Here is a 69,846-nt window from a genome sequence, read left to right on the forward strand (position 1 = left end):
TAAGAGTACATCTGGTTTTTTAAACTTCCCAGATGATTCTGATGATGAGAGAGTTTTTGGAACCACTGTCTTAAGACTGCTAACAAGTTGTTTGGGATCATTTCCAGTGAATTATAAAGGGAACTGTAAATACTTGCATTTCTCTGTTTTAAACTGTAACCTCTAATTACAGCCCTCTATGAAAACACACAAAGAGGCCCGCTGCTGCCGTTTCGGGCAATTCCATCAGAGCAGAACAATAAATAAACCCACGCCGGAACTTTTGAGCAGCTTTTATTGGCACGACCTAGAGAAAAAGTGTGGCAGCCATTTCTGAGCAAAAACCCCTGTGCTCTGGCAAGGTATTCGGTGTTATGTTTTACACACCACTGAGCCATAAAGTTGAAGTTCCTGCACCGTGGCCCGGGGTCACCAAAAGGCTCCAGAATCAATAGGTCAAGCCCTGCTGCTCCATCCAACCTGAAAGGCCACAAACAGTCCTGAATGTGTGTCCCTTTTTATGGGCTGACTCCAGACGGCAGGAAACGGCATCGGCTTTTGTTAGGTCAACTGCAGTTCGTGCCCCCAGTCCCGGGGAGCTGTGTGTGGGCAGCGGCAGCGCAGGAACCCCTCGGCTGAGGTGGGGCCACGCAGCGGTCAGAGGACATGGTCATCCGGGTGGTAGAGCTCACTCATCAGGCGGTAGATGTAGGAGGGGGCGTTCCCCCCGATGTTGGAGATGAACAGGGTGATGAGCTCTGGGGGCACGTAGTCAAACACGGGGCAGTGAACGCTGACTTTCTCCAGGATGTCCCCTGAAAGGCAACCACACAGAGAGCTGAGGAGGCTGCTCCCAGCACTCTGGAGCGATGAGGCACGCTGCCGTCCCCCCCCACCCCCATCCCGGCCGAAGGCAAGTGCAGCCAAGTGCAGGCCAGAAGAAGCACAGTGCAAGTGTCCTCCCTGCAGACCTTCCCCCCACCCACCCACCAAGAGGCCTCGTCTCAGCCTTAAAATACAATTGGCGCCAAGGAATGCAGCCTTCCAGGCCAGGCCCCTGCCTACGACAGCTACTACACTCGCCTGAACCTGGGCCCTCCCCTCCTTGCTCCTTACTCTCTGGCCAGAAGGGGAAGCTGATCCCTAGTTCAGCCCCTGGCCCAGACAGCTGGGAAACACACTCCCCCCATTCCTACCCGGCAGCTCTATTCGCTCAGGACACAGCTGAACTGCCTCCTTCACACCAGAGGTTACTGCAGGCCTGGGAGATGGCCCAAGGGATTGGCGTACGAGCTTTGTGTGTGGGAGGCCTAGGTTTGATCCCTGGTGTCATATGATCCCCCAAACACCACTTGGAGAGACGCCAGAAAAACCAACTGGGAGTAGCCTCACACATCACCAGGTATGGTCCTCAAACCCAAAAATGAAACAATAATAAATTCCCAGACTTACCTGGTCTACCACCCACTTCTCTGTTTAATTTTCTGGGGTTTGGGGCCATACCTGGCAGTACTCAGGACTTACTCCTGGTGGGGCTCAAGGACCAGGGATTGAACCTGGGTCGGCCATAAGGCAAGTGCCTTACCTGCTGCACTTCTCACTAGCTCCTACCACTCAACTTTTCAGAAAATAGCTCCCAGTCCCCGCCCCGCAAAAACAAACAATCAAACACAACCACCACCACCAACAGCTGCCTCCAACAAAACCCCAACACTCAGAATGTTCCCTGAAACTCTAACTTCTTTATGTAATAGAGAAAGTGTCTCCCAATGCACCCGAGATGACCATCATCCCCCTACATAGTGCCGGCATCCCCGGGCACGGCGGTAGGAACACTCTCCTGGGAAACATTGCTTAAAATCCCTGCCCCTTTCTATCAGAGCATCTGTATATTTCTTCCTCAAACCCCCTGGCCTTGCCCTGTCTCCTGCAGTGGAAGGTCAGCTGTGGGGGGAGCAGGGCCTTTGCATATTCCCCACTGAGTGCTCTATCCCTAGAGCATTATCTCTTGAGCCTGCAGCCTGGATACCCGGGGTGTAGTAGTGTAAATGCATCTTGAATCAATGACTGAATAAATGACCAGAAAAAATGGGCACCCTTGGATCCACGCTGGACTCCCCAAGGGTGTTCGAGGTCAAGGCAACAGGCTCACTGCACACAGCGGCCTCGGAAGCCAGAGAAGAGGACCCCAACAAGCCAAGGTATTCGGGCAACAGGTGGGTTTTCTACGGAGGAACGCTTCCGGGCCTACTCCCGTTGGTGGGAGCCATGTCACCTGAAACAAGCACGTTTCCCCCACGGGGCTCCAGCCTGAATCTCCAGCAAGCAAAGCCAAATCCCATCTACGCTGGGTGACCCGACCCGCTTAAATGGGAGACTCAGAACAAAACGAACATGAGTATCAACCCCCGCCCCTCTATGGTGCTACAGGAACAGTCTCCACTGAAGGACGTCGAGCCTAACCTGACGGCACTGAATCCCACCAACGCCAAGGTCAAACCAAAAGAGCAGGGGCCAGGGAGATAGCAGAGTGGGTAGGGCACTAGCCTTGCCCACAGCTAACCCAGGTTAGATGGCCAGCATCCCATATGGCTCTCCCCAGAACACCTCCAGGAGTGACCCCCAAGGACTGCTGGGTGTCGCCCCCAAACCAAAGGGCCAAGCTGCAGGTACGTTCGTGCCGACATCTGTACCTTCTGTGAAAGGCAGGACTTCCTCGGGAGCCACGAACTTGTGGAACGAATCTTCTTCGTTGGGAAACTGGAGGAGAGAACAGGAATTAGACCACAGAATTCCACTTCCAGTTTTATGCCCAAGAGCAATAGAAAGAAACATGGTCATGGAGAAGCTGACAGACAAAAGAGGCAGCAGTTATTACGCATAAAAGTCAAAAGGCGGAAACAATCCCAACACCCGCAACCGATATACTGGGGTCTACCCATACGCTGGGTTATCGCTCAATTACAAAAGAAAAACACCACCTGAGCCCTGTGAGCACGGCAGGCATGCTTCTCGGCTGAAGGAGGACAGAATGCCACTAAACGCGGGCTAACTGGGGAAACTTTATGCTAAGTAAAAGCAGCAAGTGATCATTTCCTGAGCACCTGCTTTCTGGGATGACAGAGACATGCTGAGACCGCGGTGGTGGTGGACAGTGCTATGAGTACACTAATGCCACCAGAATCACTCTGGGTTGTTCTGTTTGAGTCACACCTGTCAGTGCTCAGAAATTACTCCTGGCTCCATGCTCAGGGTAGTCTCAGGGGACCAGATGGGGTGTCAGGAATAGATCCAAGGTCAGTTACATCCAAGACAAGCACCCTATCATCTGTACTCTCTCTCTGGCCCCTAAAATATACATTTTTTGGGGGGGAGGGTCGGGTCACAACAAACAATGCTCATGGGTTACTCCTGGCTCCGCACTCAGGAATCACTCCTGGCAGTGCTTGGAGACCATATAAGATGCCACGAATCAAACTTGGGTTGGCTACATACAAGGTAAATGCCCACCAGTTGTATTATTGTTCTAGCCCCAAAATACACATTTTTGGTTTTGTTTTTAGACCATACCCTGCAGTACTCAGGGGTTACACTGGCTCTGCACTCAGGAATAATTTCTGATAAGTGTGGGACCATTAAGGATGCTGAGGACTGAACCCCGGGCAGCTGTGTGCAAGGCAAGTGCCTTAACCCCTGTAATAACTCTTCAACTCTGTTTTTTTTGTCTGTTTGTTTTTGTTTTGTTTTTTGCTTTTTGGGTCACACCCGGCGATGCACAGGGGTCACACCTGGCTCTGCACTCAGTGCTGGCAGTGCTCAGGGGACTGTATGGGATGCTGGAAATCAAACCCAGATTGGCCACATGCAAGGCAAACGCCCTACCACTGTGCTATCACTCCAGCCCCAATCCTGTATTTTTTAACTGAGGTGAAACTCAAGGCACAATGAACCACTTAAAAAAATACATATTTTGTGGTGATGCCAGGGATATAACTGGAGTTGGCAACATACAAGGTAAGTGCCTTAACCCCTGTCTCATCTCTTTGACCCTGTATTTTTGAGGTGAAACTCCAAGCATAATGAGCCACTTAAAAATGTGTATTTTGGGGATCCCTGAGTTCAGAGCCAACAACAGCCCAAGCACTGCTGGACCATGCTGGACATGGCCCCAAACCTCCTCCATTCCATAAAAAAACAAAACAAAACAAAAAAAAAACCCCAAAAAATTTTACAACAGAGACCTATAAATAGGTTGGTATTTTCAAAACAAATAGTTTCTATCGCTGATGAAATAGCTCTTCTCTCTTGGTAACTGCTTTTATTCAGGCTACAGAATACCCTCCCTGGATCTATGACAAAACCAATACTACAGTCCCAGTTCCAACTGGCTTGGCATTTTTAGAAAAGGTCAGGACAAGGAGGCTGACCCGTGGCAAAGGAAAATGGGAACTTTTCCCACTAAGTACTGTCCTGACCTTCCAATTCTGAGTTCCTGAAAGTGAGAGTTTATAGCTATCAAATGTTTTTCCCTGGATTTAGACTTCGGAGGCTTAATATACCTCTGCTGGGTTTAATCCATCAGTCGACTCCTAGTAAAGATACACATCAGATAAAGATACACTCCGGGTAAAGATACACATGAGCTCCAGAGTGAGCCACCTGACAGCCCAGAGTTCAAGCCCACACCTGGGTTGCCTTCTCTCATGGCCAGGAGCCGGAGACAACATACCTGCGGGGAAAGCTTGAACATGGGCGCACAGACGATGAGGGGCGTGGAGTGGTGCTTTGCAGCCAGTGCGAGAGTATGAGTTCCTGTCACAGCTCTCAAGGCACCGTTGGCAAGGATGGTCTTTGTGCCAATGATCACCTTTGGGACAGGAAGAAACATGTGAGCCACCCTGGGGGTGGAGGCTGAAACAGGCCACCTGAATGCTCAGGCCGAAGGCTTAGCACTGAGGGATCTCTCACCAGTAGAGGGAAAGGGATCCTTGGCTCAGGTTCCAGCATAAGAGGGGATTCCCAGGGAGCAACTGAACATCCCTTGGGTAGGAAGCCTTAAGATCCACTACCCTTAGCTCATTTCTGTTTGGAGCCACACCTGGCAATGCCCAGGGGTGGGTGTGGCTCAGTATATACTCCTGGTTATACACTCAGGAGTTACTCCCAGCAGTGCTTGGGGGACCATATGGGATGTCACGTATCAAACCCAGTCAGCTGTGTGCAGAAGCCTCCTCCCCTGTACTATTGCTCCAGCCCCCTTAACTCTGTCTCTTCTGTACACTTATACTTTAGACCTCTTGAGAGGCTGGGAGCCTTCCTCATTCACCATCTACCACTGTCACCAGGCAGCTTACCCACTTAGCTTAGAACTACTCCAGTCTTTCCCATTCTTTCCCCATAAAGAGTATACTCCAAATGAGGCGTAATGATATGGACCAAGGGAAAAGACATTCAATAAAAACAGAAGTGGTAGAACTTTTTTTCCCCTTGTGGATATTAGAGGGGGCCAGTGGGGATCAGTATGTTGAAGTTTAACCTTCACAAATTCAACTTTTTCTACCTCCAAAAACATTCACCTTGTTGACTCTTGACATAACAGCAAAAATGGCGGCATCCGTCATGACGGTTGTCTCAATGCCTTCTTTGGACAGGTTAACCGCCATTTCATGACCCTGCAATGTGAGAGAGAGACTGATGCAGGGAAAAAGAAGCAAGATACGAATTCTCAATGCTGGGACTGGAGAGATAGCATAGCGGGTAGGGCGTTTGCCTTGCACGCGGTCGACTGGAGTTCGATTCCCAGCATCCCACATGGTCCCCTGAGCACTGCCAGGAGTAACTCCTGAGTGCAGAGCCAGAAGTAGCCCCTGTGCATCGCCAGGTGTGACCCAAAAAAAGCATAAAAAAAAAGAATTCTCAATGCCATCCAGTGATAACAGGCAAATTCATCACACAATTTCCAACAGACGACTTATTTCTCTCCCTCCATACTCAAGTCTCCTTAGACAAGCCGCAGGTAACCTAATAAATGTTTAACACTCCACACAGTGCTGGAGCAGCCACAGAACTGGAACTACTACTTGCTCAAAGAGTTGGATGCGGATGACAAGACAGTAGCTGCTCCTAATTTTACAACATCCCGCATCTTTACCTACTTCCTTTCTCAGAGACCTATTATTTACCCAGGGATTAGTGAGATGAGCCCAAGCATCAGTCACACCTAAGGTAGCTCTTCTTCCTTTGATTCCCAAAAGAATAATTATCTTCTCTTGGACCCAGCAGCTCACCTAATTTTCTTAAACTAACATTTAAGAATATCCATAGCATTAACAACTTGAAAATCCCTCCCGCCCCCCATTTTTCTCTTCACAGCGTTGGTTTATTAATTCCACAGACACTCAGACCCTCATTTTTCACTCGTCTTACCCTACCTGGCAGAAAGGGGCACACTCTGCCACAATGACATGGAACTTCCTTTTACGAGCAGCCTCTTTGAGAAAGGCCTCCACCGTTCGGGAGAAGCCGATGGTCATGATCACCTCGTTGGAGTGGATGTGCTCCAGAGCCTGGGCTGCAATGTTCTCCATGGTCCCTTCTGCAATGAAGGAGAGTCAGTTTTATAAAGCAATGATGAAATGGCCCTGCTTCCCTGAGACAGCTGGGATCGAGCACGGAGAGGTATGTGTGCGCCTCACCCAGATCACACACTCAAGTACCTAGGACAGAGCTTATGGGTTATTTATTTATTTATTTATTTTGCTTTTTTGGGTCACATCCGGCGATGCTCAGGGGTCACTCCTGGCTTTGCACTCAAGGAATCACTCCTGGTGGTGCTCGGGAGACCATATGGGATGCCGGGAACCGAACCCAACTCGACCGCGTGCAAGACAAAAACGCCCTACCCGCTATGCAATTGCTCCAGCCCCCAGAGCTTATGGGTTTAATAGGAACTAGCCTACTTTATTAAAACCCTGCTCTCCCAGAATCTCTAATCTCCTAACTTCTTGCCAGCCCTCCTTCAGGCAGCTCCCCTACTGATCAATTTACCCCTAAACCACCACCACGGCAACTCCTTACAGTGGATTTTGAAGACAATTCATTCAGGCAAGGAATGGTCCAGAGGTTGGACAGAACTCAACAGGCTGGAGTGTATGCTTTGCTCACAAGAGACCCAGGCTCAGATCCCAGGCACTGCACGGTCCCCTGCGCACTGCAGGGCGCAACCCCTGAGCACCACCAAGGGCACAAAAAAGCAAAGGAAAGGTCCTCTCTATTAGAGGCTCTGTTCCAACAGATCTGCACTCTACAGAGGTCTGGTGGGTCCAGAGACCTAGAGAGGGATAGCTGAGTCCTGCTGGATGGCAGACAAAAACTCCAGAAGAGCAGGGGGGCTGCTCTTCTCTCCCAGGATGACCCACCTCCGGGCTCCTCTTTCCCCTCACCTGCCTGGCCCTTGTCCTGTCCACCCCTGGGCTCACGACTCTTACCCAGTTCCACGAGCAGCTCGTTAACGGCCTCGATGATGTTGGCCTGGAGTTGGGCATAATGGAGGCTGAAATCCTCACTCAGGCCACCAGATGTCAAGAGTTTGTGCAGAGACTCCTGCTGATCGCTCTCGTCGCTACGTCCACGGAGTCTACGGAGGGCGACAAGAACCAAAGAGGGAGGTCCAGGTGGAGGGGGGAGGAAGCGAGCGAGCTACAGGACCTGCCCAGAGCTAATCAAGGCCACGAGAGAGGCGGGGGCCGAGAGGTGGGGGGCGGGGAAGGGCTGGGGGGGGGAGGTGGAGGGGGTCCCGTCGGCAACCCCGTCGGCAACCCCGGGCGTGGGGCTCACCTGCCGTACTCCTCCCGGATGATGCGGAGCACTCTGCGCACCATGTTGCCCACCGTGGTCTCCGAGGGCTGCGCGGCCGTCATCCTCCGGCCCTCCCGGCGGATCAGATCCATCAGCTCCTCTGCGGTGCGGGAAGAGACAGACAAGAGTGAGAGGGTGAGCGGGGCCAAGGCGCGCGGGGAGCCCCGGGATAGGGGGCGGTGGGCGCGCCTCACCCGCATTGCTCCAGCGGTGGTCCCTGATGATGCGGCACAGCAGCCCCAGGGTCTCCCGGGCCATGTCCTCGGAGCTGCGCCGCCCGCCGCCCCGCTTCAGGGCCTCCACGAAGCTCTCGATCCTCTCGGACAGCTCCGAGCCCTGTTCGGCGGCGCCCGGCATCTCCAAGCAGCCAGCAGCTCGCCGGGCCGAAACCCGCACCTGCACCACGGCGGAGTTTACACTTCCGGGGCGGCGAGGTTCACTTCCGCCCCGGGAGGAGGCTGCGGCGGCGGCGGTGGCGGCGGCGGCGGGGAGACCCACGGAGCACGGGGCTGGGAGCCGGGAGGACACGCCCCTTTCTGCCAGTGCCCGCCCCTTGTCAGCCCCCTGAGCCAATCAGAGACGTCGAGTTCGGTTAATTGGCGTCCAGCCCCGCGGCCGCGCGCCTCCCGAGCCGCGGGGGCGGAAGTGGCCTTTCCTGGCGTTTCAAACGCTGTACAGAGGCCACGCGAGGGTGGCTAGACCTGTTACCATGGGAACAGCCAGTCAACGCCACGACCCGAGGCTAAACTGTAAACTGGAGACGTTGCCGCTCCCCTTTCTGGTTCCCTGGCTCCCGTGACCTCCCTAGCCGGCGGCCGCGGCTATAGAGTGCATGTCCAGCACCTCGCTGTCCCCTGGGTTCTTCATTAGAGCCTCGTCCTGATGTTGATAACTCTGTTCTGGTTCCTTTCCGCCTGTGACTCATTCAGATTTAGTTCCCTGATGGCAGGGATACTATCTCCCTCCACCCCCCCACCTTTCCATTCCCAACACTTAATATATAGTAATCTAGGATTCAGGGATAACGAGAGCGAATACCCACCCAATAAAGACATGAAAAGTGGAAGCCAGTATGTGTGCAATGTCCGTCTGTTTGAACAGACTACAGAAGCAGGGGAGTTTAACATAACACCAAGAGTTACCATCTGCTTTTCGTTTACCAGATATTGGGCAATGTGTGTGAATTTTCTCATCCAACGCAACTCTGTGATGTTTGTCGGCTTATCCTCATTTTACAGATTAGGAAACAGGCCCACAGTGTTTGACACTGTTAGTAAGGAGATGTGTTTGTATTCAAATCCAGGTTTATCCCAACTCAAAGAATGTGCAATCAGAATCTTTGTTAGTTTCCTTAAGGTAATTTCTTAGACATATAATCATAGAGCATACACATTTTCTTTTCTCCCAGCTTTCTGCTAAAGGATTATTCCTGGCGCTGCACAGACTTTGCAGGCAAGAGTCCTGGATTCAATCCTTGACATCACATGGTCTCCCAAGCACTGTCAAGAGTACCCTGGGAGTGTAGTGTGAGCGCTGCCAGGTGTGGGCCCTCCCCCCAAGAAGAGTATCAATTTATATGCTTGCTAATACATTCTGTTCAATTTTGGGTATTGTTATTTTTCCAGATAGCAATTCATTAATAAATGAGGTACCTACTAGTTTATATATTCCCTACTAGTTTATATATATTCTAGTTTAAAGAACACATGTACGTGTGTATAATATGTATATTATGCATATAATATATGTTATACACACATGGCCGAGTGATAGCACAGCGGTAGGGCGTTTGCCTTGCACGTAGCCAACATGGCCGACCCGAGTTCGATTCCTCCGCCCCTCTCGGAGAGCCCGGCAAGCTACCGAGAGTATTTGATATGCCAGACACAGTAACAACGAAGTCTCCAATGGAGACGTTACTGGGCCCGCTCGAGCAAATCGATGATCAACGGGAGGGCCTTTACTTTACTATATAGACAAGTTATAAAGCATTACAACAAAAGGAGTATCTATGAATTCACTTCCTGCGTTTGGTAGTGCCCAGGGTCTATTTCTGGTTCAGTACTCAGGAGTGACCCCATCAGTGTTCGCGGGGCCATATGTGGTAAAAGAGATTCAAACTGAAATTGGTGGGATGCAAGACAAATGTTACCCCTGTAACATTTATCCAGCCCCCTCATTTATTTAATCTTGGGTCACACCTGGCGGCATTCAGGGTTTCCTCCTGGCTTTGTGCTCAGGGGTCATTCCTGATGATGCTTAGGTAACCATATGTGATGCTGAGGGTCAAACCAGGGCTGACTCTGTGCCAGGAAAATGCTGTAACTCCTGTACCATCTCTCCAGACCAGGGTTTTCTTGTTCTGAAGAAAGAAAGAAGGAAGACTGCTTAGTTTCTTCTCTTTCTGATCCTCGTAGATGCAATACCTACAGTATGTCTCTTGAGAATGTGTACTGTGTGGGCCTCATGAATGGAGATAAAGTAAACTTGCTGAAGATGGCAGGACAGGAAATCAGAAAGAACCACTTATGGATTAGTGGTTACAAGGATAAGGGAGCCACGAACCTAGTCCCTTGATAATACCACACTTACTCAGTATTTTATATTGGAAATCTTTTCATCCTTACAACAGCCCATGAGACGGGTACTGTTTTTTTTTGGGGGGGGGGAGGGGAAGAGTTAGAAAAACGTTGTGTTTAATGGTAAAATTCAGTTCACTCCAGTACTGGGTGTGGCCTGGAGTCGAAGCAGCAGGGATGGGTAGGTGACCCCTACGGAGCCTCACATGGTAAAGAAGGGTGAGGAAGGCAACCATCAAACAGAAGAGCCCCATGGCCTCAGACAGGGCACAACCCAGGATGGCATAGGAGAAGAGCTGCTGCTTGAGAGACGGGTTCCTGGCATAACCGATGGTCAAGCTGCCAAACACGGTCCCAATGCCAGCCCTTGAGCCAGCCACACCCACCGTGGTGGCCCCAGCGCCAATAAACTTGGCTGCTATATCAATGTCCCAGGAGACCACGCTGGTCTGGAACTCCCGCCTGGCCACCTGGAGCAGGGAGCTGCTGTAAGAAGGCTGCGGCCCTTTAGATAGGATCTCAGGCCTGTTCAGGAAGGAGGCAGACACGAGCCTGATTAGACCCCTGGTAAACAGCGGATCAGAGCTGGAGTAATGAGCAGTGTCCCGGTGGTCTGCATTTTTTTCAGTCTGCACTCCCACTGCCCAGCTGTCCCTGCTCCGACCACAGCGCTGCCCTGCTCAAGGTGACTGACTTGAGACTGGTACTGTTATAACCATTTTCCAAAGCAGAAATAGGAGGAGCGTTTTTTTTTTTTAATTAGTGTCATGCATGCAGTATGCGGTGAAAGAGCTGGATGAACAGTCTGCCTTTAGCCTGCACTGTTTATGTGTGTTCGTTGTGATGCCTTTTACTAAAGTCACTGTGAATTCAGCGAACACAAGTATCCCTTTAGATTTCTTATGAAATGAAAAATTTATCTGGCATTGACATATCTTTGTTTGTTTGGGGGCCACATCTAATCTCTGGGGACCATAGCCATTTTCATACTATCTTTCCAGCCCTATCGTTTCTTCTCGTCGCCTCTCACTTTCCTGTGTTCGTGATAGTGATGATGTGGCAGTGACCAGTGGTTGCACATGTGCCCAGCTGTGGTGCTCACTGGGAGTTGCGTGTCAGGTAGGGCTGCTCTCACACCCAGCACAGTGCTCACTGGGGTCTGCGCTCCTTCTCAGTGCTTGCCGGGACCCCCACTCTTAGTAGAGGCACACAGATTGTGGCTGTGATGCTCACATCAGTGTTGGCCAGATGTCATACTTCTTGGGGATGGCACTCACACTTTTTTCCAGCTGCAGTGCTCACCAGACATTGCACCCTTTTTTTGTGAGGGTCACACACACCTAGCTGTGCTGTGGTTGGAAATTGCTTGCAGTGCTGGGATTTGAAGATAGCTGAGCAGCCAGCTCAAACAACAGAGCTTTCAGAACTATGCTCACTCATGGGGAACCCCGGGGCTTTGAACTCTTGGCCATGTGCTTGCAAGGCATCACTCTAAGTTACTTCCCTTCCCTACTTCAGAGAACATGAGAACTGATGCTCAGCAGGAAACAAGCCACCTGAGGGAGCCAGGAGATAGGACAGGGAGGAGGCAACTGGCTACTGTGGGGGAGAAAGCACTCAACAGGGAGGAAGAATTGGTGTTGAAAGGTTGTAAAGTGTTATGAATGAAACTCTATCAGCTACATACTGTAAACTGCAGTGCAAAAACACATATTTAAAAAAGTGCCCCTCGTAAAGGCAGCTCAGATGGAGAAGGGAGCACCAAATAAAGGGTGCTGGGAAGATCTGCCCAGGACGGGAGATGCATGCTGAAAGTAAACTCTAGAACGAACATGATTGCCACCCATGCCTCTTCTGCAAACCACAGCACCCAAAAGGAGAGAACAAAAGGGAGTGTCCTGCCACAGAGGCAGGGTGGGATGGGGGATGGAGGGGTGGGAGGGATACTGGGATTGGTAAGGGTGGAGAATGGGCACTGGTGGTGGGATGGGTACTCGATCATTGTATAACTGAAACCCAAGCACAAAAACTTGTTAAGTCTACAACTGTATCTCATGGTGTTTCACTAAAAAAAAAAAAAAGTGCCCCTCATAAAGGAAGACTGGTGGGTGAGAGGCAAATTGGGATGGAGGGGGAAATTGGTGGAGGAAAGTGGGCACTGGTGTAGGCACTGGTGTTGAAACAATGTATGCCTGAAACCCAACCATGAACAACTTTGTGATCTCACGGTGACTAAAAAACAAACAAACACTAATAATAAGCTCCCTCCCTTTTCCTCCAGGCCCTGCTTATATCATTTTTAACAGGAGGGGTTTTTTTTTGTCACTTACAGCCCAAGGTATCTTGACATTTTTCTAGTTAATTTGTAAGATCCATTTACATTCTAAAGATAATAACTCTTTGTGCAATATTAGTAATTTTAAGTACTTTGCCCCATTCTCAATATTACTATGTGATTATAAATTAGAATACTTGTAAATTGACATACTTTTTAGCTATTTAGAAATTGTAGCAAAAAATCTTGAAAATGTTTCATTCATTATTTTGAATCTTTAAGTTCACTTCTAGGAATTCATCCTAAGGACTAATAAAAAAGACATATTTAGGCAAAATACTTTCATCTTACCATTCTATTATAAAAATTACCACCATGGCTTGCACGCAGCTGACCTGGGTTCAATCCCTGGCATCCCATATGATCCCCTGAGCTCCTCCCTCCCTCCTGAGGAGGGATTTCTCAGCATAGTCAGGAATAACCCCTGAGCACCTCAAGGTGTGGCAAAAACAATAACAAAAAAAAACACAAAATAGAAAAAAACCTCAAAACAAAACAAAAGCATATTTAACAACATAAGAAATGCATAATAAAAAGTAGAATTATCCACAACTTACCAAGTTTGAAAAGCAGGTTATATGTTAACACTGGGGGAACTAATTTGGCATTTCCTTCCAAAACTAAAAATGAATTGATGATATAGCCCCACAGTTGTTTGCCTATTTATTCCAGGCAAAGGAAGACATATCTGGGCCCGAGAGATAGTAGAGTGGGTTGGGTGCTTGCCTTGCAGACAGCAGACCCAGATTCAATCCCCAGCACCCCATATGATCCCTCAAGTCACACCAGTAGTGATTCCTGAGCACAGAGGAGAAGGATTAAGCCCCAAACATCGCTTGGTGTGACCCAAAAAACTAAAATAAAAATTAAAACTAACCCGTATCAAAATAGAAATTTATAAAAGACTGGAGAGATAGCTTCATGGACTGAACTCATGCTTTGTACACAGGAAACTTGGGTTCAATCCCTGACACCACATGGTCCCTCAGCACCTAGCTGGGCATTGCTCCTGAGCACCCCTGGGTATAGCCTAAAAAAAAAATACAGGAGTTGTATATCATTGTTTATAGCATTATAAATTTCTTTTACTGAAGGGGTTGGGGTCATACCTGGTGGCACTCAGGGTCTACTCCTGGCTCTGTGCTCAGGAACCCACTCGTGGTGGTACTTGGGGGACCATGTGTGGTTGTGGGTACCAGATGGGTCATGTGCAAGGAAGGTTCTGTGCTATCTGTACTATCTGGCCCGCGTTTTATTCTTAATAGCCTAAAACAGTAAACTACCCTTGTCTTCCAATTGGTTGTTTAAACAAACTGTGGTACCATGGAATACTGCTAGTAATTGAAAGAAAGAGATAGGCTGGGGAAATAACTCATAGTTGGAGCGCATGCTTTGCATGCCAAAGGCCTGCTTCTACCCCTAGCACCACATGGTCCCAACAAGCACAACCAGGAGCGACCCACAAGCACCAAGTCAGGAGTAACCCACCCCCTTCCCCGCCTGCAACACTGTTGGATGTGACCCAAAAACAAACTAAAGAAATAAAATAGGAAAGAAATAGGTCTCTCTCTCTCCCTTCCCTCCCTCCCTCCTTCCTCTCTCTCTCTTTCTCTCGCTCTCTCTCTCCCTTCCCTCCCACCCTCTCTTCGTCCCTCCCTCTCTCCCTTCCTCTTTCTCTCCCTCTCTCTCTCCCTCCTTTCTTCCTTCTCTCTCTCTCTCAAATGAACTTCAAGGAAATTATGCTACGTGAAAAAAGATAATCTCAAAAGCATACATACTGAGCAATTCCTTTAACTTTCATGAAATAACACTAAATGTTTAGGGATGTTTATCAGGGGTTAGGGATGAATGGAAGGATGGGATGAGAATGACAGGAAGGTGAGAACAGTGAAGACTCTTGAAGTGATGGTTATGCAAGGCTGCATGTGACGAAATCGCCTGTACTAAGCACACACACAAGGACGGTTACCTCATGAGTGGACATGTATCTCACGAGAGGATGTCTATCTGGGGAGTGCTGAGGAAGCTCGTTGGGTCTCCTGAGGTCAGCCCTGGGTTTTGTCTTAACAGGCCAGCAGTGGGTGCAGGAGGTCGGGGAAAGGGGGATGATGACTCTGGTGTATGTCCTTGTCACCCTTCTATGAATTTAATTTTTTCAAAACACAGAAATAAAAATTTTGTGAATCAGGATTTACAAATTGAAAACATAGATTGAAAGGAAATTTTAAAACATTGTATTATGTTACTCTAGCTACAAATATTGAATGACTACCAGGAGCATCTCGCCCGCACAGCAAAGCCTGGCAAGCTACCCGTGACGTATTCGATATGCCAAACACAGTAACAACAAGTCTCACAATGGGCCCGCTCGAGCAAACCGATGAACAACGGGAGGACAGTGCTACAGTGCTAAAATAGGCAACCAAGGCAACCTTGTGAAAAATTTGCAGTTCTTCAAAAAGTAGGGCACAAAAAAAAGTACATTTATTGAAATCTTTCTTTTTTATCTTTTACTTAGATACCATGATTTTCATAGTTGTTTATAATAGACTTTTAGGCATTATGTTCACAACTCCAATCTCATTCCGCACCCCCGTGTCTCCATCGAGCACCACTTACCCCAGCGTTCTTCCCACCACCACCCTGATTACTTGACTGTTACCTTTTTAAGTTCAATTGTTGCAGTTTGAGTCCCACATTTATGGTAATAATAGATCTAGTGCTTAAGAAACATATAGATACTTCACCTCTACACCATAGAGGACCCAAGATCCCTGGAGATCTCAATTTCATTGAAAATCCAATGTGTACTATGGGCTGAGGCCAAGCACCTACTTTGTGTGCACTCGTGGCAGCCAGGCTCCTGGTTCAAATCCCCCTGAACCACACCCAGTCCCCTGAGCACAATGCGGGATTACTTCTGAACACAGAGCCAGGCACAGCCCCTGAGCACTGCGGGGTATTAACCCCAAACCAAAGAATATATATAAATATAACAATAAGTCTTTGGATATATGGTATATAAAATATGTACACAGGGGGCTGGAGTGATAGAACAGTGGGTAGGACGTTTGCCTTGCACGTGGCCGACCCGGGTTCGATTTCCAGCATCCCATATGGTTCCCTGAGCACCGCCAGGAGTAATTCCTGAGTGCAGAGCCAGGAGTAACCCCTGTGCATCTCTGGGTGTGACCCAAAAAGAAAAAAATAAAAATATAAATAAAATATGTACACATATACAATATTCTAAAACAGTTGTGTGCACATATATGTATGTAGCACTGTAGCACTGTCCTCCTATTTTTCATCAATTTGCTCGAGCTGGCACCAGTAACGTCTCCATTGTGAGACTTGTTGTTGCTGTGTTTGGCATATCAAATATGCCATGGGGAGCTTGCCAGGCTCTGCCGTGCGGGCGGGATACTCTTGGTAGCTTGCCAGGCTCTCTGAGAGGGATGAAGGAATCGAATCCAGGTCGGCCGCGTGCAAGGCAAACACCCTACCTGCTGTGCTATCATTCTAGCCCATAGATGTATGTGTACCCATATATTTAGGTAAAGGTAAAGGTAAAGGCCCTCCCGTCGTTCATTGATTTGCTCGAGTGGGCCCAGTAATGTCTCCATTGGAGATTTTGTTGTTACTGTGTTTGGCATATCGAATACATCACGGGTGGCTTGCCAGGCTCTGCCGTGTGGGCGAGATACTCTCGGTAGCTTGCCGGGCTCTCCGAGAGGGGCAGAGGAATCGAATTCGGGTTGGCCATATTGGCTTCGTGCAAGGCAAACGCCCTACCGCTGTGCTATCGCTCCAGCCCATATATTTAATGATATATATATATAAAACATACATATAATTAGAGCCTGACAAGCTCCCCGTGACGTGTTTGATATGCCAAACACAGTAACAAGTGTCACAATGGAGATGTTACTGGGCCCGCTCGAGCAAATCGATGAACAACGGGAGGACCGTGACCGTGACCGTGACATATAATTAAGTGTTCATGTATACACATTCATTTCAACCACACCTATACATACACATAAAGGCATACACATGTGCACACGTGCAGACATTGGTGTTAAGTGTGTGTATGTGTTCACTGTGTCCGATAAGTATTTCAGAAATCCCTGATTTCTTCCAAAGTCTTTCTTCCATAGTAATAGCATTTTTATTTTATTTCTTGGTGTGGGTCACCCCCTCATAGGGCCAAACTGCCCAGGGCTTATTTCTGGCTCTATGCTCAGGGGTGATTTGGGGCAGTGCTGAGGGATCATATGTGGTGAAGAGCCTGGGCTCAGCCACATGCAAGGCGAGTGCCCACCTTCCTCCCGTCTCTCTCCAGCCGCAGCAGTGCAGTGCCAGCCAGGCACACAGCGGAGACTGCCCTGTCTCTCCAGCAGGGAGACGCTGCCCAGGGCTGCGTTCTGGTATGGGGGTGCAGGGGATAGTGTGGTCTTGCAGCTGCTCGGAGTCCACACAGCTCTCGGTCTCTTTGTCCTTCTCTTTCTTGCTGCCCATCCACGCTGCCAGCTTAGGTGATGAGGATGTGGACCCCACTGTAGGGGCGGAGACCCGTGAGCCGCAGTATGCGGAGTTCCCTGAGGAGCAGAGCGCCCACTCCAGCTGGACTTCTGAACTTCATGTGGCTGCCAGAAAAATAAACGTCAAGCCTTGTTTAAGTCACAATGGTTATCTTGGAGTTTCTATCACTCACAACCACACCCAATCCTAACAAATACACAAGGGATTTTTCTTTCCTTTGGTGCACTGTTCTGTATTTTCCACTGTTTCTACATAACATTTAAATACATCACATTTAACCACCCCCAAAAAGTTACTTATAAGAAAAATGAATCATGAAGCTGAAGAAATAGTAGAGTGGATAAGGCGCTTGCCTTGCTCGTGACCTCCCCAGGTTTGATCCCCGGCATCCCATTTGGTTCCCTGAGCACCCCAAGAATAATTCCTGAGTGCAAAACCAGAAACCAGAAGTAATCCCTGAGAATCACTGGGTATGACCCAAAAAGAAAAAAAAAAATAGTTTCTGTTCCTGGGCTGGAGCAATAGTATAGCGAGTAGGACACTTACTGTGCGTGTGATACTAGCCATCCCGGGCATCCCATATGGTCCCCTGAGCACCCCAGGGGTAATTCCTGAGGCAGAGCCAGGAGTAACCCCAGAGCATTGCCAGGTGTGGCCCCAAAACAAGAAAGAAAGAAAGAAAGAAAGAAAGAAAGAAAGAAAGAAAGAAAGAAAGAAGAGAGAAAGAGGGACGGAGGGAGGGAGGGAGGGAGGGAGGAAGGAAGGAAGGAAGGAAGGAAGGAAGGAAGGAAGGAAGGAAGGAAGGAAGAGCAAGCCTTTATTAAATTTGTTTTCTGTTTGCCTTTTCATAGGGGGTTTGGGCCATACCTGGTGGTGTTTAGGGCTTACTCTTAGATCTGTGCTCAGAGATCACCTCTGGTAGGCTCAGGGACCATATAGGGCGACAGAATCTAACCTGGGTTGGCTGGTAGGCCAAGTACCCCCTACCTGATGTACTGTACTATCACTCAGCCTCCTTTTTCTCCCTTTTAACAGTTGTGTTTGTTTGGTTTTGGACCCCGCCCATCCTGTGCCTAGTTCGATGTATAAACAAGACAAGTCGTGGTCCAAAGACACTGCTCAGTGCTTGGTTCTCAGGGATTACTCCTGGCAATGCTCGGGGGACCGTGTGTTGTCAGTGGAGCAAACCCAGTGTGTGATATATTCGCACTAGCCCTTCCGACTGCCGCCCCAACCCCAGATTTTTCTCCTTAACCAGGAGTCTAATGCTGTTGACCAGATCTTTCAGGATTTCTCAGAGTGTCACAGTTTCAAACAGTTCGGCTGTTTGTCTGCATAGGTATCAAGTCATAGTTTCTGAACTAAATTTGGAAAATAAGGTCATTATGATGATAATTATCAACGGGGGGGGGGGGGGGGATGGTGACAAAATATTTGTGTCTTTTTCCTCTGGTTCTAAAGAATCTCCTTTAGGCCAGCGGATCACTTCCTTTTCCTGAAGGGCTTTGACTCAACACTGGGGCATGTGAATTCACTACTGTTTTTATCCTCCCCTGATTGTTTTGGTGGCTAAGTCATGTCTCTACGCAACCTGAGAACAAGTGCTATTGTAGTGGACACCTGTTGTTTTTGTCTGTCCCGTACCCCCTTTCCTTTGGGAACTACCCCTCCTCACCCCATGTCATCCAGGTGGAACTGTCAATCCCCAGGACTTCTCGGTGCCCCAAGTGGCTGCCTGCCACGAGAATGGCACACCGCTCAGGTCTGGTCAATACCCCACTTGCACATGGATTGGTTGTGCAAAGCCACTGAATCCTTCCCTGGGGGTTGCTCCATGGGTCCCACAAGGAAACAGGTGTCGCTCCTTTAGATCATCTGTTCTAAGGAGGTCAACTTGGGGACAGTGAGTGGCCAGGGTTTCTCCTTGTGGTGAAAGTGTACCCGAAGGAGAAAGCCAGGCAACCACCGCAGGAGAAGCAGAACCAGGGGAAACCGAGCCCGAGAGAGAGAGCAAGAGCGGAAGGGCTGATGATCTGCCATGAGCTGCCAGAGGCCCTCCCATCTATCCATGCCCCAGCGGGAAAGTCACCCACACTTGGGCTTCTCGATTGCTAGAACCCTGACTAAGCTGTTCTTTTGTTCTCCAAGGGGCCCAACCTTACTCACGACCAAGGAGGGAGGTCATTATTACTTCATTGATCCTGCCAGACTAGAAGCTAATCTTGATCTGAATATGGGTTTATTTTTTTACAATGCAATCTGGCTCTATTCTTCAGATTCCCTGGCCCTTGAACATGGCTAATTTGGAAGAAGGAAATTCAAATGACAGAGGCAGCTGGTGGTATTAGGGCATGGAATTAGAAAAAAAAAATCAATCAATTAGATTATTAAGATGATGTGTTAACAGTTGTTTTCCATAGATCAACATTCTCCAGATGTAACAAACATTTGAATTCCTTGACACTGAGCACCATACTGATTTTGGAGAACAGTCCCTCTAGCTAGGGGAAGATTCAGTAAACACATCCTCTCTTGAACCTAAGAGGATCTCAAAGGCTCATATTACCTCTTTTGGTCTCGAAACAGCCCTTTGAAGTGAGCTGGTTCTGGTCAACAAATCAGTTATTCCACAATTGACAGATATGCCCTAAGAGAGCCAGGCAAGGAAGGAGCACCCAGGGCTAATCCATTCTTCACATGCGGAAGGCCCAGGTTTAATCCCCAGCACCACAGGGCCCCTTGAGTTTCTTAGGCAGTGACCCTTAAGCATGGAGCTAATAGCATCCCCTGAGCATTGGTGGGTGTAGCCCCAAACCAAAACCAGCCCAAAAACTCAAAACAAATAATCTGAGATTCCACAGGGGAAAAAAGTGGAAATCAAGGCCTTCGAGCCAGCTGTCCTCTTAGTTAAGACAATCGTGCACTAAGCTGTTTAAAACCTTGGGTTTAGCAGTCAGATGGATGTCAGTTCAGATCTTATCTCTGCCCCTTGCAAGCTGGGTGGTCTTGTCTGTTAGTAGAAATGATAACACCAGTGACATTTGATAAATGGTGATCTCAAAGATGTAGAGACATTGTGTAACTACGGCTCTTCAAAGTGGAGGTCTGGGTCTGCCACTCTGGAATTGTCCGCATCCCAACTTGGGGTGTGAATTCCTTTCTTGGGCCGCTTCAGGTTCTCTTCTCTCTCGGGAGAAGCCTGTTCTCTCTTGAGCACATTTTTTTTCTCTCCCCTTTGATAAAATGTCTTTACTTCAGGAAAAAAAAAAGTGAAAATAAAGTAGTCAGTCTAGATAGCTGTGAGATTTTTTGAGAGAACTTCTTACATGGCCATAAAAAGTGATTCTAAAGTATTTGATAAGTGTGATTGACATTTCAGAGACCAGAAAATGCAGAGAAAAATAACACTAACTTTTTTTTTTTTTTTTGCAGGGGGTGAGGGATGGGCTATGCCTAGTGGTACTCAGAGATTCCTACTGGGGTTTGGGAACCATATGTCATACTGAGATCAAACCTGAGTCAGCCCTGGGCGAGGCAACTGCCTTACCCATTACAGTATCTCTCTGGCCCTCACACTAACCTTTATTTCTAGGACCCCTCCTTTAGAAGAACAAATCAGTGTGGGGCTGGAGAATTAGACATTTGCCTCGCACACAGTCAACCCAGGTCAATACCCAGCACCGCATATGGTCCTCTCTGAACCCTCACGAATGATCCTGAGCGCCACTGGGTGTGACCAAAAACAACAACAACAAAGGAGGAACCAGTGATTGTTACTGCTTGAGATTATCCCAGAGCAGCCCCAGCCCTTGCCAGCTGGTGCGGTCCACTCAGGAGACCTGTCTCCCACTCTCCGGGCTACTAAAAGGCACACAAGGACTAACCTGCACGGGGAGGTCACTGGGGGTTCCTAGAGGGGCATGGCTCAGCCTTTCGTCCAGCTCTTTTCTGGGAATAGTTTCTTTTTATTCTTATTGTGGGGGTGGGAATGTGGGATGGGCACACCTGGTAATGCTCAGGGGTTACTCCTGGCTCTGCACTCAGGAATTTCTCCTAGCGGTGTTCAGGGGACCATAGGGGATGCTGGGGATTGAACCCAGATTGGCTGTACTATCGTTCTGGCTCCCTGGGAATAGTTCCTAACCCTGGTTTCTAGCCCTGGTTTGATGCCTATGACCAGTAGTGGCCTTAATAACTGACTGTTATTGTCTCACTTCAAGAGAGTTGTTTGACTAACTGGTTCCTGATGTGTGAGTGTGTGTGTGTGTGTGTGTGGATGCGCTTATGTGTGTGTGTGTATGAGTGTGTGTATGAATGTGTATTAGTGTGCGTGTGAGGGTGTGTGTAAGTGTATGTGTGTGAGTATGAGTGTGTGTATGAGTGTGCTGTATGAGTGTGTGTGTATGAGCATGTGTGTGAGTGTGTATGGGTGTGTGTGTATGAGTGTGTGAGTATGAGTGTGCGAATATGAATGTATGTGTATGAGTGTGTGTGTGTGTGTGTGTGTGTGTTTGAATGTAGAGGGCAAGGAGAATTGTGTGACTGATCCAAGCATTAAGATCAAAGGGTTCTTTTCAATCTCACCACTTTTCACTTCTTGGGGCTTATGTCATAAGCACCAAAGAATCCTCTAGTACTCTGCACAGGCATGTGCTACCATCCTTCTTTCTAAGATTCTTGCAGGTAGATACTCATGTCTTCATCTTATCACGGAGAAAGGAGAGGCTGACAGGCCAGCACACAGCTAGAAGGAAGAGCTGAGATTCTAACCCAGAAACTTCCGCAGTGCCTCCCAATTCCATAATGTCCACACCCTTCAGGAGAGAGTGGGAGGAGGAATGGCCTTTAGGGGTCAAGCCAGGGCCAGCTTCTAGAGTCTCTGAGGCCTCGGGATCTCTGGGTCCCTGCCCTGTCACATGAGTCCCTACCCTGACATGGGGGCGGGCTGGTGCTGAGGGCTGCCTGGCTGGCCCCGGCAAAGTGGGCCCTGCTAGGATGCTCAGTTCTACCTGAGGGTGCTGGGGGCAGACAGCAATGAGCCAGAATCTGCAGACCCCACTGGATGGTTCCGGGGAGCCCAGGGTCCCTTTGTAGCCGTGGGAAAGCCGGCCTCTGACAGGACGGGAGCCACTGTGGTGCCGCCTCCTGCCCACGGCTTGGCTCGGCGGGGTCCCAAGTGGTTTGACTTCCTCCACCCCCACTCCTTTGGACCCCAGGGAGCTGGGGAGGCCACTGGCAAGGGCAGCGTTGGCCCTCAGCCCCACCCCCCACCTCCACGCCTCTTCCAGGGGGATCCAGCCAGAAGGAGTGCCCATCCCTCAGCGCACCCTTGCCCCTCACTGTCTCCTGCTGGGACACGCTGAGCCCCTTCAGGCTGCAATAACAGGGTTTTGGGTCCCGGCTGTTGTTTTTGCAGCTGGGCCGGGGAGGAGCAGCGGCAGCAAGGCGTCTTGGGTACTGAGAAAGGCCCAAGTCCACATACTAGGACTAGGGCAGTGCCTGGACTGATGGGGAGAAGGCCCCAAGGCAAGACCCAGGGACAGTGGCCTGTCACCCACTCCATGGGAGCTGTGAGGTCCCAGTTTTCTCTGGAGCATCCCTCTTGCAGAAGGTGGGACTTCCTTGCCCAAAATACACCTTATTTTCTTTCTTCTTTCTTCTTCTTTTTTTTTTTTTTTTTTTTTTTTTGCTTTTTGGGTCATACCCCGTTGATGCTCAGGGGTTACTCCTGGCTCTGCACTCAGGAATTACTCCTGGTGGTGCTCAGGGGACCTATGGGATGCCAGGAATTGAACCTGGATCGGCTGCATGCAAAGCAAACACCCTCCCCACTGTGCTATGGCTCCAGCTCCTATAATCCTCATTTTCAACTGCGGCTGGACCACGTCTCTTTCCTGTACCCCATTTCCCCCTCCCCTCCGAACACACACACACACCTTGGGGACACTGGAGCAGGCTTCCTTAAAACAGTCAATAAACCCATCTCCCAAACCCTCATTTACTTGAGAGAAAAGGTTGGAAATGGAATAGGATAAAGAACACCCACAACCTCTTCTCTTAAAAGTACTCATTACGAACATTCTGATGTCATATTTCCCTGTGACCTCTTCTTTGCATTGTGGTGAAACACACATAAGATGAAAGTGGCCATTGAGCCATGTTTGAGGGTCTGGTTGAGTGGTGTTAAGTCCATTGCGTTCTTGCAAAACTCACCACCTCCAGGGCTGCCTTCCTTCCAGCTGAAACCACCCCCAGAATCACACCCGCCTCAAGCCTCTGGTGTCTGCCTCGACTACTCCATTACTTGAGAGCAGAGTGATCACAGGCTTTGTCCGGCTCTTCCGGCCCTCTCACTCCATGCGATGTCCTCCGGGTTTGCTCAAGTTGCAGTCCACACCAGAGTCTACTCCTTCCCTGGGCTGAGGCATATTCCGCTCAGTCAACAGCTCCATTTTCTTTTTTAACTGAATCACAGTGAGATACACAGTTACAAGCTGTTCAGGATTGAGTTTCAGTCACACAATGTTCCAACACCCATCCCTCCATTCTTGTCCATTTCCCACCACCAAGGTCCCCAGTTTCCCTCTCGCCTACCTTTATGACAGGTACTTTTCTTCTCTCCCTCTCTCTCGCCCTCTTTTTCTCTCTTTCTCTCTCTTCCCCCCCCCCATCTCTTCTTTTGGGCATTATGGTTAATAGCACCATTTTGTTCATCAGTTCATTACCTCCTTTTCCCCCTTTCTTTCTTCTTCTTTTTTTGATTTTGAACCAAACATGGTAATACTCAGGGGTTACTCCTGGCTCTGCACTCAGGAATTACTCCTGTCTGCTTGCGGGACAATGTGGAATGCCGAGGATCAAACTCAGATTGCATGCCAGGCAAGTGCCCTACCTGCTGTACTATCTCTCCAGCCTCTTTTTTTTTTATTAGTGAAACACCATGAGGTACAGCATAGACTTACAAATTTTTGTGCTTGGGTTTCAGTTATACAAGGATCGAGTACCCATCCCTCCACCAGTGCCCATTCTCCACCACCAATCCCAGTATCCCTCCAAGCCCCCCTTACCCCCCATCCCACCCTGCCTCTGTTGCAGGGCATTCCCTTTTGTTCTTTCTCTCCTTTTGGGTGCTGTGGTTTGCAAAAGAGGCAGTGAGTAGCAATCGTGTTCGGTCTATAGTCTACTTTCAGCATGCATCTCCCATCCTGGGAGGATCCTCCCAACACTCTTTATTTGGTGCTCCCTTCTCTATCTGAGCTTCCTTTTCCCCTAGCATGTGCGGCGGGCCTCCAAGCCATGGAGTAAACCTCCTGGTACTTATCTCTGCTATTCTTGGGTGTTAGTCTCCTATTTTGTTTCTTTATGTTCCCCAGATGAATGCAATCTTTCTATGTCTGTCCCTCTCTTTCTGACTCATTTCTCTTAGCATGATACTTTCCATGTAGTACCACTTGTATGTAAATTTCATGACTTCAACTTTTCTAACAACTGCATAGTACTCATACTCCATTGTGTAGATGTACCAAAGTTTCTTTAACCAATCATCTGTTCTCAGGCACTCAGGTTTTTTCCAGATTCTGGCTATTGTGAACACATTCTGGCTATTGCAATGAACAAACAAGTGCAGATGTCACTTCGACTATACATTTTTGCCTCTCTGGGATATATTCCCAGGAGTGGTATTGCTGGGTCAAATGGGAGCTCAATTTCTAATTTTTTGAGAATCATCCATACGGTTTTCCAAAGCCTCTTTTTTTTTTTAATTTAACATAATTAAGATTTACTTTGCCAACTGTTAGACAACTAATATTGCCCCTCAGGCTTCTCATGTCACACATTTTTTCCCCCTGAAAGCAAATTTTAGTGCTTATTCCTCATTCCTGGGTATATGGGTGAATGGGCACTTCAGAATCAGCTTCTCCAGCCACCTGCCCCGGGACACAGAGGCCAAGTCTCGTGTTAAGAACATGCCACAGACTTCTCTGCCTCACACCAGGCACTTCCAGTTATCCAACATGCTCCTCAAGGCAATGGGCACATGTTAGTAAACAGCCCCCCGAACTTTCCAGAACATGATCCCATGCTGACCTGCCGTCAGTACTCATCAATACACTGGCTCGGCTCTTCACTCGCTACCTGTCTGAATGCAAGGTTCCGTCCCAATGGAAAACCAGCAGGACCGTACTACTGTTCAAGAAGGGAGACGTCCATGACATTGGCAACTATCGCCCGATCTGCCTATTGTCTGTCATCTACAAGTTGTTCACTCGAGTCATCCTAAATAGGATTGGCAGAACACTAGATGAAGGACAACCATGCGAGCAAGCAGGGTTCCGCAAAGGATTCAGCACCATCGACCATATCCACACAATAACCAAGCTCATTGAGGTTTCTCGGGAGTTCAAGATGCCGCTCTGTTTAACGTTCATTGATTTAAAGAAGGCCTTTGATTCTGTTGAGACGGAAGCGGTCATTGAAGCCCTAGCCAATCAGGGCATTCAAGCCCAATACATCAGGATCCTCCGTGAGCTCTATTGCGGATTCACTACCAGGATCTCACCATTCTACAAAGAAGTGATCGTTGATGTCAAGAGAGGGGTGCGGCAGGGTGATACCATTTCACCGAAACTCTTCAGTGCCACCCTCGAGAACATCATGCGACGACTGGAATGGGAAGGAATGGGAGTGAAGATAGATGGTCGGCAGCTACACCACCTCCGCTTTGCTGATGACATTGTTTTAATAACACCAAACATCAGCCAAGCAGCACAAATGCTGGCCGACTTTGACCGTGAGTGTGGAAAGGTAGGACTACAGCTGAATCTTACGAAGACAATGTTTATGAGAAACAGCCTTGTTCCTGACGCCCCATTCGCTCTCAATGGAACGACCATCTCCGAATGCAACAGCTATGTGTACCTAGGTCGAGAGGTCAACATGAAAAATGACCTGGCACCCGAGCTGCGCAGGAGGAAGAGAGCAGCTTGGAACGCCTTCAAGAACGTCGAAGAAATACCTAAGAGGACGAAGAACCTCCGGCTCCGAGCACATCTCTTTGATTCCACTGTTCTTCCTGCATTAACATATGCCTCAGAGACCTGGGCCCTACGCAAACAAGATGAGAACGCTATTCAGGTCTCCCAAAGAAGAATAGAAAGAGCTATGCTTGGAATATCACGTTTCACTCAAATGAGAGAAAGAATCCGGAGTTCTGACATCCGTCAACGATCAAGGATCAGGGACGCTGTCTCATTTGCCAAGGTGTCGAAAATCAGATGGGCTGGTCACGTAATGAGATTTAAAGACGACCGTTGGACCAGAGCTGTTACTGACTGGATTCCACGGGATGTCAAAAGATCACATGGCCGCCCACCTACCAGATGGTCAGATTTCTTCGTCAAGATCATGAACGATCGGTCTGAGGCCCTTCATGTTCCCAGAGCGAACAGATGCCATTGGGCTACACTAGCACGCGACAGGGACAAATGGAGACGTTACTGGCGCCCGCTCGAGCAAATCGACGACTAACGGGAAGTTAAGTGATTAAGTGATTAAGTGATCCCATGCTTGCTGCCATGAGCAGCGTAGGGAACCGGAGCCGTTTCTCCCTTCACCACACTAAGAGCTAGTGGGAAGCGGGGCTTGGCCTGTCCTCTCCCTGGAGAAAGGTGGGTCCGAGGGCCCAGGGTGCCCAAGAGCCCAGGGGAGCTGGCCTGCCAGATTTAGGTGGCAAGTTCCTGAAAGCCACAGGGCAGAGCCAGCCTGAGGGCGAGGACAAACCTAGGATTTGGTAGCAAACTGATTAGAGGGCCGATGCCTGGGATCCCTGCCCACCAGCCTAGACCCCAGCCCTAGTTAGGGCCTGGACTGGGCTTCCCTGCTATTCCCTTAAGTTTCTCTCACCAATTCCACATGAAGGAACAGATCTTGGGCACTATGGGCACAGCAGCCACCAAACGGGCTTCCAAGGCGCATCCGCTCCTCCCCAAACTCCCATTCCTGGCAGCTGGGCGGAGCCCCAAGGCCACCTGCACCTCACCCCGGGCACACAGCTGGTCGGAGAGCAGCAGCGAGGCTTCTCCTCCAGGTTCTCTCTCGGAGCTGGTGCATGTCTGTGAGGCCTCAGAGTGTTTCAAGGGGCCACATGTGAAAATTGTGTAAGTGGAGACGGGGGACATGGCATGAGACTAGTAGGACAGGGAGGGCCCCCGGGGGTGGGGTGGTGTGGAAATCAAGATCTGAAGGTGGCCACGGTAAGAAAAAAGTTTGAGAAATGCTGGTCCCAACCGTCCACACTTCCGGCTTCTCTAACTGCTCCTTAAGTCTGGGGAGAAAAAGGGGTCTGGAGAGAGATGGGTGGTTTCTGGGGGCGGGGTGGGGCTGTGTCCTCACTCTCTCACTGGATCCCAGAGGAGAAACTCCCCCCACCCCCCAGGCTGAGGGAGGAGAGTGCTCGGCCCCGCAGGGACCTGACCAGTGGGGGTGGGTGCAGCGGGGAGGAGGGCTGGGGCCACACCTAAGCACAAAGAGCCCAATTGTCTTCCCCACTGGGCTCTCTGGGAACACAAGTATCACCATGTCGTCTTGTTTGGGACAATCCGGTGTCCCAGAGACCCACCGCCAAAGAAAACACGGGCTGAGACAAGGATCCAGCAGTGTAGTCTGGGCAGGTGGCGCTGACGCCACCAGGCCTGAGGGGCCGCTGCCCCTTGAAGCCTCTGAGCCTGCGGTCCTGGGGGTCCGGGCAGAGAACAGGCCTGGGGCTAGGGGACAGCAGCCATGGACAAATGGCAGCCGGAGCCCCTGCTCACCAGAGGGCATCACGTCCCCCGCACCCCAGGAGGCCTGCCCTAGCAGAGAGCTGCCAAGTCCACGGGTCCTACGCGAGCCAGGTGTGGAGTAGAGCCAGGGCAGGGGCTGGCCAGGCCACTGCTGTCGGAACACCCTACAAGGCCAGGGCGCGCAGCTCGGTGGGAATGCGGGCGGGGAGGGCTGATCTTTTATTATTATTTTTTTTTTCCGGAACAGGATTCCCTGGGGGGCTGACAGTGGAGTCACTGGGCTCCAGAGTCCAGGACGTGCCTGCCGGACTCCACTTGGGTCAACAGGGCAGCCCACTGGCCTGGCCTCACCAGCCAAAGCCAACACAGGAAATGCCAAAGAGACCTCAGTGTCCGGGCACCGCGTTTGCTCTAGCTGGCCGGCAGCTCCCGCTTTCTTGAGCTCAGCTGTTGGCAGCCCTGGCAGCCGTGCCCAGAGGCGGCGGCACTGCAGGAGAAAGCCGGAGCGAGCGGGCCCGGAGAGCAGCAGGCAGCGAGCGGAGCCAGGCGTCGCCCTGGACGGCGGCCACTGGGCTGTTGTTGGGATCCAGTTTCACGCCCCTGCACCGCCTTCGAGGAGAGCTACAAGGGGTCATCCCCTCCTGGACGCCCCAGGACGGAGCCGGACATGCAGACAGTTGTTCACGCCGGGCTGCCTCCGCCGCCGCCGCCGCCACCGTGATTAAGGCCTCTGGGATGAGTCTCACAGCCAGGCCAAGCCTGGGTCGGCCAGCCGGGAGTCACCAGGGGCTGCGGGCCCAGGCAGCAGCCCCCGGTGCAGGGAGCAGAGTGGTCCGGCACTGTTTGTGCTGATCGGATTAGTCTGTGGATTGACACTCAATCCTCCTGAGCCGTTTCCTTTCTGGGGCCCCAGCCAGGGCCAGAACTGGAGGGGGCTGTGTGCAGAGGACTCCTTGGTTCCTTGCAAGCTGGGCAACCACCTGGGGGTGGGGCGATGGAAGGGGTCTTCACCCCAGGCATGGCAGAGAGGAGTCACAGCCCCACGGGGTGGGGTCCATGCCTCTTGGGGACTGGCACCCTTTGACCCACGTGCTCACGCTGAACCCTGCAGTGCTGGGCACAGGGTTGACTAAGGATATTGGCAATATGAATGGCTCAGTATCTTGTCTCCAGGGTCCTGAGTGCCTTGTGGGAACTCCCCTGGCGTCCCTTCTAAGACTGGGATGGTCCCCAAACAAGCATTTTTCCGACAGTCTCCAGAGCAGGAAACTCTCCCAGGGCCTTTGGGCGGCTTACCTAGCCGCTAGGACAGCTTCCATCAATCCTTCACCAGCTTTCTCTCAGACGGGCGCTGGTCACATGGCCGGGCTCTCCTGTCCTTCAAGAGTACACGGCCCTGGGCCCAGAGAGATAGTACAGTGGATAGGGTGTTCGCCTTGCACACGGCCAACCCAGGTTCGATCCCCAGCATCCCATAATGTCCCCCAAGCACTGCCAGGAGCAATTCCTGAGTGCAGAACCAGGAGCAACCCCTGAGTGTGACCCAAAGAGCAGGGGGAAAAAAAAAGAGTACATGGCCCCATCCCACTTCTTGGGGCGTCCCTTGGAGATCCTGGTCAGGGAGCAAGGAAGCTGGGGTGCCCAGGGAGTTCTGGATTTGACCTTTCCTGAGCCTCTTTTGTTCAGCCTTCAGACTGCAGCCCAGGTTGGACTAGCCCCCCTTCGGGCCCATCCCCAGGGGTTCCCCCTCCCTTAGGGGGTGTCCCCACTGTGTTCAAACCTGGCTATGAAGGCAGGCCCGCACCGGGAGAAAGGGGGCACCTCACTTCTGCTACTGAGCTTGCAGGGAGGTGGGTCTGGAGGCCACGAGGGAGGACACAGCCCATCTGGTTGGCTCTAGGAGGCAGCGGCCATCCGTGGCGTTGGACAAAGCTTCCCTGGGGACCCGGGTGGATTGTGTGTGTGTCCCTCAGCACGAGGCGGTGGCTGAAACACGATCCTGCCTTCTCTCTCTTGCCAGGTTTGGTTCCCAAAACCCTCCACTGCCCAGCCCAGGCCTCCAGGGCCCCAGGCCCTGACTCGCACACAGCAGGGGCCCCTGGGGGACGGGGAGGAGGGCTACCACCGCACTCCCAGCCTGCTGCTGGCCCCTTGTTCTCCAGCCCCGGTCGCATCCAGCCCTCCCAAGGGGATCCAGCCTCTGCCGTCTTACCCTCCCTCCCCACCAACCCCCGGCAACGTGGCTGAAAGCTGTGCCAGGTGAGGACAGGCTGGCAGTGAGAGAGAGAGCCGGACCCTCTGCAGCTCAGCGAAGGGGTGGCTCTGTATGCAGAGAGCAGGTTTCCATGCAGAGACCCAGGTTCCATGCCCAGGTAGGGTGCTAGCCTTGTATTGCTACCAGCTGTACTATCCCTCTAGTGCTAAATCTTTTTTTTTTTTTTAATTCGTTCTTTTTAATTTTTTTAAAATTGTGGAGGCTATGTCTGGTGGTGCTTGGGACCAAGCTGTGCTAAGGGGCCACCAGGCTGTCGTCCAGGAGTTCTGGCTGAAGCGGCTGCAGTTCGGGGGGTGGAGTCACATGGGCAGAGGATGTGCTCAGCCGCAGAGTCCCGGCCTGGACCCTGGTGAGGTGCCTTTGCTCGGATTCTCCCCACCACAGGCTACCCATCTCCTCCTACTCCCTGATTGTGTTTCCCCTTTCCCTGTCCCATTCATACTTCAGGGTAAAGAACCTGAAGTCATGAATGTGGAAGGCCCTGGATTCCGCTTATGGCGCCACAGGAAAACAAAACAAAACAAAAGAAAACAAGTTGGGACTGGAGCGATAGCACAGCGGGTAGAGCATTTGCCTTGCACGTGGCCAAGCCAGGTTCAATTCCCAGCATCCCATATGGTCCCCTGAGCACCGCCAGGAGTCATTCCTGGAGTGCATGAGCCAGGAGTAACCCCTATGCATCGCTGGGTGTGACCCAAAAAGATAAAAAAAAAAAAAAGCATATTAAAATGAGAGAGAAGAATCCCACCTCTCCTGCCTGGGGAAGGCACCAAGGATGACTTTTTTTTTTTTTTTTTTTTGCTTTTTGGGTCATACCCAGCAATGCACAGGGGTTACTCCTGGCTCTGCGCTCAGGAATTACCCCTGGCGGTGCTCAGGGGGCCATATGGGATGCTGGGAATCGAACCCGGGTTGGCCGCGTGCAAGGCCAACGCCCTACCCTCTGTGCTATTGCTCCAGCCCCACCAAGGATGCCTTTTGTAAGAGGAAAAAGAAGATGTCCTGCTGGCATCCCCCTGGGAGTATGGACGGGACAGGCAAAGGAGAAACAAAACAGAGTAAGGGGAAGGGAAGGGGAATCTCACTTTTTACTTCGTATGCCTTGATATCACTTGAATTGGATGTCAACAGCTATGTGCGTCTTTTGTAACTAAAAACATAAAAGACAAAGATCCCATCTCTTTGGCTGAGCCACACTCTGCAGTGCTCAGGAGCTCCTCCTGGCTCTGTGCTCAGGAATCATTCCTAGCAGTGCTCAAGGGGACCAGATGTGGTGCTGGGGATGGAGCCTCATAGGCTTACCCGCTGTCCTCTGTCTGGTCCAAGATTTCTGTTTTAAAGTTTTGTCCCTTTTTCTGTGTGTGTGGGGAGGGGGAGCACCCACCCTTCAATGATCAGAAGTTACTCCTGGCTCTGCACTCAGGACTTATTCCTAGGAGTACTTGGGGAACCCTACAGAACGCTAGGATTGAACCCAGGTCAGCGTCAGGTCAGGCCAGCGCCCTCCCTGCAGTGCTCTCTCTGGCCTCATCCAAGCTTTATCCCCAAGGTCGCTGCCTGCTCTGAATGTTACTGTGAAGAGCAGGGAGGTGACTCAAAGGGTCGGCGTGCCAAGGAACAGGAACAGTCAGGGGTGACTCCCCACAAACAACATACAAATAAATACCTGTGAATAGGTGGTGGACTGTGAATAGGTGAAGGACTGAGGGCCGCGTGCGTATCTCACGAGGTCCTGCTGGCTTCCCAGTAAACGCAGAGTCCAGCCTCTCTCACTTGTCTGCCTTCTTTCGCAGAAGGGGTTAAAACTCAGGAAGTCCAGAAACCCTGTGAAGCCACAGTGGGACCTGGGAGGAGGGGGAAGCAGAGCCCCCTGGCCCCTTGTCCCCAGCCGGCCACTAGAACCAGCTCCTCAGCTCTGCCCGGGACCTGCTTCCAATTACCCGTGAAATCGGAGCTGGAAGAGCCCTATTAAAGGCCCATTTCGCGGGATCCCCCTGAGGGCCGGGCTCTTTCCCTGCGACGACATCCCCCTCCTCTTCACAGCCTGCTGGATGTTATCTCCTCCCCGGTCAATATTGAGACAGCTCCAGCTGTGCTCGGGGCCACCCTGGAGCCCAGGCGGGCAGCCTGGGGGCCTGTCCTAGTGGAGCCTGCCCCCCCCAGCCCACCCCCACAGCTTCTTCTTTCCCTTGGGGCTCTCACAGCAGGAGCCAGCCCCTTCCAGCCCAGGAGGGACCCCCGGGCGCCAGTCCGTGGGGGTCCCAGGAACAGCCTGGCCTGACCATGGGGAGATGCCACCCCCGGGACGCACTCACCAGCAGGACCCGCTTCCTTGTGGCGCCTGGTACTGCAGCCCACGTTTCCTCACGCGCGTTACCTACAAAATCATAAATAACGGTGATGAATGGCCCTGTCCTCCTGCCCGGGCTGGCCTGGGTCAGACCTCCCAGGGAACTCTAGGGGGAGGAAGAGGGGAGCGCAGGGTCTGGGGGAGGGTGCGGCTGCCCGGAGCCTCTCTGCACACCCCCTCCCACCGGTCACTCCCCAGGGAGCAAGAAGACAGGTGAGGCACCCCCCCCCCCGGAAACCTCTCAGAAAAGAGGGGCGCCAGCAGCAGGTGTGGCTCCAGGGGCACCTCTGATCTCCTGCCAGGGTTCCCTCGCTCCTTCCAGGGGCCTCAGCTGCCAGAGGAACGCCTGGAAGGAGGTTGTGCGTCCCCCCAAGGCCTGTGTCTCCAGGCCCCCCCTCCCAGGCACCTCTCTGACTCTGGGCCTCTGGGAGTCTCCCCTGGGTAGGAGAGGCTGGGGCTGCCCTCCTGGGCCCCCCGCGGGCCAGGGCTGGGCTCTGAGGGTGGTCTATGGAGAGTTCGTGGCTCCCTTCCCAAGCGTGGAGCCACGGGGAGGGCGAGAAAGCATCTCCAGGGGCAAGGCTGGGGCAGCCACTTGGAGGTGAGAGGAAGGCAACAGGAAATGTAGGCTCAGAAGGTTCTAGAAAGGGAGTGGAGGGGCAGAGCTTGTGAGCAGCACTTGGAAGGGAACCTGATTGATGCTTTCCCCAGAGCCGCACCCCCACCCCCCCCACTCCATCCCCAGCAAAGGAGGCCATGCAGCAAGCCCCTCAGAGCTGCAGTGGCTCTGGGACCAAGCCAGGCGGGTGGGGTGGAGACACACAGATCTCAGCCCCACTCCTGCGCCCCCACGCTCACCAGCCCCTCCGAGAAGCCCCTCCTGAGGGATGTTGTGCTTCCTGCCCTGTTTGATGCGCATCCCAGTTCTAAGGGCCCTTCACCAAAGAAGCTTCCGTTTGCGTCAGCTGCTGCTCTGACCCCACAGAGGAAAGATCACAGTCCTGCCCCGTCCCTGCTTTCACCACCAGGGCGAGCCCCTCAACCTCTCCCCGGTCAGGGAGGATGGGTGAGGAGGGAGCCCTGATCCCTGCCAGGCGCCCTCTGCTCTCCCAGGCCTGGTGTCTGGGTCAGTGGGTGACAGTAGGCACTGGGCGCTGAGATCAGTACAGGACCCCCTCCAGAATGCTTTATTCATTCCTCGTCTGAGGCAGGATGCAGCCCAGGGCACGGCTTGTGTGGTGAGGCCTCCGTCGTTGCTGGCCCCACCATATACCAGCGCCTCCCGCCCACCTGTCCAGAGGGGATGGTGGGCTTGGCTCTCCCCAGTGCCCGGAGCCGCACAGAGGAAGGATGCCAGGACACCACACTTCCCCCAACATGGATTCTCCGACACAGATGGACCAGCACACGCCTTTAACACAAACATCCACACAAGCGCACACAGGTGCATGTGATCTCAGGATCACATGCACACACAGGCTCACTCACCTATACAAGCCTTGTGCATGCACAGGCCCATTTATAGCTTTTTTTTTCTTTTTGGGTCACACCCGGTGATGCACAGGGGTTACTCCTGGCTCCTGCACTCAGAAATTACTCCTGGTGGTGCTCAGGAGGTCATATGGGATGCTGGGAATCGATCCCAGGTTGGCCGCGTGCAAGGCAAATGCCCTACCCGCTGTGCAATTGCTCCAGCCCCTCATATCTTGTTTACACACACACACACACACACACACACACACACATACACTCACAGGCAAACTCACATACACTCACACATTCACACACACCTACGTTCACACCGCATACACAGACATACCCCTACACTCACAGGCATACATGCACTCACACAAACACACATACATACACTCACAGACATACAAATACACACACACTCACACATTCACTCTCACATTCACTCATCTATTCACACACTCACATGCATTCACATACACACATTCACACACACACATTCACATACTCATACTCATGCAGTCATCTACAAATATACAGTCACACATACACACTTACACACACTCACATATTTCACACAGACACAGTCACCCGCAGACTCATACACCACATATATTCACATACACTCACACATGCTCACACACACACACACACACACACACTCACAAAGGGCCTTGTGCATGCATGACTGTTGCCTCCTCCTGAACATCTGTTTTCTGTGTTGTAGGGCTGTGGGTTGGGGCTGCTTACTTACTCTTGGCTCTGTGCTCAGAGGTCACTATTTCTGGTATGGGGGACCCTACGTGGTGCCAGGGATGGAATGCAGAACTCTCACATGCAACACATGAGATCCACACCCAGCAGAACTTACTCCTGGTTCTGTGCTCAGCGATCACTCTTGGAAAAACGCAAGGACCATACGAGGTGCCAGGGATTGAACCTGGGTCCATTGTGTGTGAGGAAAGGCCCTACCTGCTGGACTATGGCTCCGGCCCCCTAGAGCATCATTTCAATCTGCGCACCTCTGCGGAGCTGGATCTGTCTGGAAGCTGCAGCCGGCACAGTTGGGGGCAGAGGCTGGGGGCTGGGAGAGGAACCCCCAGTCCCCAGAGCTTTCACGGTGCTCACGGGGAAGTGAGAAGAGGCTGGGCTTGCGGAGGAGCTGGAGAGGGTTTCAGTGGTGAGCAGTGGGGAAGGTCTGGCTGTTTCAGGGAAGGCTCCTGAATGCCCCTTCGGGAAGGAGGAGCCTGGTTGCAGCCAAGGGAGCTGCGGCCCAAAAGAGGACAAGGGCTCTTTTGCAATGGGGAGGCATGGGGAATGTTCGAGGGCACAGAGATCAGAGTCGCTCCGTGGGGAGCCTCTTTCCCGAAGTGCCAGGGGGCTTGGTGCTAGGGGCTGAGGGGTGGCGTGAGCCATGGTGCCTGAGCAGATGGAGGAAGGGGAACAACCTCACCATCTGACGTGTGTCCCCGAGGAAGACCAGGAGATGTCCAGATAAGGAGGGACAGGAAGGACCGACGCTGAGCCTGTGGCTGTGGTCACTCATGACCTCCAGGGTCACACACGGGTTGTCACGCAGTGTTGGAATCAGGACCGGGGCAGCCGTGACCACGAGCACCAAGAGGAGCAAAGAGCGGTGAGAGGCCAGGCCTCAGGCTCCCCGGGGGCAGGCTGGCCCAGCTCCAGGCTGGACCGGAACTCTCCGGAACAGTGACCACGATGGGGATGAGGACACAGGGGTGAAAGGCTGCTGCCCTCGCTCTGCAGAGGAACCCACTCAGGTATCGGAGGCACCAGATGGTCCCTACCCAGCCCCGATCCCTGGAAACAGCCCTCCCTGGGAAGCCCCATGTAGCCAACACGGCCTTCCCCCTCTCCTGTGATGCAACCTGACCACGCTGTGAGATCCCGGTCCCAGCCCCATGGTGGCCCCCTCACCCGGCTCCATCACTCCAGAGCGGGAAACTCCACATCCCAGCTGTCTGTCCCAAATCCACCTGGAGGCCTGCCAGCTTGGCCCAGGCCCAACTTAGTTAGCACAGGCCCGCGGGACTCTGCCGGGAAGCAGCAAAGGCTGCAGTAAGCGGAGCCAAAGCTGGGCCTCCTTCCGAGCCCAGCCCTGCTGTGTTCCTCCTGACACCGCCCGAGGCTTGCCCATGGCCACCTACGCCGAGCCCCCGGACCCCGGGGCTGCAGGTTCCAGCCTTTCTGTGCAACCCCAGAGCAGACAGACACAGGTCACCCAGACAGCTGGTGGATGGACTCCACCCTGTTCACCAGAGGCCAGGAGGTCTGGCCTCGATCCTCGCTTGAGAGAGAAGAGAATCTGGTGGAGGACCCAGAATCCCAACCTTTAGACTTGAAAGTGAGTCAGAGACCCTCACTCTGAGAGCAGCTCCCTCCTGCCTTCTGCCTGCTCTGCTCGTAGCCAACAGCTTGCATCAGCAGCATCAGAGGCGGCAGCCCCAGGGCTGCCTGGGGCCACACCAGGGTGGGAGCTAAGGCAGGCTAGCACCAGGGTGGGGTGGTGGGGGGAGCAGGTCTGCTCCAACCTCTGCAGTTCTGGGGGTGTCTTTCCCACACCAGCCCTGCTGGTCCCCACCCACTCAACATGCGCCCCTCCCTCGGCCTCTGCTTTCTCCTCTCTTCCTGCATCTCTTCTCGAGGTTCCCAGCAGCTGGGTGCCACATCTCAGGCCACATCTCTGGCCCTTTGTGCAGCGCTGCCGAGAGTCAGGGTGGCAAGGACAAGCCAGAGACCCCCCCCCCCACACACACACACACAAGAGCACTGCTTCTGCATTTCCCACTCGCTACCCCTTTTCGCCAGGCAAAACACTGCAGGAAATGCTTTGTCCCCTGGCTGATGTGACATTCACGTTTGGGCGTTGCGTGTTCAGAAACCTTTTGTTGTTGCCAACTTTTTGTGTCTCTCCCCCCACACACACCGTTTAGTTACAATACCCCCTGGGGTTGTGACCCACAGAGGAAGAAGCTGGGAGCTAGAGGACCCCGCAGGGAGCATGCTCCCACCCTAAGGACCCTAGGACATCTGGCCGGGAAGGAAGAGGCTGGTGGGGTCAGTTAGGAGACCAGCTACAGTGGGGTCGGGGTGGGGGGTGGAGTGACAGTGAAAGGTGGGGGAGGAGGGCCTGGATGGTCACCTGGCTCCGGGGGCCCAGTGAAGCCCTACTTTCTGGAGGTACTCAACCTACTATTGCACCCTTAGTCTTTTTTTAAAGAGGGGCCACTTCCTGCAAGTGGTCCCTAGTCTTTTTTTCTGTACCCCTTAGTCTTTTTTTTTATGGGGGTCACCCAAGTTTCAGGGAAGGTGCTAGGGAGCCATGTAATGGCAGATATGAACTCCACCACTTGGAACCGTAACCCTGGCCCTGGTCCCCCATTCTTTTGGTTTGATTTTGGAGCCACACCCAGTGATGCTCAGGATCCGCTCTGTGTTCTGTGCTTGGGATCACTCACAGACCATAAGAGATGCCAGGACGGCTCAGATAGAGAAGGGAACACCAAGTAAGGGATGTTTGGAGGACTCGCTCGGGATGCGAGATGTGTGCTGAAAGTAGACTATAGGCGGAACACGATGGCTACTCAATATGTCTATTGCAAACTACAACACCCTAAAGGAAAGAGAGAGAGCAAATGGGAATGCCCTGCCGCAGAGGCGGGGTGGGATGGGGTGGAATGGGGTGGGGGGGTGAGGGGGTGGGAGGGATACTGGGATCATTGTTGGTAGAGAATGGGCACTGGTGTGGGATGGGTACTTGATCATTGTATAACTGAAACCAAAGCATGAAAGTTTGTAAGTCTACAACTGTACCTCATGGTGTTTCACTAATAAGAAAAATAATAATAAATTAAAAAAATTAAAAATAAACAGATGCCAGGAATTGAACCCGGGTCAGCAACGTACAGGACAAGTACCTTAACCCGTGTACTATGGTTCTGGCCCTTGGCCCCTCCATTCTTATAAGGCTCAAACTTGCTGCTATTTGCATCATTGGGCAGCTCACAAAAAATCTCCATGACAAGCATTACTCTGTCTTGGAGATTTGGGGTTTCTTGTTTGTTAGTGGGGTCTGAGGGGGCTAAAGGACACCCCCCTCAACAGTTATGGGAGAGAAGGGGGGCTTTCTCAGGAGGTGTAAGTTCCCCGTCTAGTTGCCTACCCTAGATCAGGCCCTATCACTGACTCTGCCCCAGCCTGGCCCTGGCTCTGGCCCCAGGCAAGTGTCATCACCAAGCAGGCAACAGGTGGCAGGACCGGCACTGCACAGGTGCAGTCTTGCAGGGGATGTTGGGGGGGGGTGGTCCCCGCTATTTCCTCCCTGACCCTGCTTCCCCCAGCTGCCGGCTGGGCGGAGAGAGGCGGTGGCCACACTGAGTAAGGGCTGCTTCCTGCCGCCACGTCAGCTACGTCAGCCTCGGCAGCCAGTGGGCGGCTCACAATGCTTGCTGGGCCAGGAGCACTGTCACGGGGCAGGGTCACTTCCCTGAATTGTCCCCACACCTCCCCTTCAGCCCCCCAGAACACCTGGTTGGCTTGCCTGCCTGACTGCCTGGGGAACTCCAGGGTGCACCATCCTGGGTGGCAGCCAGCACCCTGGTTTCAGGGGCCAGGAAGCAGGGCCTGGCTGGTCACTCACTGCTCCTGGGGTCCGGGCAAGTGATGGCTGGGACCACCAGCAAGCAAGGCTGGCTCTGAGTCTGGGCCACACTCCAAGCCCCTGTGCAATGCTCACGGGGCTGGCCTCCAGCCCCTCTGGCACCCTCCCGGCTCTCGCTCTCTGGGTGGGCTGGGGTACAAACCACCCTGCAGGAACCACAAAGATAGTACAGCAGGGAAAGGCAAACGTTTGACTTGCATGCCACTGACTAGGTTCGAGTCCCAGCACCACATCCCTGAACACAGAGCCAGGAGGAATCCCTGAGCACGACCAAGTGTGACCCCGAAACAAAACAGACCAAAGAGCTCAGCAAACACAGCCAGGAGAAATCCAAATGGCGAGTAGACCTATGAGGAGCACCACGAGTCCACAGGCTGGACATAAAGGACGGGTACAAGAGCCAGTCCAGGACACAACTCACGTAGGCCAAGGCAAAGACGCATTGTTCATCAATTTGCTCGAGCGGTCACCAGTAACATCTCCATTGTAAGACTTGTTGTTACTGTGTTTGGCATATCAAATACGCCATGGGGAGCTTGCCAGGCTCTGCCATGCGGGCGGGATACTCTCGGTAGCTTGCTGGGCTCTCTGAGAGGGACGGAGCAAGACACAAAGAACCAGAATCTCATGGCCGGCCAGTCTTCCAGGTCACATCGGCTTTGGATGGCTCTGCGGGGTGTAACCAAGTAGGATTTTTGATTCATTTGTTAGAGGATGGGGGTGGGGATAATCTTCCAAGCAGATCATCCTGGACCAGACGGGACCTGTCCTGAGGATGTGGTGCTGCCAGGGCTACAGCCCTTGGTGCTCAGGGGACCATGTGGTACCAGGAAGCAAACCAGAGTTGACACCAATGCCTTAACCTCTGGACTACCCGAGGGGCACCAGCTCTGACTCTACGCATGCAGGACACAAAGGAGCATATGCACATGGAGCACTATAGTAGCAGAGGACACTCGGACACAGCCTCAATCCCCAGTGAGAGGTGGGTTTAAAAGAGAAATCTGGGGCCTGGGAAGATGAGTCAGAAGCCTGAGGCACAAACACTGTTGGCTGGAGGCCTGGATTCAATCCCAGGTACCACAGACCCTCACACACACCGGAGGGTCCCCTGAGAGCATGCTAGAAGAATGCCCTGAGCAGTACCACCGCCTGGAGTCCCCAAACCACCACCACTATCGTCATGGTACTAAGAGGAACAGTCACATGGTGAGAAGCCCTCCCGGGGCTGGGGGCATGGGGCTGGGGTGAGAAGGAAGTGCAGGGGTCAAGCTCTTGCCTTGCACATGGCTAGTTCAGATTTGATCCCCAGCACACCATCATAAGTCCCCAAGTCATGCCAGGAGTGATCCCTGAGCACAGAGCAAGAGTAAGTCCGGAGCACCAGTGGGTGCTGGGATGGCCCCAAAGTAAACAAACAAACAGGGGCAGGAGCGATAGCACTGCAGGTAGGACGTTTGCCTTGCACGCAGCTGACCCGGGTTCGATTCTTAGCATCTCATAGGGTACCTCGAACACCGCCAGGAATAATTCCTGAGTGCAGAGCCAGGAGTAACCCCTGTGCATCGCCGGGTGTGGCCCAAAAAGAAAACAAACAAACAAACAAAAAGACAGCCGAGGAAAGAGTACTAGAAATGATAACGCAAGGCACCTCTCAGGTATTAGAATTCTCTGGGACTCTTCTACAGGTGAAGACTTTGTCTCAATAGATTGGGGTGAGACAGAAAATTCTGCCTTTCTAACAAGTTCCCGGGGGTGGGGTGGGGGTGGGCGGCAGACTGTAGTCCTGACCACACTTTCTGCAGCAAGGCTAGAGAATTCCATGCTGACGAGAAAAGGCCTATCGCAGTAGGAGACAATGAAGAAAAGCCAGCTCTAAAGTATTCGGCAGTGTGGCGGAAGGGAAAAGGACCCACGTGCAGAAAAGAATAGAAAGAAAGACCACAAAATGTTAATCGCGGTTTTCTGTGGAATGCTGATTTTTTTCCCCTTTATGCTCATCTGCGTTGGTTTCCCATGGATATTGATTGTTTCATTAAAGTGAAGTGATGAGCTGAAGCGGGAGATCAAAGGACAGAGCAAATGCTTTGCCTGCCTGAGGCCCAGGTTTGATCCCTGGTATGGTCTGGTCTGGTCAGCAGACAACCGCGTGTGGCCCCAAACCAACACCAAAAGCAACAAACAAGAAACGGGATTGTGCAGGCAAGTTACACCCTGCGGGTGAGAAGTCGGACCCTCCGAAGGGGCGGCACCGCAGGGATCAGTCTCATGCTTATCACGGGCACAGGAGGTGGCCCGAGACGAGAAGCAGTCCTGAACAGTCAGGCAGCAGGTGTGGTAGCACTGGGCCACGAAGATGAAGCAGGAAGCCCAGCCCTGGGCGAGGGGACCTGCTGGGATGCCAGGGACAGGCTGAGCAGAAACAGGCTCTGAGGCTGTTGTTCTTCAATCTCTTCTTCCAGAACCATCCTCCATGGGTCTGTTTTGCTCTGGTGTAGGGCAAGTCTCCTGGACAAAGTGGGTACTGCATTCTCCCATGGAAAGGGGATGATCTCAGGAGGGCCAGGAAGCAGCTGCTCAGTGTTTATGGGGCAACCTGCTGGGGGACCCTGGGTAGGCACTGTGGCCTTCTCCCCCTGAGCTCTCTCTCTCTCTCTCTCTCTCTCTCTCTCTCTCTCTCTCTCTCTCTCTCTCTTTCTCTCTCTCTCTCTCTGCCAGAAGAAGTTTCCTGGGAAGCTGGTGGACCTCAAAGGCTGTGTTTATTTACCTTTTTTAAAAACATTATTTGTGTACTTTTTTATTTCAATGGAATCACAGTGAGATCCACAATTACAAGGTTGTTCATGATTGGGTACAAAGCTGCTGTTTAAAAACTTAAAAATACATCCTGGGTGGGAGATTTAAGAGCTGTGTTCAAGTTTTGCATGGGGGAAGCCCTGGGTTTCATTCCCTGAACCACATGGTTCCTCAAGCACTGCTGGGAATGAAACACTACCTCCCCCTCTCAAGCACAGAGCTGGAAGTAGGCTGTGAGCATACCAGGTGTAGCCTCAAAACAGGAAGGAAGGAAAGAAGGAAGGAAGGAAGGAAGGAAGGAAGGAAGGAAGGAAGGAAGGAAGGAAGGAGACCCACATCCCACAGCCCCTGCCATGCAAATGCCATGTAAACTTCCCAGTTTAGAGCCTCACAACTAATCTCTGAAGAGATGCCAAGCCAATAAAACTCACAAGTACACTAGTCTTTGGGCTGAAAGCTCTGGGGCCCTCTCTGGAGGATAGTAGGCTGAGAGCTCTCTCGGTTCCACAGATCCTGGAGCTTGTGGAGCAAGTGGCTGCATTTGTGGCCATGCAACACCTCCAAATTCCTCAATTCTGACAGCCCAGTGGGAGCACAGAAAATTAGATGGGGAAGAAGTGTAGACTCCCACTAAGATCAGTAAGTGAAAACAATTACACAGAAGACTCAACCAGCAACAGAAAGCTCAGTGAGTCCTCCGACAATGACTTTAATAACCCCATTGTGAGATACAACAATTTCCACAAATTTTCTTTCACTGAACTATTTTTTTTTATAATTCCATTCGCCATTTTGTTGTAACCAGCAATATAAAATTAATTATTTTGTGCCTGCCAAGGAGGCAGGCTTAGGGCATGGGTGGGAAACTGGGGACATGGGTGAAGGGAAGGTCACTCTGGTGGTGGAATTGGTGTTGGAACACTGAATGTCCAAAACAACTGTTATGCACAACTTTGTAATCCATGGTGTTTAAATAAAGTTTAAAAAATATTTTAAACTTTTGTACCAAACAAAATTTTTTAAGAAAAAACAAATCTGCATGTTGTCAAGGGTAGTGTAGAAGCTCACCATTGCCACCTGGGATTTCTGAGAGGATGAGGTGACCAGCACCGGTCTCCATTGCCCCTGAGGGCTGACTGTCCTGACCACCTCTGTGGGGCTGTTTTTTTGTGATCTTCAGGGTGTGAAAGGCCTGTGAGAAGTCTTGGGCGTGCTTGAGGCAGTTTCAGTTTGCTTTTATAAGGTTGAGTCATGGAGTGGGAGAGTTGTCTCCTCCCCAGTCTGCCTGTCCCCCTTCTAATGAGTCCAGAAGGCCTTTGGGGGCTCACTAGCCCAACACCCCATTGACACTTGCTGCACTTCCTTTATAAAGTGAGAGTGGAGCCTCCGTCTCTACTTACAACACTCCGCTAGAATTTCGGGGGCTTTCACAGTAAGCTTTCTGTTTCAGGAAGTGATGCAAAGTTTCCTTTACAAAAATTTCAAACCGGAGGGCATGCGTGGGGAGAATCCATCTAAAACTCATAAAGAATTGCTGCATGGATGGCTCTGAGGAAGAACATCTACCTTGCAAGCAGAAGGCCACAAGTTCTAACCCCAGGGCCGCCTGCAAACACCGAGCACCATCCTGGTAACTCTGTCCGGGTGCTTCAGCACCATGTCTGAGCTTTCTCTCTCTCTCTGGAACCTGTCATGGGAATGCAGGAACCCCACAACTAAAGAGGCGTGAGCACTGTAGGCAGGAGTACCGCCCCTGAGAGCAAGTGTGTGAGCACTACCACTAAGCTGTTCCAACCCTGCTGAGCGCCACAGCCCAGACACACAGTAAGAGCATCCACCAAGGGGAGGGAAGTGGGATTTCTACCCAGTGGGTATAATAACATGGTCCCATGAGCACCTCCAGGAGTGACCCCTGAGCGCAGAGCCAGGAGTAAGTCCTGAGTAAATCCTGAACATAGCCAGAGATGTATCCCCCGGTTCCTGCCTCCACCCCCAAGTAAAAGGTACTGAGGAGACCGAGAGATAATATAGTGGGCAAGGCACTTGCCTTGCACACAACCAACCTGGGTTTGATCCCCAGCAGCCCATTTGATCCCGAACTCCACCAGGAGTGATCCCTACGTGCAGAGCCAAGAGTAAGTCCTGAGCTTGGCTGGGTGTGGACCAAGCCCTTCTCCTGCAAAAAAAAAAAAAAAAAAAAAGGGGGGGTGGTGGGCAGGTGGGTCAATGGTGCTTAGGTTAGAGGTCAGATGCAGCTAAATACCACCTGGAACCAGGATACTGAATTCTGGTCCCCACCCCTCTGCTCATCACTTTGATCTTGGACAAGGCACTTACTTCCTTCTCCTCCCTGTGGCCTTGCGAGGAGGTTTTTGCTGAGCTCTGAGAACGTGCAAGGTTTGCCATCGTCAAGCCTATCTCCAAGATTTCTAAATGGGTAAGAGTCGAATCTCAAACCTAGCAACGCATCCTTGCTCATGCCCGCGTGAAGAGGAGGCTGATGGAAAACAGGGGTCACTCCGAGGGCACGAGAGGCAGGAAGGCGGGAACGGATCCAGGAGCAGAGGCTGACCGGCCTTCTCCACCACCGCAGCCTCCATGACAGAGTGTGTCAAAGCAACTTGCCCTTGGTGGGGAATGTGCACTGATGGAGGGATTGGTGTTTGATCATTGTGTGACTGTAGCCCAAACATGAAAGCTTGTAACTATCTCACAGTGCTTCATTAAAATTTAAAATAATTAATTAATTTGTTTAAAAAAAAAAAAGCAACTCGCCCCATGACACTCTCAAGTTCCAGCTGGGCTGTGACTGGGGGGGTGAGCCTGCAGTGAGGCCATAGGGCCTCATCCACTCACGTGGCCCAAGCTGGGGGACCCAAAGCCCACACTGGAGTCTACGGGGAGGCACGCACGCTTTCCCTGTGCACATGCAGTAGGTGCTCAGGAAACGAGGGTACCGGGGAACTCCCACAGGTTCCGGGAAGAGAGATGTGGCCGTGAGTCAGGGTGGATGACGTCATTGAGAGCCTCTGATCTGTCGTGAGGGAGAAGCTGCCTCCTGGAGGAAAGCTGAGGCTGAAGTCAGAGCAAGAAGTCGCAGGGGTCGGCCCCATGCCCGGTGTCCACTCCGCACATCCCGCCAGCCCCTGCCTCCCTCTACCCAAGGCAGGAGCCAAGTCTGCCCGCTGAGGGCCTCTAGGGCTCTCACTGCTGGGCCCCCAGGTCTCCACGTTGAGGGGAGCCAGAGACAGAGAAGGATCGGAGAGGAGTAGCCGCCAAGTGCTCCCTGACTCACAGAGGAGCGGGGGGCCGAGGAGCCAGCGGGAGGTCCACTGTCTGTCTGCTGAAGGCTGCGCTAGACTTTCTGTCTCCTCCACCCCTGGGAATCCGACCATAAGAGGAGCTAATCTGGCTCCCCTCTGCACCCCTCGCCCCAACGGCTTCCTTCCCGTGCTCTCTGCAGGAAGACGGGGAGCTGGGAAAGACGGGCAGAGAGGCGGGGAGGCGGGGCCGGCTCACTGGGCCACAGCATCTCAGCGACCTCCCCATTCCTACTGGGGACCAAGAGGTGATGGGAGAGCCCTGGCTCTTCCCGGGAAGCAGCGCTCTGGGTCACTCTGTAGAACAAGCTGCCGCCGAGGCCACTTTTCTGCGAGGGGATGCACGGAGGATGGAGCGCTTTCTCGTCTCACCTCGATAAGCCCAAAGGTGGAACCGCACGTGTGTTCACAGCAAGCTACCTGCTAACCGTAGCTCAAGTGCCTGAGATGTTTATGTCGCCCCCCTCCAAATAAAATAACTCTGGGTGTAAGTGGGCTGGGGTTGGTATGGAAACCCGGTAAAGTCTTTTAGGGTTCTGGTTTCCTTCCTCATGGCCCATGATGATTGCTAGTGCTCCTACCACCGTACACAAGTTCCAGGCAGAAGCTGAGGGGGCGGTAAACAAGGGAGACCTTCTGGGGTTTCAAAAGACTTCCTGGAAGTCAAATCTATGTTTCCACTCATGCAGAACCTCGTAAGTCTTGAGAGGCCAAGGTTGGCCAGAACTTAGTTATCTGGTGACAACTGGCTCCCAAGAAGACTGGGAAATAAACTCTTTTATCTGGGGACTTCTGAGATAAAAAGATGGGCGGTGTCCCACGGCCAGCTGGGGGACACCGCCCATCTCCCCACCTGAGTCCTGATACAGTCACTCTCCGCTCTGTATAAACACAGATGTGGTCATCCCGCCTCTAAGTTAACACCTCTACCTGTCAAGAGGTTCCTCCAAAAATACACCTAATAACATGGGCAGGGATGTATGTCCAATGGTAGGGAACATGCGTGCCTGATATCTGAGTTCCCGGTACCAGATAGCCTACTGAGATAGGTGCGCTTCCCAGAACAGCACCAACCACAAAAGAACAGTAGACACAGGTTTCCAAGACAGCACCAAGAGCAACCCAAGGTGCTCTAGTCATATTGCATTAATATCTCATAAAACATCTTTATGAACCTGGGAGTTGGCGCAAAGGACTGGTGCACATAGCTGGAGCCCCAGGTTTAATTCCTCCACTCGACTCCGTGGTCCCCGGCACTGCCAGGAACAAACCCTGTGTGTGGAGCAGGAAGTAGCCTTCAGGCCTGGCCCAAAACAAAAGCAAAGCAGATAAAACAACAGCCACTCCCTAACTCTAGAACCTGCAGGGGCTCCAGACACCTTGAAAGGAACCTGGAAGAAGCCGGTGAACTCTGGAAGGCGGGGCCTTCCAAGCTTGTCCTAATCTGACCCGGCCTTCCCTTGCAGGCTCCCCTCCAGTAAGCCCTCACACAGCCCACGCTCATCAGCTGTTCCTCGAGTGATCCAGGCCCCACCAAACCATGCTCCCTGAGGCAATGGCTTTTCTGCCCTTCAATTCCTGATGCATTTTTTTTGTCTGTTTGTTTGGTTTGGGTTTTGGACCACACCCAGAGGTGCTCAGGGCTTACTCCTGGGGCAAGGGAACCCTGCAGAATTCCAGAGATCCAAACTAGGTCAGCTGCATGCAAGGCAAATGCTCTAACCACTGTACCATCTCTCTGGCCCTTCCCGGTCTATTTTGATTCATCCAAAGATGCTGCATGGACCTTACCTTGTCCATGTGGAGCCCTCCTGGCCCCCTCTGGGAGCTTATTGGAAGGCTCTATTTGTTATGTGCTTGCAGGCTACCCAAGGCCTAGAATTGCCTGCATAGGGCCAGCAGGGGTTTGCCTTGTGCCTTTCATTCTGTGGGAAGTCAACGCAGAGCCTTCCCACAGCACAGGAAGCTCCGTGAGGGCTGTTGTAGTCTTGGAGCACCAAGCTCTTCAGAGCCGGCACTGAGATGGCAGAGTGGGGGGAGGGGGGTCCTGAGGAAGAGGCAGCCCCTTCTCTCCTGCTGACACCCCACAGGCCCCTTCCTCAGAGACGCAGGCTCGCAGCCTGACTGGGCCTGGCTCTCCACGCAGGACCTGCAAAGGGAGCAGATACGGGGATCCTCCCCCCCAATCCATGCTGTTCCAATTACGAGATGTTTAGTCTAAGCTGCCTCCCCTGACCTCCCGACCCGTCACACAGACAACGTCATCCCTCCCCAGAACAGAAGCCCGGCCGCCGGGCGAGCACCCCACACACACGGCAGGTCCGTCTCTCCACGGCCAGCTCGGGGACACCGTGTGACGTGCTCCGGCCAGCCTGGCTGCCTCCCCAGACGCCGACGCCGGACACGGTGTCCTGAGAGTGGGTGGCTGTGTCTCTGCTTCTGGAGCCGGCCTCTGCCCCCACGTCCTCTCCAGGGAAGGTGTCGGAGCAGGCCTGCAGCCACTGCCCAGAAAGAAGCGTCACTTCTGCCGGGCCCCAGGATGTCCTCACTCACTCAGCAGCCTTGGGCCCTGCTCCGGCCCGCTTTCCTTCCTTCCCCCTTCCCTTACACAATCTTCCAGCTTCTCCTGGTGCTATGTGGAGGAACACTACAGTGCTCACACACGCTCACCGGGTGCTGGACGGGGGTAAGGAGCTACACCCCAGCTGGCACTCACACACCCCACTGCGGAACCACCGCAGTCACCTGCACCAGGGATGGCCGACAGCAGGGCCGCCAGGGTTGTGCTTAGCACCTATAGCTCACCAGGGATTCAAACTCACCACCAGGTGCTTGCCAGGCAGGTGCTCCAAGCCACTGGGATGTTCCCTTGCGCCTCCCTGATCTTTAACTCCCCGTATACACCCCAGCATCAACCCCCCAATGTTCTCATGGCACTTGTACCCTCAATTCTCAGCACTGCACCCCCAATTCTCAGCCTTGTACCCCCATTTCTCAGCACCGTACTCCCTATTCTCAGCACTGTACCCCAACTCTCATTAGCAACCGTGACCTCTGATTCTCTTTTGCAATGTACCCCCAATTCTTCCTACCACCACACTCCCAACTCTCCTTGGCACTGCACCCCTGACTCTTCCTAGGACCGCACCCCGACTCTCCTCAGCACTGTGCCCCAACTCTCCTTTCATCAGAGGCCAGCTCAGAAGTGCAGCCGGCAGTCTGTGGAGGCCGGGGAGCAAGGCTGGCCCCAAGTGTCAACCAGTCAGCCCCCCGCCAATGGTAACCCCCTTCTCTCTCTGCTCAGGAGAAGGACCAGGCGAAGGCTGCTCTCTCCCCAGGAAAGGCAGAGAACTAAGCCAGCCCACTCCCTCGGGGGGGGGGGGGGGGGGGGAGATGGGGGGGCTGGGCTCACCTTCCCCCGGAAATGATCACACTCACGGAGACTGGACTGGACGCTTCCCCAGGCATGGGGCTACATGTGGCGTGAGCAGCAGCGGGGCGGGCGGGCAGCCAGGTAGCCAGAGGGTCCTGGAAATGGCCCCGCCCTCCCGCGGCTGCTTCTCGGGGGACCCCCACTTCACCTCTCTGACCCTAGGTTTTCTTCTCTGCTACAGAGCTTCTGCCCCCTCCATCCCCCACCCCCCACCCCGCCCCAAGGTGGGCAGGACAGGGCAGGGCAGACCCCACCTCCTTCCTCTGCCCCAATGTTGGGGGGGGGCGGGGGAGGGGGGAACCTGCCACCCAGCTGTCACAGGGGCGGCTCTCGGGTTCTCAGAGAGCTCAGTTCCACATCACAGCCGATTAGTTACAAATAGCTTCCTCTCCTCGCGTATCACTTACTCTGCAGAGAGAAAGGGGCGATTGTTCCTCCCAGCCGGGGCCCACCGGGCTGAGGGGCTGCGTGAAGGCGCAGTCACAGGGACGGGGCTGGAGGGTCCCTGGCAGTGGGGAGGCCCTGGGGCAGCCCTGAGCAGGTAGGGCAGGAGGAGGTGGGACGGGGTCCTGAGCCCAGGAGGTAGGACGGGACACCGTGCGGGGGCCCTCTCAGGAGCCCGATTCTTGGACGGAGGCTGAGTAGCCCCTTGTGGGGTGGGCTGGACCCCTACGGCCCCCTGTGGGAGCTGTGGTGTGGCAGGTGCCCGTGTCTGGGTTTCCCAAGAGGGTGCCCAGAGCAGGGACCTGAATAAATGTTGGTCCCTGGAGGCTGTGACTAGCCTCCCTTCGGCCCGCCTGTTTGGGAGGAGCCCCAGACAGACACCGTGGAGGAGGTGGCAGGAGGGACGTGGGGTGCTGGCCGAGCCCCAGAGCCTCCCTCGTCCCTTGGTGGCCCTTGACTCTGCTGCCACCACAAAGCCGGGTCCCGGCATCACGGCCGAGGGCCCGGCACACACAGAGCACCCCTTTGTCGCTGCGCTCAGCACAGCTGAGACCAGCTGGCATGGTCACAAAGGGCTTTACTAAATACTAAGGGAGAACAAAAGGGAAATAATTACAGAAAACACGAAAAACCCAGCCCCGGCTGCCAAGCTCCCAAAGTACAGGTTTCCAAGCCTCTGGTGACGCCTCGTCTCCCAAAGGCCTGGTTCCTGGTTCCCAGCCCTCGTGGCGGACACCATCTTGTTCCTGCCGATCCTGGGGGCCACAGAGTCCTGGGCAGGGGGTGTGAGGGGGGGATTCGCCCTGTGAGTCCCTTCTGTGTCAGGCCTCCTGCTGGGCGCTGGTCTCTGGCTTGAGGCATTAGCTTGTCCCCTGGGTGCTGACGGGGCTGTGGGGAACAGTCTGACCCCACCATGATGACAAGTTGTTTGTCCCACTGGGCCCTGGCAGCAAGACCCCTGCAGACTGTGCTGAGCATGGGAGGGGGGGTCCTCAGGGACTCCCCTCTGGAGAATGAAGGACACTTGGGTAAGGAAAGTGCAGGTTTGGGAGAGAGGAGTGAGTGTCTTGAGGGTTAGCCTCTTCTAGAACCATCCATGAAGGCACTGGACATGGTGAGCCAAGTGCCCACCCCCTAGATCTTTCTATCTAAGGCAAGACAGACAAGCCAGGGATATGGAAAGATTGAGGACCAGGGAGGGCAAAGGTCAGTTCAAGATGTGGTGGGCAGGGCCCCTGCATGTTGGAGCACACATAGACGAGGAGTATGGAAACAAGAGGGGTTCAGGGGGAGGGCCCCAGAAGACCCCTGCCCAGGCAGCAGGAGGAGGGCTGAGGGGGCCAGTCCAGGAGCTTGAGGCGGAGACCTGGGTTCGCTGGTCAGTGGGAGGTGCCCATGCTCCTCTCAGGGTCCATCATCGGCAACTCTGCCTCTTGCCCACCTCTGCCCAGCCCAGACCTGGGGCTTAGGGACAGGGCCCTGAGGACTGCCTCCCCTCCCCCCCATCCCCCCACCAAGGTGGGGGCTGAGTTGTCATCCTGGAGGAGAGGAGAGGAAAGGTGCTGGTGGGGAAAGGGTTCAGAGGGTCCAAACGACGAAGGGAAGAAACGGAAAAGTGACTCAGGAGAAAGCTGGGATGGGTTGAGGCAGGCGCTTGAGGCAGAGGCGATGACTAATGCAAAAAAGCGCAGGAAAGCAGGGTGCTGGCCAGGCCGTCTGGCCTGGAAGTGAAAGCCCAGGGCCGCTTAGGGGGATGACGGGCATGGCCCCACAATCTTCCTGGGACCTCAAGCCGTGTCTATCCGTCAGGTCCTAACTGGGACAGGGTCAGCAGCAGCGCACCGCGGTATGGGGACTGCTCCCTCATCTAGACTTTTGTCCTCCTCTCTGCTCCAGCAAGGAGCCGTCTGTGGCCTGTCAGCAGGGAGAGCTAATGCTCTCTGGGAAGTGCCCTGAGGTGCTTGCTGTGAACCCCTGGTGGCAGATGCCACTCTAGCAGTCCCGGGGCCTCCCTTTTTCCCACATTTCAAGTGGGACTCTGTAAACTTGGCCTGGTGTGATGGGTAGGAGTGGTTGACAGATAGCATGTCCCAAGCCCTGTGTGGTGCCCTGTGGAGAGTGCCTCTCTCCCTGAGGCTACCAGACAGTGGTGACCACACCGAGCTGAGGCCCCTGACAGAGTCGTTTCTTCAGTACCAGAATTGAACTAGAAGATGCCAGGTGTGGGGTGTGTATGTGTGTGTGTGTGTGTGTGTGTGTGTGTGTGTGTGTGTGTGTGTGCATGCACACAGGCCCGGGTCAATCCCTCATCCCTCTCCTTTGGCAGAGGCAGACGGTACTTCTTTACGTATATATTTTGGGGAGGGAGGAAGCTTGGGCCACGTTGGGTGATTCTCAGGGACTACTGGTTCTGTGCTCAGGGATCACTCCCAGAAATGCTCAGGGCATCATATGCCAATACCCCAGGTGGGCCATAGGCAAGGCAGATGCCTTAGCTCCTGGACTATCTCCTCAGCCCAGGATTTTTAATTTTCTGCCTACAATTCTTAATGCCAAGGGTTTCCACTCTGTTACTGTAACTTATCTCCAATAAACATCAGAAGTCAAATTAGAAATCAGTTTCAACAGTCACCGCTTCCTGTTCCCAGGGCTATCTGTCTTATCTATGTAAGTAGTTACAATTCCCTCTTAAGACAGAGGAAGTTGGATTCTGAGAAGAAAAGAAAAGAATTTAAAGTTCTCAGGTAAGAACTTGTAAGGCCTGGTGTCGCACCCAATTCAGAAGCAAGAGCCTCCAGCACCCGTGCCCCAGACGACTGATGAGCAAGAATAATCTCCCAGGGCCCATAGTGATGGCTCAGCAGGCTGGGCTCACGCTTTGCACGCACGAAGCCCGAGTTCCCTCCCTGGCACAGCAGGATTCACTTAACACCGCCAGGAATGACCACCAAGTACCAACCTGGGAGGTGCCCCTGAGCACTACTGAGTGTGGCTCAAAAACAAAGAACAAACTTCCATCTAACCATGTAAATCTGGAGCCCGACTAGTTTCTGCCACTGGTTCATTCATCTCGACCTCCCCAGCCGGGTTTGGAGGCTATCCCAGCACGGGTACAGAAAGGCTGAGGCTGGCTTGCAGGAGCAGCAGGGAATGCCTGAATTCGGTTGGCGCACAGAACAAGAGCAGTGGCCTCCCTGGTCATCTGTAAACGCCCCCCACACACACACATACACACAGATAAGCTTCATGGAATGGGCAGAGCTCAGTGGGCTGGAGCTCATACTTTGCATGCCAGACCCTGGGCTCAATCCCCAGCACCACATGCTTCCCTGAGGACTGCTAGGCACGGCCTCCCTGTCTTCAACTCTGCCAGGTGTGACCCAGCGCACCAAATCCCCCCACCCAAAAAGAATAAAGGTAAACTTCAGCAGAATGTCCACTCCATATTCCCAGCTCCAGCAGCCTGAAGCATAGCAGGATGTAAGCATGGTGCATAAAAAGACAAAAAGAATGACTAGCAATGCACATGCAAGACACACACACCCCCACGCTGACAGTGATGGACAATCATGCCCAATGCAGGAGTGTGCAGAGCCTTCCGTAATAGACAGAGCCAACCGGAGATGTCGCTGCGGTTCTGAGGCACAACATGCATCAATGTCCACATAGGAGGCCCCAAGAAAGACTCGCATAGACACGTGTGCACACACACGCAGATGTCATGAGCAAACAGAGGAACTGGACACACACGTCTACATACCCCCAAACACAGGCACGGGGATGCCCAGACTACCTTCCACTGGTGAGTTTGAGCCCAGGAAGGAGTTTGTCTGCCCCCACCCCCCACCCCCTCCAAGTCCTGGCATGTTGGAGCTCGTCAGAAAGTTCCTTACAGCCCCCGCCTAGCCCGCCAGTGGCTGGTCCCTGGCTCCTGGACCTCCGGGCTTGGGGCTGGCCAGGCAGGAAGGCGGCAGCTCTGGGAGGCCCATGTGGGTGGGCAGGCAGGCAGCGGACGCAGAGGTCACGGGGGTGAGCAGCGGGCTGCCCTCAGCTACTAACTGGAATGTGAGACGGAGGGGCCACTTCCCAGGCCTCTCCCGCAGCCACCCACCGACCCACGACCCACGGTCTGAATCCTGCGGAGCCCCGAGGGTTGGTGGCGTGGTGAGTGTCCAAGACATTCCCGCAACCCCGTGCCGGGGGAGAGGCCCGCCACACGCAGGCCAGTCCTCACAGTCACCCGAAGAGAGTCACAGGCAGGCACACAAATGCACAATGCCACTGACATGCAGGCCCCGACCCTTCTTCCAAAGGCACCTCTAGGGACACACAGACGCCAGAGCTCAGATCCGCACCCAGGCTCCGCGGGGGGCAGCCGCCGGGGCGCACGCGCAGACAGGGTCCGCGCGGCCCGGCTCTGCGGGCGGACCCCCACGCCTCCACCCGGCGCGCGCGGACACTCGCGACCCCCGCTGCGCCTCCTGCTGGGAGCTCGAGGAAATGCTGCTCCTCTCGGCGCCGCTCTATCGCCACGTGCGGGGGGTCTGCAGGAGGGGAAAAGCCCGAGAGAGGAAATCATGCAGGCCGGGGGCGCGGGGGTCCCTGCCGTGTGCCTTCGGGGGGTCTCAAGACCATCCTGGAGTGCCTGGACTTGATTGGCGCGCACACCCTGTTGCAGCCAGCGCGCACGAGCGTGTCCAAGAGGCGCTGGCAGGGGGCACTCTGGGAACCTCGGTTTGGGCGTCTCGGAAATGGGATCAATCACCCTGGGCTTCGCTCCTGGGGCGTGCGGGGAGCTCCTCAAGGCCGGAGAACGGGCTGGTCTCCTAGGACAGGGGTCGGGCCTCGCAGATTCTGCGTCCTATTCCTGTTCCCCGGCCGGGACGCGCTGCGCCTGGACCCCCCCCCCCACTCCCGAGGGTGGGGGGTGGCCCGGGCGCGAGGAGCGCTGGTGGGCGTGCCTGGGTGCGCCCGAGGGTCTGCGCGGGGTGCGCCCCTGCCCGGCCCGGGCAGCGCGCGGGCCGCCGCTGCCTCCTGGAGCCGCGCCAAGCGGTGGGCGGGTCCGGACGGGAGCCCCGCCCTCCCGGCCCTTGAAATTCTGTCTCGATCCAGCCGCTTCAGTTCCAGCAGAGAGCTATTGTCGGAGGAGAGGGAACTGCATCTTCTCTGATCAGCCACGAGAGGACCCGGGGTCGCACTGGGGGCCTGACCAAGCCTGCGCCAGCAGCCGCCTGCCGCGCTCCGTGCCGTCCGCCCGCCGCAGCCTTACCTGCGGGCGCCTCCCTCTCCCCGCGGCTTCCCAGGGATGCGCCAGCCCCCCGAGGGGTGCCCGGGACAGCAGTGAGCCGCGCCTCCGTGCCCCATCCCGCTCCGCTTCTCCGATGCCAGGGGCTCCCCCAGGAGGACGAGCATGGTGGTTGCCCCTTGGAGCCCCCTGGTTTGCGACGTCTAAGAAGATGCTTGCCATGAGGTTCTTCACTTGCCTTCTGCAGCTTCTGGCTGGGCTGGTGCTGCCCCAACAGGTAAGAGCCCCCCACCCCCCCAACCCATCCCAAGCCCCCCTCCCAGTCCACACCCTGGCTCCCCTGATTTTGCCGCCGCCAGACCTCCTCGCAGCGGGGCTCCCGAAGCCAGACTTCTGAGGATGTCTGCACGCTTTCCCGAGGGCCAGGCTGGACGGGTCCTCTGGGAGGGGACAGATCTCAGACCGGCTGCCCCAGACTCCAGCTCGGGGTCTGTGTGGGTGGGGGCAGGGAGGCCACAGGGAAAGGAGGGAGGTTTCCTGTCTGGCCCCTGGAGCCCTGGTGGCTTTGCTGAAAGCATCCCTCCACTAATCCCAGGCTGGTCCCTGGCCTTGTGGACAGTCAGCGCTGGGGGGTGGGGGGGTCTCGTGACCAGGCAGACACCCACCAGGACCTCTGATCTAGCCCGGTGGACAGGAGGCAGGTTGGAGGGCCACTGTTGGGGCGGCTGCTCCCTGCCCCCGGCGGGACTCCTGGGCCCGCTGTGGGGGGCAGGACCACCAGGTCCTGCTGAGCCGTCTTTTCCCGGTGGGCAGCTGCGGCGCCTTAGCGCGGGGCCTGGGGAAGTGATCACAGCCCTTTTCCCAGGAGCTGGGTGAGTCTGGCCCAGAGCCAACACGGGCAGTGAAACCCTGACAAAGCCAATGAGCGCCCTTTTCCCCACGCTGTCCCGGTGCCCCTGAAGCCCTCCGTCCCAGTCCCAGAGGGGCTGAAGAAACCCACCCTCCGCCCCGGCTGCCACGGGGCTGGCCAGAGGTGTAACTTTACCCCGCAGCACCGGCTCATGGCGCCACGGGCGCCAGCCCCTCCACTCCCACCAGCTGATGGGCTCACCCGGGCTTTGGCACCCGGCCAAGGCAGGCTGCTGCGCCGAGCTCAGCAGGCTGGCCCGGGGGCTGCAGAGAAGGGGGACCCGGCAGGAGAGCAGGATCTCTGCAACACCGTGGAGGCAAGGGGTTTCCGAAACCTCTAGCCTCCCTCTCCCATAAAGAAGACAGGGAGGCCAGGGAGAGGGGCGGCACCCCTGAAACGCACCCAGCGAGTGCTTCATTGCACCTGGAAAGGGGCGCCCCCCCCCCCCAGTGCAGGCAGAGGGAGTGTATCTCAGCGGGAAGCACCTCGGCGGGACTGTGTGTATCGGGTGCCAACACGCTGGGCCCCAGAGTGGGCCGCAGGTGGTCCCCTCATCTCGGCCCCTTCTGTCCACAGGTGTGGACCTTGTCTGCTGGGAATAGCTCGTCCGAGGTGGAAGGTAAGCTAGCTGGGCCGGGGCTGTGTGCGTCCACTCAGCCCTCTCCTGCCTCCCACCCCTGCGGCAGACCGGGAGGGTGGGCGTGAAGGGTGGGTAGAACTGTTGAGAAGTCAGGCTCCCGTCGGCAGAGCCAGAAAGGTGCCGGCAGCGTGGCGTGGCGGGACCTCGAGAGGTGTGTCCCTGTGAGGGTGTCGCCCAGCATACCCTGAGCGGAGGTGGGGCCCGGCACAGCAGGGCTTTTGCCATTGGCTGAGGTTCCTTTCCTAGCATGAGGTCAGGGGCCAGATGTGATCTGGGCCGGGGGTGGGGGGTGGGGGGGCTGGGTGGACAGTGAGTGCCAGGGACCAGGCCAGGGGTCTGGGAGCTGGCTGTCGTGGGCAGGCAGTCAAAGAAGCGGAGGGAGGGCCGAGGGGACCTTCCAACGGCCCAGCCCTGGCGGAGCCGCGGGGATCTGACCAGGCCTTCCATTGATTACAAACAGACCCACCATGAGTCGCGCCCTCCCAGCCCCACGGCTGGCTCCCCACCCGCCCCTGCGCGCGGGGGGAATCTTCAAAGGGTGAGACTTTTGCCACAGAGACATGCGTGCCGAGGGCAGGAGGCTCGTGCCAGGTCCCTCGCCCCTCCCTGCACGCCGCCCCTAAGACGTGCCGGCAGGCCACACAGCACCGCTGACGCTTCCACGGCCGTGGGAGAGGGCGTGTGGGGACCTGCGTGCGCACGCGCGGGGCAGCCTCGCGGGCCGGGAACACCCTGCAGCTGCCGCCGGCCGCCCACCAGCTGGCCGGCCTGGTAGCCAGCCTCTCCTGGGCCTCGGTGCTCCCTGTGGCAGCGTCCCAGGCCCCGGGGCACTGGAGGAAGGATGGGGGATGGGAGGTGGGGGCGGGACCGATGCTTTTTAGCGCCCTTCACACACACCAGTTCCCAAAGAAGGCTGAGCCTCGGTTTTCTCATCTGTGAAATAGGACCGAATGGTATTTGAGGATGTTTTCTGAGAGGGTGGCGTTTCTCTGCGGGGACCGGGCTGAGTCTGCAGAGACGGGAGCTGAAGGGGGCCGGGAAGGGGGCCTTGGAAAGCAGCAGCTCAGCTCAGCTCCAGCCCCCCCAAGGTCGCAGGAGTCTGTACGGGAAGCACGTTTACACCCAGCACCCGGCGGAGTTCAGTGGTCAAAGCCGCTGCACAGCGGCGCCGGCTCGCTCCAGCCTCGGCGGCTGGTCCTGGACAGACTGTCAGGCACTTACTGGAACTCAACCCTCAGCCCAGGCCAGGCTGCGGTTTAGGAAGGCAGAGAGACACAGCCCCCTGGAGACACTGAGGAACCCGAGGCTCCTCGGAGAGGCCCTTGGGGGTCCCGGGAGCCGCGGAACCTGGGGAGAGGGGAGCCGGGGCTGCCTGGCACTCGCGGCCAGGGCTCGGGGCCGGCTGAGCAGGCCCGGGCAAGGGTGTCCCGCGCTAGCTGCGGGCTGGCTGAGTGCCCTCCCGGGGACTGCGCACAGGACACCTGCCGGGCTCGGGCGGGTGGCCAGCGGCTCTGCCCAACTCCGCGCGCCCTCCCCGGCGGCAGCTTCCCCTCCGGATTAAACATTTCCCTTCTCGGCCCTGCCTCGCCGTCCTGGGTGGCTAGTTAGCAGCTGGCGGCCGCCGGGAAGCCCGGGCAAGAGCCGAGAGCCCCTCGTGGCCCTCGCCGACCGCCCAGCGCTGGCCTGGCGCCTGACGCCCCCCGCCCCCACCCCGTCTCCTCCCCGCCGCGCCGCTGCCTGGGAGCAGGTCCGCGGCCAGAGGAAGTGCAGTGTGGAGCGGCTGAGCGAGCGGGGCTCTTCCTGCGGGCCAGGCCCACATCTGGGAGTGGTCACGGCCGACCTCCCTCCGCCCCCTCTCCCAGCCCCCTTTGTTTCTCCCGCACACCCAGGCGGGGCCCGCGGCGAGGTCGCTCTCCTCCAGCCCTCGGTGCCTCTTTCCCGCGGCCAGGTAGAGCGTGGGGCGCGCGCGCCTCCTCCGGGCCGGCTCCCGGCCTGCTCCCGTGGCCGGAGGGAAGACAGCGACCGGCTCCAGCGCCAGGTCCTGCCTGCACAGTGCGGCCGGGACGGGCCACGGAGCCCCTTCTGCCGCCGAGGTTCAGCTGCGCCGGCCCACGGGGGTCGCCCCTGGCCCCTACACCCCCACCCCCAGGGGTCTAGGAGAGGCCTCGCCCCCCTCACTTGCGGGCTGCCGGCTGCTTCTCCTGTGGGCTTTCTGCTTGTCCAGCGCCCAGCTCAGAGTTTGGGGCGCTCAGAAGGATGTAGGGGGACAGGAGCTTGTGGACCTAGGGAGGTGCCTTCTCCCACCACCGTCGCTGCGAAGGCGGCTTAGGGGTCCCTAGGGCCAGCGGGTTCCCTGCCCGATGTGGGTGCAGGGGCCTAGAGAGGTCGGATGGGGTGGGGGGGGCCAGCAGCCGGCCACCGGCCCTCTCTGAGTGCACAGGCGCTCTCGGGGTGTTTTCCATCAGCTCCCGCCCGGGCTGAAGTTTATTTTTCCTCTGCGATTACCGAGAGACTCGCCCTCGCAGGCTCTCTGGAAACGGACTTTGTCCCCCTTCTGCCTTCTCAGAAGGTCCCCAGAAGGAAGTGGGGGGCTGTGGGGAGAGGGTGGCTCCCAGCTGACCCGGCCTGCCCCCACACCCCGACCCAATCCTTCCCCAGCAGTGGAGGGTGATGGTCAGATGGAGGGCAGGGTGACCCAGGCCAGGACTGGTGCTCTGCCCACGGCCTCAAGGCTGGGCCAGGTTGCAGGCACAGAAGCCCAGCCTGGAGGTCGGAGCCGAGCCGGGAGAGGCCTTAGCAACCATCGATTCCAGCTGCCTTCTTTGTCCCCGGCCAGGAAACTGATACGCCCAGAAAGGTTAAGTGACCTCCCCAAGGCCACACAGCCAGCGCCAGTCAGCAGTGGAAACCAGGTTTCCTGTCTTGGGCTCCTCACTTTCTGTGGGCCTCTGCTAGGGGGGCCGGGCCCCCCAGATCCCTTTCCTGGTCACCAGGATGTTGGGGCGTCCAGAAAATCCTCCCGAACTCCCTCCAATCAATCAGTAATCACTTAGCCTTTGTTTACCCAGGCTTAGGGCCTGTGCTCTGGAGACTCTGAGGGCTATAAAGGAGATAAGAACCAAGGGGACAGATAAGCCAGGCCCCCAGGGGCCAGGTTAGGGGGGATGTCTGGTCCCCCTATGGGAGCCTGCAGAGCGAGGAGGGAGGAGGGCGGTGGACCTCCCTCGAGAAGTGGGTGGGCAGCTTCACTGGGTCTGAAAGAAGGAAAGGGGCTGTGACCAGCCTGGAGCACTGCAGTCAGGAGCCCAAGGCTGGGTGCTGCGGGCTCAGCTCAGGGCCAGGCTGGAAGGGAGAGTGTATGTGTGTGTGTGTGGGGGGGGGGACATAGTGCTGGCCTCCATGCGGGCAGGAAATTGGGGCTAAGGGGAAGGCGAACCCTCCCTGCGCCACAGCGAGCCATTCTTGCAGAGCTGATTGTTTCCCCAGCACTGAGGAAACGCCAGGTCAGGCGTGGGCAGCTGCCAGCGCCCTCTCCTTAAAGCTCCCGGGGCACAGAGGCACACGGAGGTGCCCAGGCTGCCAGCAGGACAATGAGAAAGTTCTCCCAGCCTCCGGGAGGGGGTCCCATCAGGAGGTGGAAGCTGAGGCTGAGGGCTTCTTGGAGGAGGCTCTGAGAGCTTCCTGCAGGAGGTGGTGTGGGCCGAGCCCGGAAGGCCCAGTGGTGCCCAGGAGAGTTGGGTTCCTGAGCTCCGAGGAGCAGGGCCCGCCTGGCCTGACCCTCTGTCTGGACTCCCTGCAGTGGTGCCCTTCCAAGAAGTGTGGAGCCGCAGCTACTGCCAGGCCCTGGAGAAGCTGGTGGACGTGACGTCGGAGTTCCCCAGCGAGGTGGAGTACATCTTCAGCCCGTCCTGTGTGCCCCTGCTGCGCTGCTCCGGCTGCTGCGGGGACGAGGGCCTGAGCTGCGTGCCCGTGACCAAGAGCAACGTCACCATGCAGGTAGGCGCCCCACAGGCAGCCGCCCCCACCCAGGAACCCAAGTTCCAGCTCCCTGGGGCTGCATTGGCCCCTGAGCACCAGGGGTGGGTAGGCCTGGAGGCTCCCGCGCCCACTGGCCCTATCCCACTGCAGTGGGCCAAGCATTGAGCCTTCTGGCCCAGCTGACAGACTGTCACTGAGGTGCCCCTCCCTAAGCTTCCTGAGGCTGTGACACTCCCCATAAAAAAAAAGAAATCTGCTCAGAAGTTGCTGTCCAGATTGGAAGGAGTCAGTGCTGAGTCTGTGAGCTTCAAACACACATACACACACACACACACACACACACACACGCACCTTCCATGCATGAACCCCCCGTGTTCATGAACCCACACCCACACACACGGCATGCATGCACACACACACATCCCATGCATACACATACACACCCTGTGTAGCACACACCCCTCATGTGCAGGCAAGCACACACCATGCGCACACAAACATTCCATGCACACGCACACACCCACCCACGCATGCGCACACACACCATGCACACTCCCTTATGCTGTACACGTACACACTTTGTGTAGCACACTCCCCATGTGCAGGCACACACACACCATGTGCACACACACACCCTATGTGCACATACCCCATGCACACACACACACACACACACACACACACACCATGCGTGCGCACACACACACACACATACACACATTGTGGTCTCAGTGTTCACAGAGTGCTTGCAGTAACACTGGCACCATCCGGAGCATGGTGCAGTCACTCCACCCCAGTTCCCGCACCCAGATCACCAGCTCATGATCCCGAGCCGAGCTGTCCGGACACTGCAGGCCGAGAGCAGCCAAGATGGGAACCCGGGTCCTTGAGCCCCTCAGCTCCACGTACAGTGGGTGCCCGGAGCAGAGAGACCAGAATCCATCCCCCTGGAGCTGGGGCAAGAACCAGGAGAAGGTTCCAGAACTATCCTGACCAAGCCCGGCGGCTGTCTTTATCTCCTCAGCTCCTGAGGTTCCGGCCCGGGGAGCAGCCGTCGTACGTGGAGCTGACCTTCTGCCAGCATGCCAGCTGCGAGTGCAGGTAGGGCCTGGGGGATGGGGCTGTGTGCCTTTAGTAGCCTTGGCCTTTGGCTGCCCATCCTTGCTGCAGGCCATACCGCCTTCCTGGCTGAGGGACAGCAGGAAGCGGCTGTCTTTGCTGGCGGCTTTGGACTGGGGTGCTGCTCCCAGCTGCTCAAGCTGCCAAGAAGCCCCCAAAGAAGCCTCTGGGAAAGCCTCCCTGATTTGCAGGGGCTGGGGTGGGGGAAGGGGGAGGGGGCGTGGGACTGTCCAGAGATTGGCAGCAGTGGCCATGGCAATGCTAGCCTGGTCTCTGCCCGAGGCCAGCTGTGTCCAGGGTAGGGGCCGCTGAGCTGAGAGGCACAGAGGACTAAGGGCTGGAGGGAAGGGACCAGAGTGAGGTCCTGGGGTTTCTCTGACATCACTTCCTGCCCTGCAGAGCCTCTGCCTAGCACTGGGCTGGCTGCAGCACCCAGGGCACTCTGACATTAGGCCTGGCATAGCATGCCAGCACTGCCAGCTAAGCTCTGGGAGGAGGGGAACAGGCAGAGATGCCTCTGGGGTGCCTGGGCCACGGTTGGGGGAGGCCCCAGACTGGGGTCAGAGTTGGGGGCAGCCTTTCATCACGGGCCCCCAATGTGCTCACCCAAAGTGAGCCTGATGAATATGTTTTCTCATTTCTTCGATGTGTTTTCTCACTTCCTCCCTGCTTCTTTCCCTTCCACTGTTGTTACTGTGACTGGGGTCCCGGGGTCCCACATACTGGGTTCTAGTGCTCACCAGGAGTCTCACACTCGAGACTGTGGTGGCGGGGCTGCCCGGCTGAACACGTGGGGCAGTGCCATGGGTCGAATGTCCGGCCTTGCCATGGAGCCTCGTCCCAGACCCTCTGCAGACACCAGGCTCCGGCTGTCTGCCAGGCACTGTCCAAATGCTGACAAGACAGCGGTGAGCCTGACTCAGAGCCCGCGCACAGCAGTACCCCAGCCAGAGGAGGAAACTGAGGCTCGGCTGTGGCGTGACCGGCCCCCTCAGGGGTGGGAGGTGGGCACCAGCCTGCCTCATTCCTCACCACTTTTCAGTTTCGCCCCTCCTGGCCATGACCCTTCCTCTCCATCCAGAGCTGAGTCCTGCTGTGCTGTGGCTCCCAACCCTTCTGACCCTCCTGTATCCCTCTCAGGGGCTCTGCTTTCCCCCGCAGGGCTGAGGCATGGAAGAATAGCTCACAGGGGCTGGAGAGGGAGTGCAGCAGGAAGGACTCTTGCCTTGCGTGGAGCCAACCTGGTTCAGTCCCCGGCAGCCTGTATGGTTCCCCAAGCACTGCCAGGCGTGAACCCTGAGCACCGCCAGGTGTGGCCCAAAACCAAAAAAAAATATATCCCAAGAGTAGTTTATTCATTATCCACCCTCCCGCCCCGCCCCCCCAAGCACCGGCCCAGACAGGGACCTTCACAGCCTTTGCCCTCACGGTCCCTCTGCTGGGGCTGGCAGACAGAGACCGAGACTCAGAAAGCATCTCTGTTTTGCACACGATGTTGGAGCCTGACAGGCAGTCCCAGGAGGACGGCCAGCCTCCGGAAGCCAAGGGTTGCCACACCGATCCTGGACCAACTGAGGCTCACACTTTACTTCCTGCTTCTGGGACAGCTGCCACAGCCCTGCAGGCAGCACCAGACAACCTGGTGACGCAGGGCATGGCTCTGCAGCGTCACATAGGCCCCACAGGCAGATCCAGATGGCAGGACCCCTCCTCCAGGTCCTGGCCTGGCCCCTCGCTCCCATCCGCCTGAAAATGTCCCAAGTGCCTCCGAGGCAAAAGGGAAGCAGAGCAAAGGCAGCAGAGACACTAGCCCTACCCTGGATGCCAAAAGGCAGAGGCGTGCAGAGAGGGCTCCGAAGAGAGCTTCTGTACCTTTCTTAGAGGGTCCCCAGAGCCTGGGGGGGACACCCAACTCCCGAAGCCTGGGGCCATGCCTCCCTCACTAGCTCCATGCTACCCCCTAGTGGCCCTGGCGTCAACTGCAGGAAGAGCAGCTGGCACTGGCCGGGAGCTGCACCCCCACCCCACCGCCCCCCATCGGGCTGCCCTGATTCTCCCTTGCCCCTCTCTGTCTCTCCAGGCCTCTGGTGGAGAAGAAGAAGCCAGAAAGGTAAGTGAGCCGGCTGGGACTGCAGGCTCTTCTTGGGCCTGCCAGGCCCCGTCCTCGCATGGGGCCCCTACCACTCGGCCCTGACGCTTTTGGCTTATTGCAGGAGGAGACCCAAGGTCAGGGGGAAGAGGAAGAGAGAGAAGCAGAAACCCACAGACTGCCACCAGTGAGTGCATGGAGTGTGGGGGCCCAGGGTGGCAAGGAGGCTGGGCCAGCAGGGGCCAGTGGCCGGGGGAGGGAATAGCAAGGCCAGGGCCAACTCGGGGTGCAGGATAGGGTACTGCCACCCTTAGACATTCCAGGGTTCAGGTAGCGTGAGGGGACCTTAGTTCTTGTCCTGGCTGTGACCTGAGTCGATAGGGCACACCTCCCAGCCCCCCATGCTAGAGTGTAGAGGAGGGCCATGCGCCTGACCCTGAGAACCACCAGTGTGGCCTGAAAAAAAAAAAAGAAAAAGTGGTGAACTAGTTCATTTCAGGCCTTTTTTTATTGGGGGAGGGGGGCACACTCAGCAGTGCTCAGGGTTATGACCAGCCCCAGGTGCTCAAGAACCATTCCCAGAGGGTCCGATGCTGGGGATTGAACCTTGGCTTCCTGCTTGCAAAGCCTGTGCTCAGCCTCTGTTTATAAATATCAATATTGTTACATAAAGCTACATGGCTCATCCATATAGTGTAGCATCTACAGTATCTATAGTATTTACAGTATCTTTCTAGTATACTGAAAAACTTTACCAGGAAGCCTTACATTATCCTAGAGAATAAACTCATTCTCAGCAACTGTTTTTTTTTTTTTTCCTTTTTGCTTCACACCTGGCAATGATGCACAGGGGTAACTCCTGGCTCTGCACTCAGGAATTACTCCCGGCGGTGCTCATGGGACCATATGGGATGCTGGCAATAGAACCTGGGCCAGCCGCGTGCAAGGCAAACACCCAACCTGCTGTGTATCTCTCCAGCCCCTCATCAACTTCTTAAAATATGATCAACATAACTATGGGCTGACATGATCACATGCTGGCATCAGAGGATTGTCCTTTCATAGACACGTTAGATCTTTAGTGACAATAGATACAGTAGATATACAACAGATAAAACAGGAGCTCTTCCTGCTTCCAACTTGCATCTCCATTTCACTTCCCTCAGGAAATTTCAGCCTGAATCATTACACACACACACACACACACACACACACACACAGAGTAAGAATGTTTAGGTATCAAATATCTTTTAATACTTGTCACTTGCCATTCATCTACCCCCAACAGTGGTGTCTCCGTTTGAAATATGCCAAATTTCCTGTAAGATAAAACTCTGAATTCCATTTTCTGCTGGGGTGAATGATCATAATAACTTCTAGCAGTGCCACCTGACCAGCATCACAGAGACACCCTGTTATCAAGATGGAGCAGAAATGTACGGTCACGCTTGCCAGAGCACATTAGCTCTACAGGCTTTTCAGTCACCGAATCCAGCACCCACCGCTTGCCTCCTGTCGCACGGAGGCAGGAGACAACATGCATTCCAGGCCTTTGTTTTTGTTTTTGTTTGGGGACCACGCCCAGCAGTGCTCGGGACCTACTCCTTACTCTGTGCTCAGGGCACCATATGTGGTCCCGGCGCCCGAGCTGGGCTGATTGCATGCAAGGCAAGCACCTTAACCTCTGTACTGTCGCCTCAGTCCCTGCTTGTCATTTTTTTCCCCTACTGGAAGGCTGAAAAAAACCATGTTCCCATCATGGGATTAAGTGTCCCCTAATCCCATAGCATGACCATGGGGTTTCCTGGGAACAGCGGGCCAGTAACAGTTACCTCTGCTGGATTACTCACTAATGTTGCCACTGAGCACTTCTGTTTTGTTGACACAAAGCTGAGCACTGCCAAGTCATGTGCCGCATCTTTTTTCTCACCTCCCAGTGCCAGTAGCTCCCCAGTTCTTTGGTTCCATGCCCCTCCCCCAATACCGTATTTACTTGGAGACGAAGCCCTGAAGCCCTGGAGATTGGCGATGGGTCGGATCTTCCTTGCTAACGATCTGAGAAAGGAACTGTGTGGAACTTAGGGGAAGCTGACTTTACAAAATTTTCGGAGAGCATACATATGGGGGCTGAAGACAGGCTCCTTTAAGGCCACCAGTACTCGCTGACTGGGGTACGAGGACAGCAGGTAGGGCGCTTGCCTTGATCCTCGGTATCCCATCTGGTCCTTGAGACTGCCAGGAGTCATCCCCAAGTGCAGAGGTCCTGAGCACTGACCATTGTGGGCCCCTCCCCCCCAAGCCATCAGTACTCCCATCCACCTCACCATCCTGTAGACTCATGTGTTCTGTGCCCCGCTGGAAAACTGCTATTTTCCAGAGTACCCAGAGCTGTCATTGCATTGGAGCCAGCCTTGGTTCAAAGCCCGCCCTGGGGGCCGCAGAGATGCTTTGCATGTGAGGACACCGGGTACAATCCCCAGCACTGCATGGTCCCCAGGTGGTCCCTGAGCACTGCAGCAAAGCTTCCTTCTACCATCCCCCCCCCCCCAAGAAAAATTGAAAAGACAAAGCTAGGTGTGTCCCTAGCTAGCTGCATGGCCCGGAGCAAGTTTCTGAACCCCTGTGAGCTGCCACCGCTGTAGTTTTTAAGAACACAAGGAGGTTAAGTGCAGGGCCTTCCTCAGGGATACTGTTGCCAGGTGCCAGGAGTGAGCCTCGAGCAGGGCCGGGCCCCTGGGGGTGCTCGGTGGAGGGGCCGGAGGGGCGCACATGTCTTCTCACTGCCTTGCTGCAAAGAGGTCGGGAGGGAGGGCTGCCGTCTCCCCCCCACCCAAGTTTTCCTTTTCGGGTTTGCCCCCCTCCTGCCGGAGGGACCCGGCCCCCCCCACCATGTACTGACCACCCTCCTCCCCTCTCTTTGATCTTCAGGTGTAGCTACACAGTTCCTGGGAGGTAACCAGGCCCTGGAGGAGACCCCGCCCCGGCTCGAGTATTTATTACCGTCACACTCAGTTACCTCCCTGCCGCCACCTGTCTCTATTTATTAGCCAATCGTATCCCTGCTGACTGACTCCTCCTCCCGGGAGGCCAGGGAGGGCCAGGACCCTCAGGAATCCAGTGCCTTACACACAACGAGAGAGAAGAAGGCGAAGGCGGCCGCCGACATGCGCGCCCTGCGGCTTGGCAAGAAGCCGGACATGTGGCGGGTTGAGGGGCAAACCAGACCCCCACCCCCTTGTTGGGGGTCTCTGGGGAACTGGAGGCCAGGAGAGGGGGACCCTTCCTCCGCCTGCCTGCTTTGGTGGGGGGACAGGGGCATCCCGGGCTCTGTCGACACAGGCAGCCCTGGTTGTGCTCCTGGCCGAGGGGATGGATGGAGGAGGCAGCGGCGGCATCTACTCCTTTGGCCCTGCTGCAGAGAAGGGCAGACAGGCGCCCATTCGGCCACCACCCGCTCCTGGCAGCAGCGCCGCGCCCTGGACAGCGGAATGTTCAGCTCCGAGGAACTGTGGTTACCCAGGGCCTGCTGCCGGTCCTGCCTCATCCCCCCCACCCCCGGCACCCCTCACCGCTTGCCGCGGTTCTCTGCGGCCGAAGTGTCCCCGCCTGCCCTCTCAGGGACGCGGACGAAGAGGGGGCCCTTGTGGGCCAGGAGAGAGCCCCCACGGGGCGGGGACGGCCGAGCCAGATTCTCTTGAATAAAGTATTCTAGTCTGTAAGCCGGTCTGCCTGTGAGCCCGTGTGTCCTGCGGGGTGCCTCCCGTCTGCTCCTTTTTATTTATTTATTTTTTTTCTGTTTGGATCACACCCAGCAATGCATAGGGGTTACTCCTGGCTCTGCACTCAGGAATTGGTCCTGGCAGTGCTCGAGGGACCATATGGGATGCTGGGAATCAAACCCGGGTCGGCTGCGTGCAAGGCAAACGCCCTCCCCACTGTGCTATTGCTCCAGCCCCCCTCCCGTCTGCTCCCGATAGACAAAATTGACAGACAAAATCCTGAGACCCACAACTCCCCTAATGCGGCGGCTCCAAGGTGTAGCCATGGCCCTAAGGTTGGGGCGTCCGGGGTCAGCCACCCTGGACACCCTCCAACTCAAGAGGCAGCTGGCAAGGGGGAGCATTTTTGCTCAAGGCTCCTGCTTCCAGGGCAAGGACAGAGCTGGGACGGCCTCAGGCTGCTGGTAGCAACAAGTCCCCTGCTCCTGTGACATCTCCAGACCCACGGAATGCCCCGAAGCCAAAGGAGAATCTTCCTGCCGTCAGATGCCATCGCTTCTGCTCCTCAGGGATGCTCGTGTGTGAGAGTGTGCGTCTGTGTGTGTGAGTGTAGGAGGGAGTCTTTGTGTGTCTATCAGTGTGAGTCTCTGTGTGTGTGAGGGTATGGGTGTGTATTTGTGTGTGTCTGTGAGTCTGTGTATGAGTGTATAAGAGTATATTTGTGGGGCTGGGGCGATAGCACAGTGGAGAGGGCGTTTGCCTTCCACGCAGCTGACCCGGGTTCAATTCCCAGCATTCCATAGGGTCCCCTGAGCACTGCCAGGAGTAATTCCTGAGTGCAGAGCCAAGAGTAACCCCTGTGCATTGCAAGAGTGTATTTGTGTGCGAGAGTATGAGCCTGTGTGACTGTCTCTGTGAGTCTGTGTATCTGTTTTTTTTTGTTTTTTTGTTTGTTTGTTTTTGCTTTTTGGGTCACACCCGGCGATGCACAGGGGTTACTCCTGGTTCTGCACTCAGGAATTACTCTTGGCGGTGCTTGGGGGACCATATGGGATGCTGGGAATCGAACCCGGGTTGGCCGCGTGCAAGGCAAACGCCCTACCCGCTGTGCTATCACTCCAGCCTGAGTCTGTATCTGTGAGTCTGTGTGTATTTGTGTGTGTGTCACTAGGAGTATGTGTGTATGAGTCTGAGTGTATTGTGTCAGTGTATGTGTACCAGTGTAATATGTGTGTCTGAGTCTTTGAGTGTGTGTGAGTGTGAGAATGTGTGTGTATATGAGTCTCTGTGTGTGTGTGTGTGTGCGTCTTTGAGTGTAAGTCTGTATGTCTGTGTGTGTGCCTGTATGTCTGTGTGTGTGCGCACACATGGGTACATGTATGAGTGTGTGTGTGACTCCCAAGAGGGCAGCTCCCCGCTCTCACTTGAGGCTGCCCAGGATAAACCCAGCGTGACTGGGGAAGGAGCCGCCCCGGGCCTTGGCAGGAAGCCAGGATGGGTCCAGTGGGGTGTGGTGAGGCGGGGTGGCCCTGCCTTTGGCCGTCTGCTCACCCAGGCCCGGGCCCCCCTGGAAGACGGCTCTGGTCAGAATGTGCTCCTGGCTGGGGATCACAGAGGGGGTGTGGGCCTGCCCGGGGGACACGCTGCAGAAGGAACTCCCTTCTGGCTTTCCACTTGGGCCACAGCCCTGCGAGCCTGCCCTGGCCCCAGGACACGGGGCTGCTTCCGGCCGAGACATGCACCCCATCAACCCTGGGATGCTGGGGCACCTCGCACGCCAGCTCCACTCCCTGCCTCACAGGCCAGGCCACAGCGGCCAGTGCCCCGCTGGCCAGCAGCCCACGGTCCCCAGACCACACCCCAGCAGCCTCTGTGGTCTGTCATGTGCAGTGCCATCAGGGCCTGTTGGACGTCAGGGTCCGGGGGGGTCCTGGCACCGAAGGCCTGGGGCCTTAGTTTGTGGGCACAGACCACCCTCATGTGGGGACTTTGTGGTTGCCCAAATGGGTCTCAGGACCCAGAGTGGAGAACAAAGGGGTCCTAGGACAGCCACGCTCTCAAACAAAGCAGACGGCATTGGGGTGGACACCCGCGGCTGGCACTCAAGGCAGTGTGTGAGGCCTAAGCACCACCCCCGCCCCAGAGCCTGAACTCAGCCACCAGCAGGGTAGGAACAGACTAGACCGCTGGCTGGGTCCATCTCCCCATGCCCCCCAGAGGGAGCTGGGCGCCCTCTGAGGGGAACTGGGCTGGGCGACAGACAGGACACCGGGGGTCCAGCAGGAAGTTGGCACCCGTCACGGGACACGGTGGAAGGTGAGTAGCCACATGCATGACCCTTCTCCTGGTTGGAGGGTGGGCAGGTGAGCAGACCTCATTGTGGGGGTGAAGGGGTAAGCCCCCTGCCTGCCTGTGGGTATGGAGGTCACAGAGAAAGCAGGGGACTTGGGCCTGAACAATGGTACAGTGGGTAGGGTGTTCGCCTGGCATGTGGCTGACCCTGGTTTCGTCCCTAGCAGCCCTGCTTGGAGCGATCCTCATGCACAGAGCCAGGAATAAGCCCTGAGCATTGCCAGGTATGGCTAAAAAATTATAAAAGGGGGAGCGGGGAGGAAGCAGGGACCCTGGGGTGTGGCAAGGGCGGCCAGATGGCCATGTGGGGTCAGAGATGAAGGTTGAAGGAACCTTCCCCCCAATCTCTCCTTCGAGAAGGAAGTGGGGCGGTGGGGTAGACCATCTCCTCCGCCCTGTGGGGTCAAATCCAGGCCCTGCCTGGAGGAGGAAACGGGGTGAGTCTGAGCAGCCTCGAGGGAACTGGAGCGTTAATAAATTACAGTGACAGCAGCATTAGTAGATCAGCCCAAGACGCTATTAAGGCAGGAATCGGAGAACGAACATCCTTCATTTTGACGCTATAAAGGATGAGGGAGGATCTGGTTTATTTGTACCCCTGGAGTTTGCTCAATCAGAAAGTCACCCATGTAAACAAAGAAATGAAGAAGATGTCCGACTGCCAAAGCGCGTCTCTGGCCTGTGGGAGATGGCCTGGAGTCCCCGAGAAATGAAGCTCCCGGGCTCTGCCCCTGAGGGTGAGCTGCACAGAGCCGCTCCGGTCGATGGCACAGGGCAGGAGGGTCCTACAGCTTCTGTCCTGGGCAGTTTCCTGGAACCCTGAAGTGCCGTGTAGGATGGCCAGTTATAATGAGGTCACTGTGTTGGAAGGAAGCCCAAACTAGCCTTATAGAAGTGCGGGGATGGGGGGGGGAAGAGGGGGGGAGAGAACTCCAGGGAGGGACTAAGAGCG

General features: G+C 55.0%; 2 protein-coding genes and 1 pseudogene across 4 annotated transcripts; 1 reads left to right on the forward strand and 2 right to left on the reverse strand.

Moving 5' to 3' along the window:
• Window positions 1–256: 256 nt before the first annotated feature.
• EIF2B2 (eukaryotic translation initiation factor 2B subunit beta) lies at window positions 257–8,281 on the reverse strand. Its single transcript, XM_056133620.1, has 8 exons — window positions 8,031–8,281; window positions 7,816–7,936; window positions 7,467–7,615; window positions 6,411–6,574; window positions 5,556–5,651; window positions 4,709–4,846; window positions 2,673–2,739; window positions 257–794 (listed from the first exon to the last, which is right to left on the reverse strand). Exons 1-8 carry the CDS (start codon window positions 8,191–8,193, stop codon window positions 637–639), a joined length of 1,056 nt encoding a protein of 351 aa, XP_055989595.1. The 5' UTR covers window positions 8,194–8,281; the 3' UTR covers window positions 257–636.
• Window positions 8,250–11,100, reverse strand: LOC130041274 (ATP synthase F(0) complex subunit C1, mitochondrial-like; annotated as a pseudogene).
• Window positions 11,101–53,964: 42,864 nt separating this feature from the next.
• Window positions 53,965–66,027, forward strand: PGF (placental growth factor). 3 transcript variants are annotated; one of them, XM_056133531.1, is made up of 7 exons: window positions 53,965–54,364; window positions 55,574–55,616; window positions 59,437–59,633; window positions 60,640–60,716; window positions 62,815–62,844; window positions 62,948–63,010; window positions 65,752–66,027. In XM_056133531.1, the coding sequence occupies exons 1-7, from the start codon at window positions 54,224–54,226 to the stop codon at window positions 65,777–65,779; spliced, it is 579 nt and encodes a 192-aa protein (XP_055989506.1). In that variant the 5' UTR covers window positions 53,965–54,223; the 3' UTR covers window positions 65,780–66,027. The 3 variants fall into 3 exon arrangements, with proteins under 3 accessions (XP_055989506.1, XP_055989508.1, XP_055989507.1); XM_056133533.1 differs by lacking the exon at window positions 62,948–63,010; XM_056133532.1 differs by lacking the exon at window positions 62,815–62,844.
• The last annotated feature ends 3,819 nt before the right edge of the window (window positions 66,028–69,846 follow it).

This window comes from Sorex fumeus, unplaced genomic scaffold (genome assembly GCF_029834395.1).
Source record: "Sorex fumeus unplaced genomic scaffold, SorFum_2.1 ptg000098l, whole genome shotgun sequence".
Taxonomy (NCBI): Eukaryota; Metazoa; Chordata; class Mammalia; order Eulipotyphla; family Soricidae; genus Sorex; species Sorex fumeus.

Coding starts and splice junctions, on each gene's coding strand:
- EIF2B2 (XM_056133620.1), bottom strand. CDS start 8,193: ATGCCGGGCGCCGCCGAACAGGGCTCGGAGCTGTCCGAGAGGATCGAG. Junction 7,937..8,030: donor CCACCGCTGGAGCAATGCGG/GTGAGGCGCGCC, acceptor CCCGCACCGCAG/AGGAGCTGATGGATCTGATC. Junction 5,652..6,410: donor AGTGTGCCCCTTTCTGCCAG/GTAGGGTAAGAC, acceptor CTCACATTGCAG/GGTCATGAAATGGCGGTTAA.
- PGF (XM_056133531.1), top strand. CDS start 54,224: ATGCCAGGGGCTCCCCCAGGAGGACGAGCATGGTGGTTGCCCCTTGGA. Junction 54,365..55,573: donor GGCTGGTGCTGCCCCAACAG/GTAAGAGCCCCC, acceptor TTCTGTCCACAG/GTGTGGACCTTGTCTGCTGG. Junction 63,011..65,751: donor AAACCCACAGACTGCCACCA/GTGAGTGCATGG, acceptor TTTGATCTTCAG/GTGTAGCTACACAGTTCCTG.